Genomic DNA, 72,089 nt, shown 5'->3' on the forward strand with positions numbered 1-72,089 from the left:
CATATGCAATGCCATGTGCCGCTTAACTGAAGAGGAAGGAAACGCCTGTGCTCTGGCCCCGTAAGGGAACAGGGGAGTCTGTGAAGATAGCGTATATGGTCTGGAGCAGGGAGTATTTGGGAACATTTTGGCCATTGAAAAATGATGCCTATAAAAGACAGGAAAATAATTTTTTATTTTTTGCATGTTGTTGTTTTCCTCATTTTCCTCTTCTCTTCCCAGCCCTGCCCTCCTAGAGGCCCCAGTCCTTGCGAAGAACAGCCACAGCTGCTCTTTGGGCCCATCTGTTGTTCTTTTTCTTCCCTGCACCTGTATAGAAATGATTACAATTCACCTGTAAGAATTTTACTGCCCAGATTAGGATGGGAGTTGGGGGGGGGGGTAGAAGGCCCCCCGGTGAGTTTGTGGCGCCTCAGCAGGACAGCTAGGCCTGCGGAGCCAGCACTGCCCTTTGAGATTTAGGATCAAAGGAGCCGCATCCGTATTCCCACAGATTTAAGCAAAGGTCCTTTACTCCTCCACATCCTATTCCCAGGGCCTGGGCTTTCTTCAGCACTTAACGATTCAGCATGCTGCTTGGAACACAAGGGCATCCTTCTCCAGAGGTTGGGAAACTCACGAGCTGGAATTTACTCTACTGATAACTCAGTGGCAGCCAAGAGCACATTCTTGGCTTTGTTCATAATCCCCTTTAATTAGCCTTTAAATATGGCCAAATTCCAAATCAAATCGTTTGATTTGGCCATATTTAAACACCTTTCCTGGAACTCTAAATGGGTTTCATTCTCTCCCTAGCCAGGCTCCTCCAAGGCTGGTCTGTAGGCAGCTGTGCTTTGTGGAAAGGAAGCAAGCAAGGGGCCTGGACAGGTTAATACTGAATAATCAAAGCAACATAAAGACGTGCTCTTTCCCTGCACTCCTTTTGGGAGCTGAGTGCTTTGGTGTAAAAGCACCTCCCCCACCATAAAACACCCCCCCTGAATAAGCTTGAGTACAGAGACAGAAGGGCAATTTGTTGTTGTCAAGAAGCAGAAGAAAGGCTGGGTGGAAACTACCTGTTCACTGGTTGGAGGGTGTTCTTCAGGAGTGGGGTCAAAACTTTGAAACTAGAGGGAGAGAAAAAGAGGGGGGGGAAGGGAAAAAGAGTGGGGGAGAGGAGAAGAGTGTGGGGGACAGGGAGGGAAGGACGAAAAGAGAGAGAGTGTTGTGTGTGAGAGAGCTTATACAAAATTGTAAATGCAATAAATGCTTCAGAACCAGCCTCTTTAAAGTGGTTGCTTGTGGACTGGGGATGTAACTCAGGAAAATGAGAACATGCATAGCTGTGGAACCATGGGTTCCATCTCATAAATACAAAGTTAGAAAGAAGCAGAACGAACAAGCAGGGACATATATAAGATGGCTTGCTATTACTAGAATCTCCCTTCTGTTATATATTCCTCCAACCTCTGTTTTGTAGTCAGGCATATTTACTGAGACAGAGCTTCAGGGATACAAGTGGAGAGAAAATTTCCTCTCACCAAATTAGAAAGTAATGGAAAAATGAGTCTATTTGATCTTTAGGGGGAAAGTGGACTCCTCGATTACCTAAGTGAACTTTGTCTTCTTTCTTAAGTAAGGACTGTGAAGATGTAGAGAAAACCAAACTAAACCAAGCCAAACTGAACCAAACCAAACCAAACAACACACAAAAGACCTAAAAGTAGAAAAGGAATCATCAAGGATTGGGATGGGAGCTAGAGGAGGGTTAGAAGGAAAATGGATGGGTAGTATCAGGACACAATGTGTGCACGCTGTGTGAAAATACCGCTGATGGGCTGGAGACATGGTTAAGAACACTGGCTGTTCTTCCAAAGGTCCTGAGTTCAAGTCCCAGCAACCACATGGTGACTCACAACCATTTATAATGAGATCTGGCGCCCTCTTCTGCCCTGCAGGTGTACATTCAGGCAGAACACTGTATAAATAAATAAATAAATCTTTGAAAAAAAAAGAAAATACCGCTGATACCTGCAAATCGGTTCTATCGACGTCTGTTAACAATTATACTTTATATATATATAAAATATATATATATATATATTTTTTTGGTTTTTCGAGGCAGGGTTTCTCTGTGTAGCCCTAGTTGTTCCAGACTCACTTTGTAGACCAGGCTGGCCTTAAATTCACAGAGCTCTACCTGCCTCTCCCTCCCCGAGTGCTGGGATTACAGGCGTGTGCCACTGTGCCCGGCTAACAAACATAATGTTTAAATGGAGACATGTCTCTTTGTTTGAGGTTTCATTGTCAGCCCACCAGACCACACACACTGAGCAGGAAAAGAGGGGCCCTTATGGTGTGCCACGCGTCTCCTTGCACACAGCTGGTGTGCAAACCGCTTTTGCTATGGAGGGGACGCCATTGACGGGGACGAACGCCAGAGTCCAGTGTGGTTCTGGGGAGTTTCCAATTCACCTGTTCGGTCCAACTTGAAAGGACCAGGCCACATACACGAGTGACACCCTCCATCCACTGAGAGTGAAATGGAGGCTCTCTGGACAAACAGTGCTGGCTTGTCCCGCAGGTGCTCATGAGGCAGTAATTAAAGCCTTGACGAAGTCACACGTGCCAGACCATTACACAATCCAGCCCTGACGGGGCTTACCTCTACCTGCTAATGAACGTCCCTCCCTGGCACATGCCGCGAAGCAGAACTGCTAGGCTGTGCAGTAATTGATTTGATCAATGTTTCTAGTCCTCTCTGAAACTTTATTTCCAAAAGGAAAAAAAAAAAAAAAAAAAGAGTAACCGAAGCATGCCCATGCTTGAGAAGTGTATATTCGGCAATGACAGATGCTAACTCCAGCTGGCTCCGTGCCCCAACTGCACAAGCTTCTGTGTCTCCATAAACCCTTATTTACTAACTCTGGACTGCCCAGCTGTCCTTTCTAAGTTGCAACTTTGCCCTGTGTGTAGTTAGTGCTGAATTGTTGGTTTGTTTTCCAGTAAGAACACACAGCATACAATAAAATTTAGGAAACTTGTCAGCACTTTTTTTTTTTTTTTTTTTTTTTAATGTATAAAGTCATAGACTCAGAGAACCCGAGAGGCTGTAGAGGGATTGCTTTTATTCCAAATCAGAGATGGAGCTGGGAGAATGTGGCATCTCCAAAGACCGGCAGTGGGTCCCTTAAGGGTGTGCCCCTGGATGGAGGCCACTGCACCGCTGGTTTGGAGCCACCGCTTTGTCTGTCTCCACTTGAGAAGCTCCAAAGCCGAGGGATGACGTAATTGCAGAAATACACCATGATATCACTTTGAAATTATTTTTCCACATGGTATAAAGAAAACAAAACCAAGCAGTACCTGCCGACTCTCCATCACGTTTCACATGTGCCTCCCCCATCACTCAGCAAACCCGGCAACCGTTGCTCTTGCTGGAACCTTAAAACAAACCAGGCCAATTCTGAGGTCTAGACAGGCCCCAGACAGGGCTTCCCAGAGCTTTGAAATGCTGCTTTAGAACGGAGAAGTTTAGAGGCAATTTAACCCAGAAACCAAACTGACATTCAGAAAATTTATTTTGAAAACATTTTTCAGGCAGCTGCCCACCCTTTAAAACACAAGGCTGCGTCTCACGGGCGGCCAATGAGGAAGGCTTAGATCCTCCGGCTCCTAAGACCCAAACCCAGACACAAGCAGGCTCACCTGAGGCTGCTTGGTTAAAGCAAATTCCTAACACCAGGTTTGTCTCTCACACTGCTAGTGCCGGAGTGGACCGTCATGCTTGGAAGCAATGTTTACATGCCCCAGGATTCTGGACACAACCGAACTGTGGCTTATTTAAGGCAGCGTAATTATCCACCGGAGAGAAGCATCATGGTGCCGAACTTGCTCTGGTAGGTAGGAAGTGCTTCCAGTTTTCTTCTCAGTGGAGACAAATGAACGCTACGCACTACGGTCTGCTGTCCTATAAGGCCACCAGGAGCCACATTAGGATGCCAGAAACTCCATCACCCTCCCATTGCCTGGAGGATGGTGAAGTGGGTCTTAAAGCTTAGGTCTCAGGAAAGCACGGGTGCTCTCTCAGCAACGTGTGATTGTGAGAACTGTTGCTAATCACCTTCGGTATATCTCGTTGAGAACAGCGTCAGGCTTCACGGGCTCTGCAACCCCTCAGTTCCTTTTTTTTTTTTTTTTTTTTAAACCCTTATTAGTCATTTCCAATTCAGCTTTTTTAAAGTCTTTGTCCAATTGCCCTCCGGGAACAATAAAGTGTCAATTAAGTATGACAAAGGCATGAGATAGAAACCACGACTTATTGCCACAGTAAAAGGAAAAAGATGGCTCTTTGAAGCTATGAAACCAATCTGTAAAATGGAATGGGCCACTGGACCTTCAGAAAATGTGTCCAAATATTTGCAGAGTGTATTTTGGCTACCTCCCTGAAGAGGTATTAAACCATTTTCTTTTACCAGAAAATTTACTACCATTACATTTTATATTAATTTAATGACTTTGATCCAGCAATGATCATTTATTTGCCTAAATTACCAGTCCCTTAGTACTTCATCGGCAAAGGGAAATATTTCATAGAGCGTGGAGTGAAGCCTCTAATTACTATCAGAGTGTAATTTAAAGTTACTTCAACAGGTATTGTAATTTTGACCAATTGAGTTACTAATTTGAAGAATCAATTATCTCCAGGACCCTTTTAATCTCCTGCCTCATTTAATTGGCAGTGGCTGTCCAATTACACATCTGGCACAGTGGTATTTGCATCAGTAAATCTCCAGCCAATCAGACACGGAACCTGGATGTGAGAGCCTAATTTTGTAGGTTCTAAGACCTGGAAGTGTTTATGCTTCTAGTGGTTTTTAGTTTGTAACAAATTATTCATAATATCATTCTATTTCATTATTTCATCTTTTTTAAAAGTGTGTGTGAGAGAGAAAGAAAAAGAAAGACAGAGAGAAATAACATGCCACAGAGACCTATCAAGGTCAGAGGACAGGTTTGTGGAGTTATTGGTCTCCATCTAACTTTATGTGAGTTCTCGGTGTTCCCCACAGGCTCACGTTTCTGAGCACTTGTCCCCAGTCGGTGGTGCTATTTGGGGAGGTTATGGGGCCTTTAGGAGGTGCAGCCTTTCTAGGAAGCACATCACTGGGGAGGGGCTCTGAGAATGTATAGACATAGTCCACCTTCTGCCCCCATTTTCTCCACTCCTTGCTCCTTTTCTCTCCTCTCTGTGTGTGGATAAAGATGTGATCATCCAGCTTCCCATTCCCGGCACCGAGCCGTGCCATGCTGCCCTCACCATTATGGACGCTGTTCCTCGGGAACGATAAGGCAAGTGAGCTCTTCTTTAAGTTGATTCTGTAGTTCATCGCAGCAGTGGAAAAGTATCTAACATACCAAGTTTGCCCCAGCAAGTGCCTTCACTCCTTGAGCCAAACTACGAAAATCAATGGAATAAAGTACATCAGTAATGCAGAAATAATGAAAATTCCATGATGGTGCAATAGGCAAAGTATGCAATGGGCCAGTCATCACGGGGTAAAGAGGAGTGCTCACCTGGCTCCCACCAAAGGCAGGACACTGAGTAGTCTCAAGGGTTCCAGAAGACAGAGGAATGTTACAATGGACAGGTTACAGTTCTGCACCGAGGGAATGGCACACCACGCTTGGAAGCCATCAGGGAGTTCTACTTGGCAGAATAATGATGCATTTACATCCAAAAGGAACAGCACATCTGGAAGAAGAGCCAGGACTGCTGAAGAGCTAAAGGGTTGGGGATTTCCTTCTGGAAGCATTGAGAGAACCAACACACACACACACACACACACACACACACACATACACACACACACACACACACACTCTGAATGAGAGCAAGAGAAACAAAGTTAGACCTTGTCTCTGTCCCCTAGTAACCTTGTGTACTTGGGCAAGCTCCTTCAACACCTAGTTGGTGCCACTGAAACTGTATTTATTGCTGCTATAAGAAGAAGAATATCATGAAGATGGGTACACTCAAGGAGAAAAATTTGGCCTTGGAACCATTTTAAGGCCCTTCCTCTGCTAGACCACACAAAAATAAAGGAAACTCAAGGGAAAATGATGTTGGTAGCAGGTGGAAAGTTGAAGCAAGGTTAAAGGCCACTGTGGTGGCTAACTTTACGTTAACTGGAAACAGGCTAGAGTCATCGGAGAGAAGGGAACTTCAACTGAAAATATGCTTCCCTAAGATCAGGCTGTTTGCGAGCCTGTAGGGCATTTTCTTATTTAGTGGTTGACAGAAGAGGGCCCAGTCTATTGTGAGTGGGACCACCCTGGGCCTCTGAAGGCTGAACAAGCCGGAATGAGCAAGCCAGTAGGCAGCAGCCCTCCATGGCCTCGGCATCAGCTCTTGTCTCCAGACTCCTGCCCTGCCTCCCCTCAGTGATGGAGGAGGATGTAGCAGTACAGGCCAAATGAAGCCTTTCCACCCCAAGTTGCCTTTAGTCTTGGTGCTTGTCATAGCAGTGGAAACCCTGCCTCAGACAGCAATCGTGGGGGAAGAATCCGAGGAGCTAAGCCAAGGAACAACCAAGCTTAAGGTGCTATGATGTTTATACAATTTGGGGTCTTTTCAAAGAAAAAAAAAAGGTGGAGTCTGTTAGTTACTTTTCCCTTTACTGTGTGTGACAAACACCTGACAGCATCACCTCACAGGAAGGAAGGTTGATTTGGGCTCCTGGTTTTAGGGACTGTGCTCCCTCCTGTGAAGGGGTGGTGCTTGGCTGTTCAGGAACAGCTTCTGCTCACATTATGGAAAAAAAAAAAAAAAAAAAAAACAGGAAGAAGGGGTTGTGGTCAAAGCCAGCCTGGCTCTTAGTGATTCAGCTAGCCAAACCCTACTTCCTAAAGGCCCCACAGTCTTCAAAACAGAGCCACAGATTAGGGACCGAGAACTCAAAACATGAGCCTGTGGGAAACATTTAGAATTCAAACTATAGTAAAGTCCAGAGTAAACGTTTATTCCAGAAAAGGGAAGGAAATAGTGAAGCACAAAATCAGGAAAGCAAGCAAAGCTGGTGTAACCAAAAGACTCATATTTTTAATGAGCTTCCAGACAAACCTCTACAATCCTAATTTTTACTTTTGGTTTTTGATTTGTGTATTCTTAATTTCTTCATGTGCCAAATATTTTAGGATGCCATTTTTCAAGAATGGTTCCATCTTTCTTCTGGAGGGTGATCAAAAGTTGTTTTCTCATAGTATCTGGTAACTTTAAAAAGCTTCTTCCTTATTACACTTGTTTATGAAGTGGGTGGGTGAGTATGTGTGTGTGTGCATGTGTGCGTGAGTGCATGCTTGTGTATGGTGTGTGTGTTTGCGTGTGTTTGAATTCAGGTCATCAGGCTTGGCAGCAGTCACCTTTACCTGCGGAGCTATGTCCCTGGCCCTAGAGTATACTCCTGAGAGGACAAAGCCAGTATGCTGTTGATCAGGTATCGGTGATGAGTGACCCCCGTGCTTGCGGCTTCACACGCTTGAGGACAAAGAGAATATCCCCGGAGCACAGCCCCGCAGAGACCTAAGTACTGCTACTCCTCAGTGCCGCGTGCTGCTGGCCTCGCTTCTCTACAGCCTGGTACCGAGCAAGTCAGCACAGTAGTCGAAAGAAAGATGCTGACGCTATCTCCAGTCTTGGGACAACCAGCAGTGATTAAACGGAAGCAGAAGTTCCCCCAAGATGCACGTCCCACGTGACGCACGTCCCACGTGACCCCAGAATCAATTCAACACTCATTCACCGCGTCTCCAAACTGGTATTGACAAGAGGTGAGGGCAAAGAGGACTAGAAAGAGGCATCAGCTTCAGCATTTTTTTTTCCAGAACTGTTAAAACCCACATCCTAAAACTTCTGCTCTGTCTGCCTAGCAATAAATCTGCCTCCCTTGGCAACAACTAGGTACAGCGAACAGACAGCGGAAGAAGGAGGGCTTGAGCCCAGCACAGGGGACAATTACAATGCCATTAAGACCAAAATAAACAAGCAAATAAGTAAAGGCACAGGACTGCGTTTGTTTAGTTATGAGATGTTTCCGGCAGAATATCATAGTGAACCTTACCTTATGAATGGTGGCTTTGAGATGTCTGTGGAATGTTATTCGTGGTGATGTGAAGCAGCTAAAATGACCTAAAGAGACCAACGCAAGATTCGCAGAAGAACCAAAATTATTTCTCTGAGTTCTCCATACCTGCAATATTTATTCCTGTTATTGACTCCTCAGTTCCTGACTTGGCCATTCTGTTTGGCTGGCAAACATTCTCATACTGATTGCTTTTTGACCAACAAAACCCTGTAGTCCAAGACTGTGTGGGAGCATGGGGAAGCATTTGACATTAAGCTTCAGTAAGGCAGCCAAGTCCTGCTTTCCATTCTGTATCTTAAATAATTCACACTGCCTTCAGTGTGTTAGCGGGCCCTGATGACACAGAAGCAGCAGGAATCGCCATTCATGGATCCCCTTCTGTCAGTTCTCCTAGCACAGAATAAAAATAAAGAGAGATGATAGATTGTCCACTTCCCATCTTGGTGTTCATTTAGAGCATTTTGTCTGCAGTGAAAATGGAGCAATCAGAGGGTGATCAACAACAGGAGCCTTCGTGACTACTGTACGAAACTGTAAATTCACACTCGTTGGGGCTGGCGTTGCTTGACAAGACTATTTTTCATATATATTACCTTTGCTATCTGTTTGTGCCCTCGTCTATCGATAGTTAATGCATCTTCTGTTATTGTTCCATGCAGCAACTGTGGTTATCTGCTAATAATACAATGATATAAAAAATTAAATATTAACAGGCAATTTATAAAGGGGCTGAATTTTCACTCTGCAATAGATAAAATTGAAAAATGGAACATGTAAAAGGCTGTAAGACTTGGAAGGTGCTGTCTCCCGAATGTGTAAATCAGCAGCTCCCTGGATCCTTTTAGCATTGCCTAGGGCGTAGCAGAAGTTAAAACCTGAATTCCTCCGGCAGGCACTGAGCTTCACTAGCCAGCTGGGAAAAGAAACATGGAAGATAACACGTGATTATTCTTTTTGAGGGGGGAAAAACACCCAAGCTACTGGACTAAAAAGGCAAACAGTAAAGCTGGACAAAGGAATTATCCAAACCAGCCTGCCATTTTCTTGTCACTGTTTTGTCTCTGAAGGAGGCATGTTCCTGGAATCCCCTGAGTTGTATTTATCTATTGCCACAGAATTTTTGACCTAACCCAGACTTTAAAGTTCTAACCTTGGCCGCAAAACCTGCTGGCATGGTGTTAACCTTCATTCATCCAGACATGCTGGTTGGGTTTCCTGTGTGACAAGGGGCTGACCTAAGGTGGTGATGTAGGAAGGAAGCGAGATGGGGCATGCTCCAATTTCCATGGTGAGGTTACGGTTTGCTCTGGAATTTCAGGACTATAACAATAATCATTCTACCATTCGTTTGGGTCAAGAATTTGGGGAGAACTCAGATATATGGCTCTCTAGGCAGGTTATGTTCTGGTCTGGTGACTGATGGAGCTGAAATGGAAGAGAGAGCAAAGCAATTGGAGATGTAGTATCAGGGTCTGATCTGAGGCTTCTCCCCACATCCTCCCTTAGGCTGTCTGACAACACGGAGCCCTCATGGTCAGAGATTTAAACACAAGTGTTCCAAAAAGCAACAAAACTGAATTATGGTGTATAGGTTTAGAAGTCACACGGTATCATTGTCACTAAACTACATAAATCAAACCATCATGAAACCCATCTTTCAATAAGAGAGGCAAAGGATTTTTGGACATATTTCAAACCCACCACAGTAAGGAATTTTCATCAGTTGGTTTAGTGTTGGATCAGATTGTCGGAGTGAGGGCAGGGGACAGAAGATGATCTCCAAGTGGGAAAATAACTAACCAAGGTATGGGATTTAAGAAGAGATTTTTATGACAAAGAGGTAGGTTTAGGACACAGCTAAGCAAAAATGACTAGATATGTCTAGACCCCAGGAGAAGCCTGAAGACTACCACACAGTGAGCTAGAGTCCCTGCTGTATAGGAAAAGTTGGGCTTGAGTGGGATTTGGTAGGGAGAATTTATAGACCAAGAGTAGGATTGGTTAATGGAAAGAATTAAGTGTTGAGACCACTTAAGAGTCCCCGGCCACTACGTAGACTATATCTACCCCAAGCAATTAGAATGTGATGGACTCCAGAGAACACATCCTTGGGAGGCATGGTGGTTTGGATAATCATGGCCCCTAGAGGGTTATATGTTTGCATTGTTGGTCACCAGTTAGTGGGTGTGGCCTTGCTGGAGTAGGTGTAGCCTTGCTGGAGGACCTTTGTCACAGGACTTTGAGGTTTCCAAGCCTCCCACCAGGCCTAATCTCTCTCTCTCTCCCTCCTTCTCCCTACCTCCCCCTCCTTCTTTCTCTCTCTCTCTTTCTTTCTGTTTCTCCCTCCCTCTCTCTCTCCCTACTTCTCTCTCTCTGCCAGCTATCTACAGGTCACGATGTAAAGCTCTCAGCTACTGCTCAGCACCATGCCTGATTGTTTCCTACCACGATGATAACGGACTGACCTGCTAAAACTGTAAGTAAGAGGTGCCTTGGTCATGGTGTCCCCTCACAGCAATAAAGCAGTAACTAAGACAGGTGAGTGGACATGGAGACAGGCTGGAAGCCAGGGGCGACGGGATGGTCATGGAGAAAAACTGCCCCAACTTACTTCACTGTCAGGCTCTGGGTCCTGCTCACACACCCTTCCCTCCTTGTTACCTCTGTGTGTGTGTGTGTGTATGTGTGTGTGTGTGTGTGTGTGTGTGTGTGTGATGCTCTGTAGTTACTTGCCACTTATCAGTGCCTGTTTTCATACTTCTAATTTTGTGAGTTTTCTCCAACTCTTTCTCAAAATCTTTATACTTTCTTTTCTCCCCTAAGTCCTGGTCTTCTGCCACCTCTAGTCCTATCTCTGTGTCTTCCCTAAGTTCACCATAACCTTTAGTTGGCCTGTGGAACTCCACACAGCTGACCAACAGATACAAGGGACTCAAACATCCTTGAATTTAAACCCTAAATTAGGTGGGAGTGGTGGCACACATCTTGAAATCCCAGCACTTGAGAGGCAGAAGCAGGCAAGCCAGGACCACATAGTAACACTCTATCTCAAAAAATAATTAACTAATCAATTAGTTAAATCCTAAACCATTTATATTGGCTAGCACAGCCTTTTGTAACCCTAATATCCAACTCTCCTCCCTCCGGAAAGGAAAAACTATTTTTGGGTTCCTTTGGACTCATATTGTTCTTTTTCTAACAATTGAGGTGAAATCATTTATACTCACCTCAAACTTGACTTTCCCCAGTCATAAAAAAACACTTGCTATTTTCTGCTTACTGTGGAACCCTATAAAAAGCCATGTTGGGCTAGCAACATGGCTCAAGAGGTGCTTTCATCAAGCATGGTAACCTGAGTTCAATCACTACAGCCACCTGCTGAAAGGAGGAAATTTGCTCCTGAAAATTGTTTCTGGCCTCTACACATGTGTTGTGTGGCACACACACACATACACACACACACACACACACACACACAGAGAGAGAGAGAGAGAAACAGAGAGAGACAGAGAGAGAGAAAGAGAGAGAGAGAGACAGAGAGAGAAAGAGAGAGAGAGACAGAGAAATAATGTGTTTTTAAAAGCCACGTCACCTGCTCCTTTGATTTTAGTGGAGCTGTAAAGACTGACTTGAAAACATAGAATCCTTAAAGTAAATGTGGAGTCATTTGTTCATCTGTTTAATTTTGTATTTTTGTAGTGCTGAGGATCAACCCTAGGGCTTCAAACAGGCGAGGCAAGTGCTCCACCACTGACCCAGAGCCCTTCAAAAAGAAATTCATCATAATGTGTGTGTGGTGTGTGTCTGTTGGGGGCAGGGCATGCACTCCATGACACACATAGGAAGGTCAGGGGACGACCTGGAATGTCAGTCCTTGAACTTGACTTTGTTTGGGACAGGCTCTCTCTGTGGTTCACGGCTGCAGATGCCAGGCTCAGTAGCTCAGTAGCTCAGTAGCTGTTATGGTTTTCCTGTCTCTGCGTCCCCTCTCCTGGCAGGTAGAGGAGCACCAGCGTTGCAGATGACTGGTACTGTGTGTTTTTTATGCAGCCAGACTCGGGTGGTCAGACTCGGGCAGCAAGTTACTTAACAAATACACCTTTTCCTCCAGGCCAGCCCTCTGCTTCTTGGAGCCCGTAAGAGCTGGCTGGGGTGGTGCACACTGGTAATCCCAGTACCCTGGAGGCTGAGGCAGAAGGATCAAGTTCAAGGCCAATCTGGGCTACTTGTATTAACAAAATCAAATCAAATCAAATCATCATCATCATCTTATGGGGAAACTGGGCAAACTGTTATTGTTGTCTCTGTTTCCCCTGATGAAGGAATGGAAACTAGGACAGTCCACTTGCAAGCCAAAAATTACGCACTGCCCCATTCGCTCCGTGACACTCTGCTTCTCAGGGTCCTGTGACAGATGAGCTCCCTCGCAGAAAAACATCTGGAATGATTTTAGGTGACAGACTTGCATATAATGGAAATAGACACTCTGAAGGATCAATATTAAATCAAGAGGGTATCAGCTGGGCGGTGTTCCCGCTGACGACGTCGGTAGGATTGTTTATTGTTAGCGCATTTTTCATCTTGGGGACATCACCGACACCTTTATTTTAATAATTTTTTCCAGATGACTCTGCTTGGGGCATGTCTCTGGAACAGTGCCTTATTAATTACTTTCAGAGTCCTGGCTTTGCATGTGTCCAGACAGGGGTGAGGGGACCAGAACCCTCCTTCCAGATTCTCGTGTCCAACTTTTAATCCAGTTATTAAAATGTTGTTAAAATAACTCCTTCCTGGAGCAGCTCCATGGAGGCCGGGAGTGAAAAGGAAGGACTTCCCGGTTGCCCGAGGCCCAGCCTAGCTGGCTCTTATTTAAACACTCACACTCACTCACAACCTCCTTTGATTTACACGGCTACAGCCCAGCTGTTTTGAAAAGCTGATGTTGTGGAATCTTTAAGTCATCTGTGACCTAGGTCACCAAAGACAGGAGCAATTTAGTAAAAGTATTAATTGAAATTCTCCTGACAAGCCCCGCTCCTTCAGTCACACATCGAACCCACACAGGCCGCCAGGCTATTCTGAGCTGCCTGAGATTTTTCAATATCTCATAAACAGGCCCCTCAATCACTACAATCTAATAAGGCTATAATCATCATTGACACTATAATGATTAAAATGAATAAAACCCATTAAGAAAAGTCATGTTGAGTTATTAAAAGTTTCGCTCTGCGTGATACGTAATCTTTTATCCATTTTTTATGATGAAATCTGTAACCATCTATCCACAAAAGACCATTAATTTACTGTGCTGTGGATGTTACCATGCTCTTTAGTTTAACAGCTTATCATTGATTTCTTGAGGGAGATATTATATTTGGAGAAATACACATGGAACTGAAGCCGGAATGTTCTGTAAATTTCCCGCTGACAGGATGATCAAAGTACTGCTGGGCCACACAGGGCTGGTGAGCAAGTTCTCCAGAGAAGAGAGAGCCCTCTGGCTACTAGGGCGCATCACAGGGCTTCTGAGGAAAGGTCATGGGCATGGCTGGGGTGGGGGTTGGCGGGAGAAACAATAAAATGTCCATTAACTGGAGCCTAGTTAACTGGCTTATTGGCATCTATTAGAAACAAATTGCAAACAAAAGTGATCCTATTATAAACTTCTCATCCCCCTCTGCCAAGGGCAGCCTCCCGATTGGTTCAGGCAAGGCCCCAGTAAATACAAAGCGGTCAAATGGTTCCTTTATTGCAAAGAGATTGGGTTTCGGCCAGCAGCAGCCTCCAGCCCCAACTAGCAAGGACCTACAAAGTTGGGCGCCATCCACGGGCCCGACGAAGCGAAAGAGCCCAGGAAGGCCGGCTAATGTACTCCTGCCACATTCTTGCAGTGGGGACCTGCCCCCCTAAGCAAACAGCAATAAAAAAATCTGAATGGAAAGATGTGTACACAGAGTGCCGAGTTAAGTGGTGGGGAGCCCGTACTTCGTGTGTGCTCTTTCTCATAATAAACTCGGCTTCGATATCTTTACTGCTCATCTCCTATTTAATCTTATTAACAGTAAAACCTAAAAAGATTCTGTAAAGCCAAGGAGAGGATGTTGTCTTGAAAGCCGCTCTTCGTTTTCCTGAAATGATTAATAAATCCACTTGCCAGACTTTTGGGCCAGCCCCTAAGTGAACCGGCTTGCTGGGTTCCCCAGCAGGTTAAGAACATGGTTTCACTCAACCAGGTGAAAAATGGGTGGCTGTGTTTTTATCAGAATTCTGTATTTTCTGAATTTTCTCTCCTTGTTGAAGTCCTGCTGGCTTATTTTATTTTATTTTTCTCCTCCATTCTGTCTAAATAACATTAGGTCATAAACGTCATTCTGTAACATACCGTCTCTTAGTGAAAGCCCATCTTTACCAAAATAATCAAATATTCTTTATGACCACCCTTTTAAAAAGAAAACAGCAAATTCCATTTATAAGGTTGAAGCATAGTTCAAAGCAGAGCCAACCCATGGATTTTTATCAATTCTTTGGACAGTTAATTCAAGCCTTTGCTATTTCATTATGTAAGACAAAGTGGTATCCAAATGAAATTAAAAGGCAGATTCACCAAGAATAAAAAGGAAATGGCTCTTCAGATAATATGTCATTAACCTGTAGAAATAACTGCTTCAGAGCACAATGGAGGCTAAGAGCGAGAAGGGCACGCATGATGTAATACTCTGAAGATAAGAATGGCATTCACTCCATCAGCATCACGTTTGCATACCCACACCCTTCGCAATCAGACACCTCCCACCCCCTCTCCCTGTTTATGAGAAGATGGGGAGAGAGAAACAGGATCCATTTCTGCTGTTCTCAGACCTTTACCTGATCGTGGTGTCAACTGTGGTGGAAGTGAAAATGGGCCCAGGCGACCTATTTATCCATGTCTGTGTCTTTCTTCTCCCTTTGGAGGGAGCAGTCAAAATATAGAGCAAGCTTCCATGCTGAATCCCAGCAGTTCCAACACTCAGGAGGCTGAGGCAGGACAGGGCCCTCAAACTGGAAGTTGGCTTGTTACATGCCGGACTTTGTGTCAAGAAAGAAACAAAGGCAATCAAATGGTTATCTGAGCCTGCCTAAAGACTTTTAAAGGGCTTACAGAATTACTTAAGTATTCTGATTTTTTTAAAAGACAATTGAGAAGAAAGTGTGTGTGTGTGTGTGTGTGTGTGTGTCTGTGTGTGTGTGTGTGTCTGTGTGTGTGTGATAAATAATAGAAGCCAGAGCTATGGGTCAGGAAATAGGGAAGAAATCACTTCAGTACATCAAAGAAGTCTTCATTTAGTATATCTTTAGAGAAAGTGAAATTGACTGTTAAAATACCTATAAAAATTTTAAAGGCATTCATGAATTTTAATTTATCATGATGGTATTAAAAATACAGCCCTTTCAAACCGTGGAGGCACTGAGAATTTTTGTAACATGAAAGTTTCCTGGTGTTAATTTGAACCTTTAATTAATTATAACCTTTTAGAAAGAGGCCATTTAACCGCTTTAAAAAAAATTACATAGAAATGATGAAAAACAAGACTCACTGCCCACGTGCAGTAAAGCCAAACACCATCCCCAGTGATGAGTCAGCACTTCTGTGATTACAGGTGGAGAGAGCAATAAAATCTTGCTGAGTTTAGTCATTGAAATTATATGGTTTCATAAATAGTATAATGTTGTTCTCAGCAGGTAAATGTGATATTTTAATGACATCCGTATTACAACACACACAAATTCTCAAGGTCAACAGAACGCTTTTCAGCGTGGGCATCTGGAGCCCTGCACTGAGACTGGAGATGAATAATTCAGGCTCGGAAGAGATGAGAGAGCAGGTCACAGCAGCTGACTAATTAGGATGAAATCGTTTTCAGGTAGGCCATGTGGAGGTCTAAGACACGTGCATGCTTAAGCAAAATAGAACTCATGTAGGTGACCAAGACTTCAAATGCAGTCAGACCCAGTAAAAACCTTGTCATAACACAGGAAGTTGACCTGCAGAGAGATGAAGAGCTTTGACTTCCAGCTGTGTTAACATACAAAGTCAACAGGCCAGCTGGGCACAGTGGCACATGCCTGTCACCCTAGTAGTTGGGTGGAAGTGGAAGGCTTACAAGTTCAAGGCCAGGCTGACCTTGTAGCAAATTCTAGATCAGACTGAGATACACAGTTAAGACTCTGTCTCAAAAACAAATCAAAATAATAGTAATAAATAGTAAAGATCACAACAGCAACAGCATACAAGTCAACACACTCCTTAGCCTCACCCCAACATAGGCCCGTTTGTTGGGAGGAAAGGCAATAACGCATTATATGACACCTTCTGCTGAACACGTTAACATACCATTTGGAGAGATTAAGCTTCTTAGCGTTGTTAATAAATCAGCTTTATATTACATTAAAAAACACAGTCCTTGGCAATATTCCTCACAGCTGTTTTCTCTTAGCACCTCTGACGTTCCAGGGCCCAGACTAGTGTGAGGACATTTCTTCTGTAAATGGCACATTGTTGTCCCTTTAAAAAAAAAAAAAAAGTCTTCTTGGGCTGAGAGAGCTCAGTGGTTAAGAGCACTGGCTGCTCTTCTGGGTTGAGTTCCCAGCACCTCCAGCAAAGAACACTATCTAAAACACCGGCTCCAGAGGGTCTGCTGCCCTCTTCTGGCCTCCACGGGCACTGCACATGGCTGTTGTACAGACATATATGCGGGAAAAACATCACACACATAAACTACTTTTTAAAAATGTTTTCTTATAACATGGGAGTGCAATTCATAACAATAAGTCCTGCAAACTTAAAATGTATTAGGTTAGGTTTTAAATGTTCTTCACACAAAGTAGGTATGTATATGTTTATCCAAACATATAAAGCATATCACAAATGCAGACTATTTGTTAATTAGAAATTAATTAAAATTTCTCATGCATGGGTCACTTGATAGTTTACTATTCCTTGAACCAATTTGGGTGAATCTTTCTTTTCTTTTCTTTTTTTTCGAGACAGCGTTTCTCTGTGTTGCCTTGGCTGTCTTGGGCTTCTTGGACTTGCTTTGGAGACCAGGCTGGCCTCAAACTCACAGAGATACATCTGTCTCTCCCTCCGAGTGCTGGGATAAAGACATGCTCTACCGTGCCCAGTCATTGAATGCTTCTTTATTGCCAATGATATTGATTTCACCTATCATGTTTAGGCTTTTTGTTTTGGTTTTTTAAGATAAGGTCTTATTATTAGACCAGGCCTGCCTAGAACTCAGAAAGATCTGCCTGACTTTGCCTCCAGAATGCTGGGATTAAAAGCATGTGTCACCACATCCAATCCTTTTGAGACAGGGTCTTATTGTCTCACTTTTCATGTTGACTGCTGGTCTCAAACTCAAAAGTCCTCCTGTTTCAGGCTCCTTAATGCTATGAATAGACCCCAAACATAGCTTAATTTAATCTAGGCTAGGGAGGGGTCCCAAGTGGCAAAATGCTTGCTTTGCAAGTATAAGAACCTGAATTCTATTTCCCAGAGTCTTCTGTGCTTCGTGGGGTGTCCATGTAACTCCAGCGATGGGATATAAAAGCAGACAGACACTGAGCTCACTGGCAGGCCAGCCTATCCTGCTTGCAAGCTCCAAGTCAGTGTGTCCCCATACACAAATGACATCACACATGCGCACACACACAGACACACACAGACACAGACACACTTGAATCCTCATGGCACACTTTGATTTATACCTTAAAGAAATCTGTTTCACAGGTGATTTCAAACTAAGCCTCAGAGAACTAATTTAGTGCATAAAGTTAACCCATGCATTGTCTAAGTAAAGGAGAATCACCAAATCTCTTCCTTTCTCTACAACAAACTTCGTGTTTGGAGTTTGGAAGACTACCTCATGATCCTCAGTAGCCATCTTTGTTATAGGAGGAATTTTTTTCTCATGCCCTAAAGCTCCCAGAATAATGACTCATGAAACTCAATCATTATTTTAAAAATATGTAGGCCTTATATCTGTGTTCTTCTCTGACTAGCTCATAACTTAAAATAACCCATTATACTAATCTACATTTTGCCATGTGGCTAGTTACCTGGGCTCAGGTACAATGCATCTGTCCTCCTCACATCTTGAGGGCATATCTCCAGTGCCTGGTTCTATTCCAGAATCCTTTTTGCCTGCCAGACGGTCTGCCTTCTATTTCCTGCCTAAGCTACAGGCTGTCAGCTTTTTACTGACAGGGGTTACATACATACAATACACAAGATGGTCTCTCAACACATCTTTACGTGTCAGCATGATAGGTCGTTGTTGCTGGTCCTTCAATGGCTGTGGTTCTTTACTGAAATGGCTGTTACAAAAGAAAGCTCTCTGAATCCTTTGTATTGGCCATCCTGAAACAAATAAGATGGAGGGTGGTAGCAGACCTGAGGGTTGCCCAGTCAATAGTTTTCCCTACTATCTTTCCTTGCTAAGAGCTCTGAGTTTGTCTCTGGGCTTCCATTTCTCTATGTAATGTTCATTGTAAAATTAGATTCAATCAAGCCAATAATGGCAATGACATCTCAGGCCCATGGTGTGGTTAGGAAGAAGCTTATGACACCATTATGCCCAGTGAATTAAAGGGAAAGTCTACAGAGACCTTCTCAGGGTGGCTTGGTTTAAAGACACACAGGAAAGAAAATCACTCCCTTTTTCTTCCATCTTCTCAGGGTGAGCTAGCCTCAGGAAGAGATCAACACATTGATGACAATGTGTTGTCATCACGTTGTCAGATGACAGGGAGATAGCAGGGATCCAGGTGCTAATGCAGCAAATCCTGCAGTCACCGAGCTCAGAATGCCTTGCTTTCATGTGTATGAAAATAAGATTCCCTTAGTATTCAGGACAGTTGGGGTGGGGAGTTTCTGGGTAAGTATATTGATGGAAAAGCCTTTAAAATCAGGTTACAACTAGTTCAATATATTCTTAAGTTGCCTAACACTGATAGGACTGTATTTGTGAGGCATTATAAATTCCTTAAAAATATACTTTACTTTCCCTTCTACCTAGTTCTCTAACTATCTTAAGAACTCAATATAAAATCACCTCAGAGCCAGGTGTAGTGGCACCTTTAATCCCAGCACTTGGGAGGCAGGGACAGGCAAATCTCTGTGAGTCTGGGGCCAGCTTGGAGTACATAGTGAGTTTGAAGACAGCCAGAGCTACATAGTAAGTTTCTGTGCTGAAAAACAAAACAAAAAGAAAAAAAAAATCACCTCAGCATGTAATTGACAAGTGTAGATCAGAGAACCCTATTTGTGAAAATTTTTGGAAAATACACATTGTCTTGAAAAAAAAAACTGTTATAATTCTAAGTTAAATGGGGGAAAATTCCTATTCTGATAGACCAAACTGTATTGTCTGTTAATATCACAAGATGTATGCAATAGCTCATAGAATCCTCAGGATGACACCTAAGGCTCTAGACAATCAGGACTTACAGTCACTGATAACAATGTTCTACAGTATCTTTCTTGTGAGATGTAGCAATATAAACCGTATTTCAGGAAGAGAGAACAAAGAGGTAAAATAAAAATGGAATGGTTACACAGCCAAGATTTAAATATCTTCACATACTACCCATGAAGAGATAAGAAATCCTTACACTATACATTTTTACTATCAACAAATCTTGGGAAATTTAATTTCTTTGAGGCCAACGTCATTTTCCTAGCTTCTGTGTACCTTAGATCAATATTTCTAAGGGCTTATTAGATGCTAATGTATTTGTTGTTCTGTCAGAAGTAAAAAGGAAAGTTTTGGCTTAGGTTCTCCTATAGCAGGCCTTGAGTCCAAGGTTAAAGAATAGATAGTTTATTTAGGGAGTGAACCCAGGAAAACACCATCAAAAACTGGGGAACCCAAGGGGTGCTTTATCAAGCCTGTTACCACAGAGGAAACTGGCAATCAGGGAAGTATCAAGAAATGTGCTTTAGTTCCCTAACCAAGAGGCCACACGAATGTGCCACATCCTTGAGTACTGCCTTGAGAGGAATTAAGTCATTCTCACAGTTTGCCTATCATCAGCTCATTCCCGTAGCCCACCGCCATCCCATATGTGTAACCTTTAGCCATAGAAACACAGGTGTTCAGAGAAAGCAGGCCTCAAACTGCAGTGTGCTCAGGTTACAGTTATGTGAATGAAAGGTGGCCTGTGACACACTAAGAAAAGTGTAGCTCCTTGTCCCCTCTTGGGCATTCAAGATGCGCTTTATTGTATCAAAAGCTCGAATAAGACCTCCTTCCAAAACTAACAGAGATTGCACTAACCTGAACCAGCATCTCAAAAGCTTATCCAGGAGAGCTATTGCCCAGCAGATTTCGCGTAGGGAAAGGCTGTTCCAGATAGATCAATATTAGTCATAAAAACTAGGTCGATGATAATCCCCATACCTTTCTAAATGGAACCAATGGTTCCCCTGATGATGGCCCAGCCCATATTTCCATTCCAGTCCATATCATAAATCATTCCCATGCTCAATTGTGTATCCACCTTGATCTGGTGGAAAGGACTTTGAAGACTAGGAAGATTCATGTTGTCACACAAAACAAGATCTGGGACAGGTCCTTGGGGATTTTGTTTGGGAAACATGAATTCATTTAGGTAGTTAGCACAAGGAATGGAAATGTATTGATGTGTAAAGAGAAATCAAGAGGCAGATATACATCTATAATCCCAGCAGATGACAGAGAGACTGAGGTAGAATTCCAAGACTGAGACCAGCCAGAACTACACAGAGAAATCTTGGCTCAGAAGGCAAAAGTCAAGTGAATGTGTGTGTTTGTGAGAGAGAGAGAAAAGGGGGGGGAAGGGGAGTAGATAGAGTAGAGACTGAGAGGAATCTTGCCAAGATCAAACTATGACTAAGCAAAAACCAAACAAAACCTACCGACTTGCTTAAAGGGTAAGTAGAGGAAAATAATTATTAGCGTATCGATCTGTTCCAACCAGACATTAAAAAGAACAGATGCTCTGACCTCAGAGTCAGACTACAGTTGGAACTCTAGAACAAGTCCTTGGGCCATTAAAGCCATGTTAGAACGAGAAATGTCTTTTGGGTCCTTAAACTTGTGAAGTCTGGCCCGCTTTAACTCCAGTCTGGGAATTCCACAAAGCTTGATATCAATCCTTGTATCACATATGGCCTTCCTGAATTTGTTAAAGAACAGTGCTGTGGCTTGCAAGTATTTCTCAAGTATTCCTGCTGAATACTTGAGAAAATGGTAAGACTAGCGCCAGGTAACTTCCACCCTGTTTCTGCAAAAGCACTCGGTGTCTCGAAGAAATTACTCAACCAGCTCTCTGCCCCATTCCCTCTTCACCCAACAGCCTGAACTTCAACTCCGAAGTACAAAATGCTCTGGTTTCGAAAACTGAGATGAGAGTGAGCCAGCAAATAAGTGTGCGAGGGCCTTGGTGGTGAGAGGGGAAGGTCATGAGGATGTCTCAGCATATACATGGCTTCTTGACTGCGTATTTCCCTGTATGGTAAGGAATCTTCTAAAAGGAATGTGCTATTTTGGCATAATGGACAGAAGCGTGGCTTTAGCTTCACATACATTCAAATCCCTGTCCTCCCCCACCCCCACCCCAGCACTACTGCTTTTCATGTATGACAGGAAGGACAGATACTCCAAATGTTACGGGCCCCAGTTCCCTCATTTTTGAAAGGAAAAGAATAACGTATGGTCTACAGCATTGCTTAAGTGTCCGAATGCAATGCTTGAAACACCATAAATTATAAATATTTATTCTCCTTAGGAAAAGAAAGGAAGGCCCAGGGAAGTCTGAGCTGCCTCACTAACTTAGCTCTATTAACTCTCATCTCAAGTCAGCTCTGGGTCAAGGGGCACTAGAACTTTTGTGCAGCTGGCTTTCTTGTACAACAGGCAGTGATCAGAACTTCCAAGAACCACGGGCTCCACTGAAACGGCATCAGGCCCAACACCTTCCTTTCCAAGTGAAGAACCTGGGGTGAATGTCCATGACTTACTGGGGCTCTTTAACCAGCTCATGGCAGAGGCAGAAAGAAAGCCTGCATTCCCATACTTCCTATTGTCCTCATGGCCCACCAGAACCTTCTGGGGGTTTAGACCCCCAGATCAAGTTCTCTGTTTAAAATAAAATCTGTTTCTTCAGAATGCCTTAGTTTCTCTTTTTCTTTCCATGACAAATCTAAGGATACCTTGACTTACAGATGCAGGCTGTGGCTGTTGGGCATGGCACTCCTTCCTGGCAGAGAGATCACTGTCTGTCTTCTTGGCCGGCCTCTTTCAGTTGTGGGTTAAAGGCCTCTTCTTGGTTTGCCTCTAGCTTTGCACCCTCCCCGGGGTGCTGTTTTCTCCAGTAACTGTACTCCCTAAAGGGTGCTGAAACTCCTGTGCCACCAGTGGGTGTTGGTTGGATGGGTTCTGAAATGTGTGGATGATAAAAGAGAAACTCCCTGAGATAGATGGGATGCTGAGGGAAATGAAGTGTCCCTTTGTGGGTGATGGCTTCTTCACTGACGAGGGGTGCGGTACATCGATGGCCTGTGAAAATCAATAGTCCAGCTATCCAGAGTACAGAAAATTAGGGCAGAGTGAAAAGCCACAGATCTACCAGGTTGGGGAACCAGAAAAAAATCTCTTCCCAGATCATCACCTTCCATCCATGAAGGTGTGCTGGGCCGGGGAGTACTTTAATGCTCTTAAATATCATTTCATATTTTAAGCACATTTAATTAAACACAAACGTTAATGAAACTTCACTGTGGCTTTCAGACCAGGCCTCAAAAAAATTCACCCAAACTAACAAGTAAGCAATATGTTTTCTTATAGACTCCACTCTGAAATACCAGTCACAGAACAACTTTAAGATACATGAGGAGGAAGTGCACATCATTTAGATTTTGAAACACATCAATATACAAGTCTTTGATATAAGTTCATTTATGTATCTTATTCACATTTCTTAACAGGACGGCATTTGATCCCTCCACCACATCCCAGACTAAGACAACTGATAAACTGTTCAGTGATATGGACACATTCTTTCACTAGAGGAAAAAAAAATGACATTTGAAAGTACAAGAATCCAGATTCATTGATATTTCTTCTATGACAGTAAGTGCTTTCAGGAGTAGGAAGAAAAAGCTAACTATTCTGAACCAATATTTTGGCTTTGAGAGTAAAATCATATATGGCAGACAGACAGCAATCTTCAGCAAGCCAGTCTGCCTCTAGGAGGAATGAAGAGTGATATTTTCAAAATTATTCGCAAAGATGGACAGCAACAACAGAACTATAAATAAAAAGACCTCTCACCAGGGGTTTTTCACAAGACTAGGCAGTGTCTATGAGTAATAGAAAAGTGCCTTCAAGTTTCCCTTTATAATTTTGAAGTGCAGTGTTAAGTAGGGTAGGAGAGTAAAAATAAAAACAGAAATTCTTTAAACCAGGTAGTTAATGAGTGAGGTCACAGGCTATTGGGAGCTTACAGAGTGGGAGATTTTCTATATACTAATGAACTATAAAGCAATTAACGAGTGGAGAAAAACTTTGGATGGAGGGGGAAAGTGTGATAAGATACTCGTTTCTCTAGGGCAGAGCTGGGGAATTGATTAAACTGAAACTGGAAGGATCCGCTTAACATAGGGGGTGCTATTGATGATCCATCGACGGTTGTCTGAAAGAGTCCCTGTCCTCTGCAATAACCTTAAAGGTTGATCTGTCCCTGGAGGCTCCAATCTAGTGGAAGTTAAAGTAGAATAAACCGTGGTAAGCCTGAGACAGATGGAAACAGCAATGACTGCAGCCTGTCCTAGCCTTGGCTGATTCTGTACAGACTATCCTGGGCCATTCTATGACTATATCTTTGTGTTGTATTAAGTTGCAGAAGAGTCATTCTGCTTCTCTGGGCATGCACTGCGTGGGCAGATTCGACAGAAAATCAGCGTAGAAAGGTGGAAAGACTGCAAGAAAGCAAGAGATGAGTTAACGGTTGCCAAGGACCAGAGGTTCTCAACACCCACGTCACAGGGTATGCAGCTACCTCTGAGTCCACGCCAGGGGACTCCAAAGCCTCCAACTTCCCTGGATACCGACACACACACTCACACACACAAACACACACACACACACACACACACACACACACACACACACTTAGAACCATTCTTCTACATGCTGTCTGGCTAGTTGGGTCAGAGCAGGTGCGTGATACTAGAACAAGGGCTCTTGGGGGAGAAACAGCTAGGAGAAGAGGGGATGAGCCTGGAGCAGGGAAAGCTTCTGCCCGCTCACGGGGAGTTGACGGCCGGGATGGGTCACGGAAACAGTTCCAAGGGAGGCGGAGACGACCGGGCCTGCGCTTAAGTCATGCTCAGTCATTGGTGGAGCCACTTTCCAGCCCGCAGCTCAGGAATCGGAGCGGATCTAGAGCTAGTGACAGCAGAGCGGTCAGACGTGCGCGTGAACTCTTCGTGGCCCCGCAGTGAGGTCTTCCGAGAGCGAGAGTTGATCCGCGCGTGAGGTGGGTTGTGGGTGTGTCTTGCTTACCGATAGCGTGATACATAAATGTCTTATGTCATCAATAAGAAGTGTTTACTAAGAAAGAGAATGCAGTTTACACTGAGGGATTTCGGCATCCACCCTCACAGAGCACCCACAACGAATCAATAAAAATGGAAAACCAATTTTTTGGGCATTTCCACAGAACAAAAAGTTAATACATAATCTTCTGTTTGTAATCTTACAATTTTTTTCTTAAATCTCTTCATACTACTACGTAAGTACATGAGAATGAGATGAAGTCTGATTTAGCACAAAGCTTTATGTTTCCTTGTATCACTTTGCCATGCAAGTCTACAAACAGCACCATGGCATCCAGGTGCCCTGACAAGCAAGTCTGAATGGAGATGGTCGCAAGAACGGTATGGTACCCACAGACTGATGCTGCAATCACCAGCCCCAGGAGAGCTCTCAGCCCATCCTCCAAGTTCACCGGGTGTCATGGAGCTAATGTCTCCCGCGCGCGCCCGCGTGTGTGTGTGTGTGTGTGTGTGTGTGTGTGTGTGTGTTGGGCCCAGTGCAAAATGCAACACCCATCGTGCTGGATTCTGCACAATAGGCCCCCACGCTCAGTGTACTAATGTGCTTAGTCTCCATTTCCTCCTGTAGCTAGCTGTTAGGATCATCTAGTACCAAAAACCTAAGCCTAGAAATGAATTATACCCCCTGGATTCCAACACACATGCACGCTCCCCACATTTTTTTTCAACTACCCTTTCTGAACCCTCTCCTTCATAAACTCTTACCCTCACACCACGTGCTCTGCCCAATCCATCAGCCTGGTTCCCAGACTAGAGGCCTCCAAGCTTGCCCTGTCTCCTACCCACCCTAGTATTAAAATACATTCTTCTCAGGAACAGTTTTAGAAGTTCGGGACGGAGTCCAGTTTATGTAGCGGGGAGGTTCTGAGGCTAGACGGAGGTGGCAAACATTTGAGGGGCCTCTCGTCAGAAGCAGCTGAGGACACAGTGGATAGTGCCGCAGAGGTCTACCTACCACTCCTTGGAACCCCCGGCAATAAAACCTCAATACTAAAGCAGTCTAATAAACATCTTCCTGGATCCTCACAGCAGGAGACACTTGTACAGCTCCTACCCCTTGTTTGGAAAGAGCAGCCCTGTTCCCTTTTAGAGTTTCATCTTCTTGCCACAGAGATCAGCCCTGATGAGACTGTCATCCGAGGCATCTTTGCATTCCCAAGCTACAACAAGAACATCTAGTCCGAGCTGTACCAACCAAGCTCATATTTGGAATCTTTAGCAAAGGAATAGACGAGCAGAAAGAAAAATGCAGATTAATTAATTTATTTATGTATTAACAAAAAGACAAGATGTTTTAACAAAATTGTCAAAAGATTTCTTAGTCCTTGGAAGCCACTGATCTTTCCTGACCATGCTTTTTAAGCAATAGAACCATCCCATCACAGGGCTAGTAAGCAAACTATGAAGCAACGGGTTCCATCAAAATCAGAATCATATTTCACTTACACATTCAACAGATCCTTAAAATTACTGAGAAGCAGGCTGAGGAGATGGCTAAGTGGTTAAGACTCTGCACTGTTCTTCCAAAGTTCAGTTTCCAGCGCCCACGTTAAGCAGTTCACAACTGCCCTTAACTCCAGTCCCAGGGGGTCTGATGCCCCCTTCTGGCCTCTGAAATCATGTACTCACTTGTGCGCACACACACACACACCCAACACAAACACAAATAATTAAAATAATAAAATCTAAAAAAAAAAAAAGTACTGAGAATTATAATCTGTTGCGGCCATGACAATGTAACAGGGATCTATCTATTCTACTCTATGCCAGGATAACAATATCAACTAAGGAGCAATGGTTTTCAAGACAGCAGACCCAAGTCAATGAAAGCAGTGATCCAAGAAAGGGGAAACATGCAAGATAAGCCTCCCCCCCCCATTACTCCATCTACTCCCTGGAGAGCCTTCCCCTACATAAAAAACTCTCCTGGAGTTGGGAGGAGCCGGGCTTCCTGAGTGGCTGGCTGTCAGAACACCAAAGAGGAGATAGCTGCCCAGAGACTTAACAGACACAGGGAGAAGCCTCTGCCGGGGTTTTCGTTTGTCTGTGTTTGGGTTTGTTGTGGTTGTTTTTCTGTGCAGTGCAGGGTAGCCTCAAATTCTGCATTGTTTTGTCTCGGCATTGAGATCGCATGTGTGTACCACCACACCTGGCACCCTTAGTCTTTGAGCTCTGAGCCCTGCACAGGGCTGAAGAAACTACTTGAAGCTGGGGGGAAATGCCCCCAGAAGGATCAGAGGAAATAGTCTGCAGAGGGCTCTCAGGACCAGGACATTCCATTCCTACCAGCCAGGAAGGCACTCTCCGGCACTTGGCAGAGTCAGCTATGTTTTGTTTTAAAAGCTTAAAAAACAAAATACACACAAGGGGGCTGGTGTGGAGCGTGTGCTTTGCACGTATGAGGTCCTAGGTTCTCTCACAAGAGAGGGAAAGTTGTATATCAGAATACAAAAATACCCAGCACCTGGAAAGGTAAGAGTCATAATCTCTGAATTCTAGAAAGAAAACCCCAGGCACACAAAAATGCAGGAGCATAAGACCGAGAATGAAGAAAAGAACATCGGCCAATTTGAACTGACTCATAAAGTCGTAACAATGTGAGTAGGCATGTGTGGTGGGACAGAAGATCTTACTAGAGGTGAATCTTTTTATCACCATCCACATCACAGGACCTATGAACCTACCACTCTTACTTTCCAGGATGGATGTAGTAGCAAACTTCCCTCTGAATTTGTATCTCTGTGTCTGAGGCCTGGAGTTATCAGGCCTCACAGAGAAATTTCTTTGCTTAGTGTGTGAGCTGTACGTGCACATGTGTATGTGTGTGTGTGGGGGGGGGATCATAGAAACACACACATGGCCAAAACACAGAGAATAAGAGTCTGTGGAGTATTCAGCCATAAAAGGGACATCTGTGCCGCCCTCCTTTACCTCAAGTCTTAGGAAACGTAGAAGAAAAGGGCACAGAAAATTTATAAGAGCCAGAGGTCAGGGAGGACTTAAACAAAACCATGTCTGGACACGACAGTGATAGTTGATGGTTTCTGGGGGAGGGAGAATCTTTTTTCTTTAAGGATGTGGCCCCTGGTGACACGTACATTGCGCTCCAGAGGACGGACACACAACCATGAGTCTGTAAGCAGCACAAACTGTTTAAGCATGTTCTTAAAATGAAAGAGAGGACATGAGGTTGGGGAAGGGGAGGAGATAGGAAAGGGGTGGATCTAGGAGAAGAGTGGGAAATGGGTATGATCGTCAAAATACATTGTATTTATTCCCCAAATTCTCAAAGCTTGATAAATTATTGTTTTAAAAGACCAGGCTGTCCAGAAATATATTCCTGCCAAATGCATCTCAAGTGTGAACAGCGCTTTGATGTTAGCACATCTGGATGTTCAATGCAGCGTGCACTGCCCACTGGCAGAGGGTTTGGGGCCTGCTATTGCTGTCTATTTGGGTCACAGATGCACACAAGCCTGGATTCGGGCTCCTTAGCCTCCCACTCCTCCTCTCCTCTATTTTTATTCCTCTCCTATTTTCAAAATCCATCACTTTCAAAAGAAAACAAAGACAGAAACCACAAAAACAGCTTGAATCAAGGGGTCCACTTTGGTATCGCCCACTCACTGCTCCTCAGCTGGCTGCTGGCAACTCTGCTGCTGTGTATCTCAGTCACATAGGATTAGCCGGGGATGAATGTATCATGAAATGTTTAGAAACGGCCACGAGGGACAGAGGGTTTTGAAATGTCTCCTTTCCTCCTGGCAAAGGACGGCTTTACCATTTAGCGTGCTCTGCTTTGGCGAAATGCTCAGGTGTTTTCATCCAGAGAGAGAAGTATTGTGAGTGAACACACATATCGGGGATGGCGAGGTTGACATCAGGCGATGGCATCTTTCTCTCCTGTTTTTAATATATTCAAAGATCAGCTATATTTAATGCTTCCAATTCCAGCTTGCCCCCAAGCTGAATAAAATAAAAAAAAATTTAAAACATTTATAAAAATCTAGACAGCTTGAATTTAAAGAAACCGTTGTGTCCAAACATCCAGTCAGAACATAAATCCTTTTTGTTGCATTCTTTGTTGACTATTTTATGTATTCATTCATTGATCTTGTGTGTGTGTGTGTCTGTACTTGTGTGTGAGGGCAGGCACTTGTGTTCCACAGTGTACACGGGGAGGTCGAAAGACGACTCTCTGAAGCTGGTTGTGTTCCTTGGCCACGTGAGTCCCAGGATTGAACTCAGGTCATCCTGGCTAAGCAGCAGGTGTCTTTATCTGCTAAGCTATCTCACCGGCCCAAAAATTTATTTTGAATTATGTCTGCGCGGGCGCGCGGGCGCGCGGGCGCGCGGGCGCGTGTTTGTGTGTGTGTGTGTGTGTGTGTGTGTCTGTGAGCAAGTGTGTGCATCTGCAAGTGTCAGCAGAGACCAGAGGTTCTGGGTTCCCAGGAGCCAGAGATATAGGCAGGTGTGAACCAATCTGGCATAGGTGCTAGGATCTGAAATCAGGTCCCCTGCAAGAGCAGTAAGTGGCCTTACCCACTGAGCCATCTGTCCAGCCCTCTCACCATGTCCTGAACTGACAGAGGAGCAAAGCTGCACACAGACACTGGCAGGAGCAGGACCTTTGCAGCATCCTTGTGTTAACTCACAAACCCTGGAGATGTGCTCCGGAGGGCACCCCCTAGGCAGCCCTAACAAATGCATGGCAACTTGAAGCAAAAGTAAAGCATACACTAAAACTGCATGCCAAGGAGGCAGAACAAGTGACCAGAAATCCAAAGACCAGGCACTTAGTGTTGCCTGTGGAGCCTCTGATGAAAGCATCCCATACTTTGGGCTTCTGACACAAGACCATACATGTCTTAGCCTGCTCATCTTGCTGTGAAAAAATACTATAGACTGGGAAACTTACAGAGAGTAGAAAATTATGTCTCCCATGTCTCTAGGCTGGGAAGTCCAGTATCAAGGTGCTGGCAGATTTCGTCTAGTGGGGATCCAGTCTCTAAGATGGCAAGTTCAAATGCTACTTCCTCTGTAAGGGAGGAATACTGTATCCTCATATGGCTTGAGAGATGAAGGGCAAAAAGACCTAGCTACTTAGTGTTGGACAATGATATGCAGGCCTCTGGGGAGGAAAGTCATCACTAGTCTTACCCAGAGTGAACTTGGTATTAAATGAACCTGCCGGCAAGCTGTGCCCACTGGAGAGACAGTGGCATGACTGTTATGGAAGTAAACAAACACTTTCTGATTGGATTTGAAGCCTGATCCAAAAGAGAGAATTAATGCTGGTACTTTAAGCCTGGTTAAAAGTCCACAACCGGGAGGTCATACATTTCTAGTGGGTTTTGTTGTTGTCTTGCTGTGTTTGCTAAAGTGATTGTATTTGAGGGCCACAGTAAAGAAACTGCTGCTATGTCTGCTCCATTTCAAAGAAAGGTTTTTATTGTGGGTAAGAGAGAGAAAAGATGCAGAGGAATCTGGTAGAGTCCAGAGCAGAGAGAGAAAAAACAGACTGGCTATGGCCAGAAGTAAAGAAAGAGTTAGGGAGAGTATTGGAGCTAGTGAGAGAACATAGCGAGAGGAGCAAAATAGCTTGAGATAGCAGCAAATTAGCTCCAGAGAGCAAGGGGTAGCCAAACCGAGTGGATTATGAGAAGCAGCTGGGGGGAAGGGAGCTCTGGACCTAACCGTGACAATACTATCAATATACCTGTTAGAAACTGATGTTTATACCCATAGACTAGTGCTACACTCAGAAGTTTCTTTTCTCTTAATGCAGAGATTAAATAACTGTCCAAATTGCTGAGAATAAATGGCTGCTCACTGTCTGGTCTTAAAGAAGACATCTGTAGCAGCACACACAAACCAAGCTCAGGAAATGCTTCAGGACAAAGGGGGAAGTGCTATAAAATGCTCTCTTCGACATGAGCACTGCGCAACTGTGGCTGCCTGCACAAAAGCAAGCCAATCAGCATTTCAGCACAGACTGGGGAGGGGGAGGGAAGTTATTTTACTTTGGAGCACCTTGAGGCTGGTAAATTGACCTTGCTCTTTCGAATGTCCCACGCCCATATGCATGAGGGCATCACCAGTTGGACCCAGTGAGCTATTTAAAAACAAAAGTGTTTGGGGTAACAGCTCAGTGTTTGGCAATGTCACTTGCTACCAAGCCTGATATCCTGAGCTCAGTCCTTGGAAACTTGTGGTGGAAGAAGAGAAGCAACTCCAGAAGTCTGTCCTCTGATTCACACATGTGCCACAGCAGGCATGACATCTATACCCAAGATAAATAAATATATATTTTTTTAAAGTTTAAGGGAAGAGGAATTCAGGAGGTAGAAGCAAGAGGGTCTCCCTAGCTTGAGGCAAGCCTGAACTGCATAGCAAGTTCTAGGCCAACATAGTGAGACCCAGTCTCAAAAATAGATAGATAGATAGATAGATAGGTAGATAGATAGATAGATAGATAGATAGATAGATAGATAGATAGATTTAAAAAAAAAACAGTAAAAGGAAAACGCCATGAAAGTAGGATGGAGTGTGCTGGAAAGAAGTCTTGGAGTAGTGTGAAGAGGAACTTTATATGAATATAACCAAGATACCTTGTATAGATGTAAGAAATTGTCTAAGAATAAATAAAAATATTCTTTCAAAAATAAAAAATAAAAAAGCTAGCTAAGTCCTTCAGCCCTTCTGTAGGATCACTAATCCTGCTTGTTAGGCTCCACCCTCATCGTTCACTCACCTCCTCGAAAGTCTCACCTCTCACTATTGTTGTGCTTAGAAGTGAATTTCAACCTGAAATCTGAAGGAGACACAAGCATTAAAACCATTCCAGTGGCCACGCAAAGGGAAAAACAATTCACAGCATTCCAAGTGTAGGGATTCCCTCAAGGGAATTGATACAGTGATAGCATAAAACAGCACAGATGTTCAGCTGCATACGGCTTAAGTAAACTCTGCTGTGGTTCTACTGTACAACATCAGACAGCACGTGGCCAGAGGTCAGATGGACCCAGACATAACACATCCGGCCACAGAGGAGCAGATACTGTAATTACTACATGGATCAAATCTTAATGACATAAGTGTTTAAGATGGGACAGTAAGTTTAGAAACGTAGTAGCAATATGGCTACTTTAAAAATCTTTAAAGATTCTACCCATACCAGAAAGAACACTTGATCAATAACATTCCCAAATACAGTAACACTTCCAAAAGATGAATTTTAGTAACCATTATTATGGACTTATTTTTGCTAATTACAAAATCAATAGCAGCCATGATGATACAAAAGTAGGTTGGGGGAAACCCAAAGAAGAAATGTAAGACTCTTCATAACAGTAATCATTCAGGGTAAAAAGCTTGGTATTTTGGAACATATCTTTCTTTTTTAAATATTTATTCTTATTTTATGTACGTTGGTGTTTCGTCTGTATGTGTGAGGGGGTGAGATCCCCTGGAACAGGAGCTATAGACAGTTGTGAGCTGCCATGTGGGTGCTGGGTATTGGACACGGTCCTTAAGGAAGAACAGGCAGTGCTCTTAACCGCTGAGCCATCTCTCCAGCCCGAAACATATCTTTTAGAACTTTAAAAATATCTAAAACAGTCCTATTACAAATATAAATCTATTACGTGTTGGAAATTTTGGAAATAGAAAGCACAAATGAAAACATTTATGGAATGATCTTTTTCCTTTTGCTTTTGAAAATAATGTTATGTGTGTGTATAAAGCATAGAGTGTGTATGTTCATGTGAGGGAGAAATAGAGGGAGGGAGGGAGAGAAAGAGAGATAAGCGGGAGCCAGGGGTTGACACCGTCTTGTTAGAGTGCTACGCATCTTATCTTTTCAAACAGGGTGAGTGGCTGAACCCAGGGTTCACTGACTAGTTAGACAGACAGCCAAGGTTAAAGCAACTCTACAGCTTGTACCCTCTCTCACAAAGCTAGGCACCATCGGGTAACGTTATGGGTCCTGGAGTCACCTACGCCCTCAGTTCACTGCCGTTCATCTCCCACGTTCTTTAATGGTTGGTATGACTTTGAGCAGGCTTCTCAACTCTGCTGAGCCTCAATTTCCTCCCCTGCAAAAGAAAAATGCTCACTCCAAATATCCTTATAAGGCAAACATGAAGCAATATGTCTAAAGCATTGGCGACTCAGAAATTATTTGGAAGTGTCTCGGGAGTTTTTGAAAGTTTTATGAAGATAGCTAGAATTTAAGACACTATTAAAACTACAAAATCTCTCGCTCACAGGGTAGCTGGATAAGGAACATCCCTTTCCAGGAGCTATGAGGAAATACCCACAATAACATAAAAAAATGTGAGTTTTAGCTCATAGTTTGGGAGGTTTTACTTCATGGAGGGTTGGTCCCATTGCTTTTGGGTCAGCAAGAAGGAATGACTGTGACAAAAGAAACCCATTCCTGGGAAGAAAAAAAAAGAGAGACCAGATTCCCAAATCTCCTTTCAAGGCTTATCTCCAATCAACTAAAACATTCCTTTAATTCCAACTCAGTGTATTTTGATTTATATTCACTCCTACTCTCATCTTACTTTTATATTAACTGTAATTTATATTACACATTATATACACCCACTACTATTTAATCCTCCTAACTCCTCCAAGATCCACCCTCCAACCCCCACCCCCTCCCAACCTCATGTCTGTGTGTATGAGTGTTGTATGTATGTATGTTGTATGTATATATGTATGTATGTTGTGTGTATGTGTTATGTATGTATGCACAATCCACCACATCCAATTTGTTCTGCCCCTGTACTCATGGATTTGGGGCTATTCCCTGGAGCATGGTCCACATGCTCCATGTGGCTCCATGTACCAGGGACCACATCAATAAAGATAACCAATTTTGCCTCCCCCAGAAGCCATGATCTGTCACTCATCCCTCAACTAGGAGTGGGGCTTGTGAGCAGTTTGTCTTCCATACTGGAATGTTGCCTGGCTTGATCTCCTTCAGGTCTTATGCAGGCACACCGCAGCTGCTATGTGGTTCTAGGTGCAGAGGCCCTGTCATGTCCCCAGAAGCAATGGGGCCAACCATCCACGAAGTAAAACCTCCCCAACCATGAGCCCAAATCTTGTCCCTTCTGACATTATTATGGGCATTCTGTAGCTGTCACAGAAAAGCAGACACAGATGTGCTCTATCCAGCTGTCCCCGGAAGATGCTGTTTTGCTCTGGTTCTCCTGACCTCTGCCTCTTTCGCCCTCCCTGTCTCCTCTTACAAGATGGTCCCTGGGCTTTCAGGGGAGGAGGTGACACAGATGTCACAAACATTTTCTGCACTTTGATCAGAAGTGAACTTCCATGTTCACCACAGTTCACTGCACAGAGTCACTTTTCTGATGAGATCTGAGAACTACATTAGTGCATGCGTTTAGAGGGTAGTCCGAGCCTGTGGCCATTTAGCAAAATAATGGTGAGTTCACTCCTGGGTCTATGATGTCCAGAACCATGGGGTTTGGCCAGGTTTACAGTATCAGGAAAGTGTTTCCTCCTGTGGGGTGAGCCTTCAACCCAATCAGAGGAGCTGGAGAGTTAGTTCAGTGGTTAAGAGCACATTTTTCTCTTGTAATGGACCTGGGTTCTTTTCCCAGCACCCATATGTCTCACAACTATTCATAACTTCTGACCCACTCAGGCACCAGCCACACATTCATACATGTAGGCAAAACATTCGTAAACATAAATAAACCTTTAAAAAATTCCGCTCAGAAAGTTGTTGGTTAGCCTCACCACAGTTGTACAAATACTGCATCGTGAGCATGCCTCATCACGTTGGTGGTTATTATAGGTCACAGAGTTAATAACTAGACAAGACTGTTGATAGGTTTTTCTCCCAGGAGCCTGCGTTTTCCAGTGCTATGAAAGCGAGCTGCGGGAAGGAGGCTTTGTGGTCAGAACCAGCCTGATTTCTCTACTGTCCTGTGGCCAAAGTATGTGGCCTGTTCCATTAAATTCTGGCGGGCAAACGAAAGTAATGGCAGTAGCTTATATTGTTTTATGGTGTCTCCAACTCCTAAAGTTTTCATAGTCACCACTCTGCAGACATGCATTTGACAGGTGGGTCATGGCCTAGGGTGTCGCTCAAAGGTAGAGTGTGGTTGCTAAGCATGTGAGAAACCTTAGGTTCAACCCATAGTATCGTGGAGCAGGAACAGGCCTGACGCGAACAGGCCCTTACATCTCTGTTTTAGAGGAAGGGCAGGTAAAGGAAAAGACTGGGTGTCGTTGTAAGAGATTAAGCCAGGGTGGTTGGGGCCTATCTTATAAGGACTGGCATCCTCGGGTGCTGGCCAGAGTGGAAATGGGTTGGGTCTCCTGTAGACATTGGAGGTTTTCAGTGGTTGGAGATGAAAATGAATTCTGAAGTTCTCCGTCCGGGTAGATTTCATGAAGTATATCTGGTAAATTACCAATAAAACTTAACTGAGTTCATCTCATGTCTGGGGACCCTTAAAGCTGCTATCATAAAACTCTACTGATGAAAGACTTTCTTATTGATTGCAATCATTATTGGCTCAGCCCGGCCCAGCAGAAAGCAAATATGCATTATGCCCCCTTGAGAAAACACATTTCAGAACCTCACCAATTTTATGGGACAGGTCTAAGAGATGAAAGCGTGCATTCAATCCCTTTGTGATTTTCAGGAGGCCGCTTCACCAGGAGCGATCCAGAAAACTCCAGAGCACAGCCTGCTCTGATTCAGGCAACCGGGCAGTAGCCCTGAAACCTGATTAGAAAGATGTTCCCAAGCCCCAGTGGCCTAATTTGCTGTGTTACACAGTATTAAAATTTCACTTCTATTAACTCAGCACACCAACTATTGATCTGAAGATAAAATTAATTCTTGCTTTTCCATAACAAAGAAGAATCGCCGTTTATAATGAAGTAAACGCTTGTACTCGATGGTATAATAGAAATCATTATGTTTCCTTATTACAAAGGTGCCTAATTAGCAAAGATTTTCATTTCCCCCGGATGTCATGGGTGAAAAGGTGGGTGATCGCTATTCTAAGCACATAGCTGGCCCTTAGGTGCATCAAAATTTGCATTGTGCAATTCCTTTTGAGACAGAGCCTTAGGATGAAGCAGAATATAGATTTGGTGTGGGGTTTTGGAGGGCAAACGGCGGAACAGTCTGTGAAGTATCCATTACACTCATCAGGAGACAACCCAGGGATTCTTCAGCCTCCCTGGGTCTCCTCAACAACTCTTCACTCTGCTACACAAAATCATTCTTCTGAATGCTCTACACAATAAATAAAGAGTTTCATCTTTTCTCCCACCACTTGGGAGGGGCTCATGGCACAATAAAACTTTAAAATATACTAAATATAATGCCAGCAGTTATGGCACAGCTAAATTTATCAGTAAAATGTTAGTTAAGTGACAAGATCCCTTGCTAATAAAGGTGTGGTGGGTTTTTTCATTTTCTTTTTTTTCTTTCTTATTTTATTATTATTATATTTATTTTTTATTTTTTGAGATGGGGTTTCTCTGTGTAGGCTTAGCTGTCCTGAAACCCACTCTGTAAAACAGACTGGCCTCAAACTCAGAGATCTGCCTGCCTGAGCCTCGCTGAGTGCTGAGATTACAGGCGTGCGCCACCACCTTCCGGATGTTTTTGTGTTGTTGTTTGTTTGCTTGTTTTTCCTTGTGTATGGCTGCTTATATGGTATATTCCTGAATGAAATTTTAATACAGTAAACATAAGATTCGGCTGTATAGGCTTGGTAAATGCTAAATGCAAGAACATGTATCAACTTCACAAATGTTTGGATTTTTTCTGCAGGATCACGCTATCCTGTTTATCATCAGCCCAACAAGGGGAAAGATTGGGAGGATGCTCTTTGAGGGACCTACGTGTGGAAGTAAAAGCCACGGAAAACAAACAAAACAAAACAACCAGATGCTTGCCAGGCAACACTTGAAAGATGTCAAGGAGAACCCAACTTATCTGCTATGATAGGCAAAAATAGCACCAGTTAGGCTTTAGAGACATGTATCCAAAAGTTTCCTACCTAAGTGCGAGACAGGGAGGTCCGCAGAGTGGCACACGCCTGCAGTCTGAGCACTTAGGAGACGGAAGCAAGTGGACCCGATTCAAGGCCAGCCTCAGCTAGATGAGATAGTATGGAAAAAACCAAAGCAAACGTGGCAGGAGAAATGAAAGGAGAAAGAGAGGAAGAGTGAAAGAAAACAAATCTCACTGTACATGTTGGAAGACATAAGCCTTGCTGTATCAACACCTGCATTAAAGTTAATAAGTGATGTATACATGAAAAAACTTGTTACATAAATCAAAGTTATAAAAAAAAGGGGGAGAGTCCAAGGCTTTCCACACACTGGTACACATGCTCTACCACTGAAAATTCCGTCCTCAATTCAGGCTTCTATTTTTTACTTTTTATGTTATGTGCTTTGCCTGCATGTATGTATCTTATCACAAGCCAAGAGAAACATTTCATAATGATTTAGGAACCAATTCATCAGAAAGACATACCAAGCCTTAATTTCTACGAGCCTATTAGCATAAAAAATGATGAAACTGAAGGAGGAATAAATAAATTCACAATTATGGACAGATAACAGTCCTTGAATCATGATCTATCACTAATATCTTAGCTTACAGTTATCTCTGAGATGGCTTGTCATTCAGCCCAGAAGGAAAGGTCATGGGTCACATCCTCTCTGATCCTAAACAAAAGTGAAGGACGGGACTTAAGTAGATATGGAAGACTGGTGGGGTGAGGGCAAGAGAGCAGCTCTAAGGATATGTAAGTAAGGAGAAAGTAAAACAGACAAAAACAAACAAACAAAAACAGGAAGCGGTGTGGGATGGAGATTTTTTGAATGATCCAAGACATAGTGTTACCCCTGTTTGAATGCCTTTTCCAACACTAAAGGATTCTGGAGACCTCACTCAGTTCTCGAATCCTAAATCTGACACAGAAAGATGAAGAAAAGAATATCTACTTCATCCATTGTTATGGAAGCTAAACCCAGACCACGTATGCGAAGTGCTGACAACACAGTATTTCCACCTCTTCACAGTTTCCTGAAATGACCAGTCCACTCAAGTGTTGTACAAATAACTGGAGAATGAGGTAGACTGAAACCCCAAATCTCTGAGGAAAAAGGCAGAAAACTAACTTTGAGAAAGTGAGCAATGCCCCAAGCCACCCACACTTGAAGCCTTGTTCCTGGTCACCGCTTTGTCAGGCAAAGTGAACATGGCTCCGTGTCAGCCCCAAATCCCATTCAAGTCTGAACTAGTGTTCTAGCTTTTTAGCCACATACACATGTTGCTGAAGCAATCAAAACTGTCTCAAGAACTACACCACAATTTTAATTTCTAGACAGTTGGCAGTGGTCAGTCTGTTGACTGCCCTCCAGATAAAGCCTTGTATAAAACCCCCTTGAAGGGCATTCATCTTCCTTCCACATTTCCAGAGAAGGCAGGTGCACCTCTCTTCCTTTGGATGTGCATTTCAGAGGTCATCATCATCATCAAGGAGTCGTTCCTGTTTTACCTTAAACAAGGCAGAGTCCTTCCAAAGCTAAAATTGTATTTTGATGAGCTTTAGGGATTGAGGGGAGGGAGAGCCTCTGTATGTTTTGTGAAACCAGGAATAACTTCTAAGAAAAATGACATTTGTTCCCGGCTATAAAGGATGGGCAGGATTTGGACCAATTCGAGGAAGAGATTTTTAAGTGGATCAAACACTAATGAGAAACACAAAAATCCTGCCGGGTCTGTGAATTCATGGTCTGATCAGAACAGGTGATGGGCAGGACAGTAGGGGAGGATAAATGACGGTCCATATTGGGGAGGATTTCACATATCAGAAGACACAGCAACAGGAAGTTGGTAGAAATGACAAATGCAGAGACAGGTTTCAGAGTGGCTAATCTAGCAGAGAAAAATACGGGTTGAGAAATAAGGGATCAGTTGTTGTAGTTCAGCTGTAGACACAGAGAAAGAGGACCCAGCGTGGATGTGCTGTTCAGAGAGAGGAATACAGTAGAAAGTAAACACGAGAAACTCTATCTCGGGACTCACTCCAAAGGCTCTGCCATGGCTCTGAGAAGTACCGTGCGCTGAAGAACTCTAGACGTGTGTCCAATTGATGGATTTGTTGCTCTGTTTTTATGTCTCTAAACACTTGTTTGGGCCTGTAACCTTAAAGAGATGCCTCACCGACAAATAAAAAGGGAAGCCCGGAGAGGCAGACTTTGAGCCTACTGTAACCATAAGTCAGTACTGTTGAGGATGTACCAAAGCTACACTCCCCCTACCTTGGTTTTGTTTGTTTGTTTGTTTGTTTGTTTGTTTTTAGGAAGGTTCTCTTTTGTATCCCTGGCTGTCCTGAAACTCACTACGTAGATTAGGCTGGCCTCAAATGGACAGATCGATGCCATGAGCCACCATGCCCTACCTGTGTTAGGCTTCTTATGTGAATTAGCGCCCCTCATTTTCTCAGTCTGAAAACAGACACTGCTATCCTCTTTCAGTGTATGAAGAAACTGAGATGTAGTTGAGCCAGAAATCTGGGCTTTGAACACGGGCCTGGACTATCTTTCCTAGCACATGATGTCACATGAGGGGAGCAAAACACCCTGAACCCAACCTGAAGCAGGTACTCTGGGAAGGACACTAGTGTGTGTGTGTGTGTGTGTGTGTGTGTGTGTGTGTGTGTGTGTGTACATGTTTGCATGTTCCTAAAGAAGCCAGATTCCCTGAAGCTAAAATTACAGGACACTGTGGGCTTTCTGAAATGGGTTCTGGGAACCGAGTTCAGGTCCTCTGGAAGAGCAGTATATGTTCTTAACTGTTAAGCCATTTCTCTAACCTTTTTTTTTTTTTTCTTTTTAAGAAGAACTGAAGATCAAACCAAGAGACTCATTTCTTGTGAGCCTCCTTTCTTCACTCTACCACTGAGCTACTGCCTGAGCCCTAACTATCCTCTCTGCCACTGGTCGCTCTAAACTGAACCTTTCCCATCATAGGGTCTATGAAGGCGTGAAACATCCTTTGCTTCTGAAGGAGGATGGGGGTATCGACACCACCTACCAAATGGGAAGCAAGGGTCATCACACAGGAGTGAACAAGCCTGAGCAAAGGTAGATCAACTTGACAATGTAAGCTAAAGGACAAAGAAATTTAATGAAAACCTAGGGAACAGGGCCAGCTTGGGCTGAAAGAGGGCCTGTCATCAGGCCTGACAATGCAGTTCCATTCCCAGGCCGTACACACACACACATTAAATACAAAAATAAATGTTAAAAAAAAAAAGACTTAAAAGAAGAAGAACAAGGAAAAAATCTGTGCAATGGCCAAGGGCCCAGCACAGGAGCACATCAGTCTCTTCAGGGTGTGTCTGCCTAAAAGAATCAGTTACTGACATTTTTGTCTTACAGGATCCATTGGAGGTTCAAATGTTACCAAGGAGCATCTCTTTGGTTAACCAGAGATGGGTTATGTGACCACCCCTCAACTAGGAAAGTCCTTCCACCAAAAAAGCCTAGCGAACAGAAAGGCCTCCAAGGTTCTGTTACCGGAAAAGAGAGGGATAAAGCCGTGCAAACAGCAGACATGCGTGCTGGGGGCAGTGTGGGACCAGAGCTTCCCTGGCAGCCGAGGAAGGCTCCCTGCCTCGACAGACTGCACAGTTGAAGAAGCATCTCTCCTCCCTGCTCCTGCGGTGCTAGATTTAGTTATAACCATATGTTGCAGCATCATTAAGCGGGTAGCCCTGGAAGTCCACTAGGAACATTTCATGTTAAACTTTGCTGATTTTTCAAATTTTCCCTGCCCTCTTGGAAATGATTTCTTTCCCCACTTTTATCCCTCCTCAGGTGAAGAGCCATCATGCATGATGCTTGCCCATTAGACACGGAATACGCGTTATTTATTGTTATATTGAGGGCTGTGGTGCATTAAAAATAGGAAAGAAATTATTTCCACGGACCTTTCCAAAGCCTTGGAAGTTGAGTGAGCTTTGTCAGATTTTTGCTTCCTTTGTGTCGCGGGTGCTGTGGTAAAGCTGCCTGAAAGCTGAGGAGTGTCTTGCTCAAAGAATTACGTGAAAATGATCAGATGTTTTCTAGGTTCTGTTACAGCAAGGTGGGGCGCTGTTGGAATTTATCCCTTTTGGGTTTTAAGCTAGGGAGGACAGGTGGGTCAGCCATGGCAGACTGGGATGACAGAATAACTCAGAGTAGAGATTAGACTCAACAACATTAAGCGCAATGCCTCAACGTGTGAAGCAAGTATTGATGTCCACATATAACTCCTCCTCCTCCCAGATTGGCTGACAAAAATGTCACAAAGGTGCTTAGAAGAAAGTCACGTTGAAATTGAGGTGAGGGATCAGCAAGATGGTACAGTGGGTAAAGGAGCCTAATGACCTGAACTTAATCTCTAAGACCCACACGGTTAAAGTGGAGAACTGACTCCCACAAATTGTCCTCTAACCTCCATATGTGCACCGTGTCACAGACACAGATGATTAATAAATTAATAAAAAAAAATTGAGAAATTTAGGAGGAGGACTTCAAAGGCAGAAGCGGGTGGCCTCTGTAAATTTCAGGCCAACATGGTCTACATAGCAAGTTTCAGGCCATCCAGGGCTGCAGAGTAAGCACCTGTTTGAAAGGCAGGGAGACTGAGGTGGAAACATGGACTAATACTAATAGTAGTCAGGAGGAAGGTAATGCTGGCTTTAGATTCCCAAACAGAGGAGTTGCCTTAAAGTTTGCATCGACATTGAGCAAATGGCCAAGCCAACAAGGAAAAACAAACAACAACAACAAAAACCTCAAGCCTCAAACAATGAGAATTTGCTTAACTTCATTTCTGTTGCACATTTTCAGTTCAATAGGCTTCAGAAATTACAGTTAGTTGGGTGATTTCACATTAATCTGGAGCTTTTTTAAAGATCTGGATGAGCTCCTCTAATCGTAAGTAGATTTAACTAGTCAGTGTGAAGATGGATACTTCAGACGCTGCTGCCGTGGGCAGATATGGTTTCTATGGGCTGATGGCGGCACTGAAAGCAGCAGAAGCCATGTCTGACACATCCCTCCTTTTTACCTCAATGATCTGATGATCTGTGATGTTGGCCAGGCTTCTCCCCAACTCCCACAGATACATCTCTTTCCCAAGTGATGCAGTGGGTCCCTCTGCAGAGCTGTAGAGCTTCCCCAGGCCAGGATGCTCGGTACAAAGAAATTTCTCTTTGTCTTTGTTCAAGAAAGTATAGCTAACTGTTTAGTGTCTATTAGTTAAGGATTTAGCTCAGTGTTAGAGCACTTACCTAGCAAATGCAAAGCCTTGGCCTTGGTCCTTATTGCCAAACATAAAGGCAAGTGGATACTTTACAATTGTTCTTACTTTCTCCTCGCTATGAGAAAGAAAGAGAGAAAGGGGGTGGGAAGAAAAGAAAAGAAAGACACTAACAAAAGCAACTTAAGAGTTTAGTTCAAAAAAAATTTTAAAAAAAGAGTTTAGTTCAGCTTTCAGTCTCAGAGGGATAGAGATGGAGATGATGATGGAGAGGAAGACATGGCAGCAGGCAGGGAGAGTACGGCAGGAGCAGAAGAATGGCTGGTCTCATTCCGTTCACTCCGAGAAGTAGAGAGGAAACAGAAGTGTTGACAGGGCAGAAAGTCTCAGACCCTCTACCATCTCCCACAACTCACTTCCTCTGGCAAAGCACCAGGTCCTATGGCTCCATGACCTGCCCAGACAGTGCCACTAGCTGGGAACCACGTGTTTCAAACGTGTGAGCCTTCGGTAGACATTTTACATCCAAACTGCAGTTATAATAGGACACTGTATAATTAGGAAACAAACTCAGCTCCCAGAGCTGCTGACCAAGAAAGCAAAACAGTTTACTGTCTTTGTAGTCAGGGAAGCTCAGGAGGAGCTACCCAGCTATAGGAAAGCTGTGGTGGAGCGCTTGTAGGAAACACATGAGAAGCTGAGCCAGGTCTTCAGCACCCATGTCAGCATCTGCCACACTGGGAAGCTGGGACAGAAGGCTCCCTGCAGCTCACAGGTTCAGTGAGAGATGTTCTCTTGTAAGGAGACTAGCAATTGAGGAAGACACCTAACTCTAGTCTCTGGCCTCTGCACTCGTATACACGCACATACATGCAGATACATAGACATAGATAAAAAGAGAAAAGCTCAAGTTAAAAATTATAATAATTGTAACAGACACTAGCTAAGAACAGTGAATTCATGGTCTGATCAGAAAGTGCTCTCAACAATTCCACAGCAGGCATGTGCTTCCCACAGAAAAAAAAGATCCAAAGAAGCTCTTTACAGACCTGGGAACTAGGCAAATGCACCTCCAGCAAATCTTAGATAGTCGAACAAATTGATTTGAAAATTAATTGTAAGAGCTACCAAAAATAAATGCTTACAATGTTTAGGATGATTTAAGAAGAAAATTTTTTCTTCTTGTTTAGACAAGGTCACTCTAAACAAGAACTCTGGTTTTCCTAGAACTCACTATGTAGACAAGGCTAGTCTTGAACTCACAGAGATCTGCCTGCCTCTGCCTCCTAAGTGATGGGATTAAAGGCATGTACCACCTTGCCCACCTATTATTGAAAAATTCAAAACCCCCACCATACAGCTTAAACAGCAAATTAAACATAGCTAAGTAAAGAAAGAGAGACTTAAAAGATAAACTAAGAATTTTCTTGGCGCGAAAGACAAATAACTAATATGAAAATATGAAAGAGAGGCTACAAAACATGGAATATTAATTTTTAAATTTCCAAAGTAAAGAACAAAGAAAGGCAGAAACCCAGTACCCCAACATATCATGGCTTAGGATTTTTCAGGCTATTATTTTTTTTAGAATACATTAAATTCTCAGCAAGCCAGACGGAACAAATTTACATGGAAGCAAGAATATGGAAATCATAAATTATGTTTGGTACACACGAGTCAAACACATTGAATAGTCAATGTTTTCCCTAGAAAGAGCACGAGGCTCCGTTCCACAATATGATGAACTACGAAGACACTGAGAAGTGAAAGAAGCCAAACGACCACAGACCACATGGTGCTATATGTGTCAAATGTTCAGAACAGGCAAGTCTACAGAGGTGGAAAGTAGATGAGGGGCTACCACACATTGAGAGAGCAGGGAAATGGGGAAAATCCAGTCATCATCAACAACAACAACAACAACAAAGACGCTATCAAACCAGCCATGAATTTCTAGTGGGCATTAGATGTTAAAAGGAAATGGAATAAAATCTTCAAAGAGCTAGGAAAATAGCTACCAATAAAAAATGTGGCAGAGACGAGTCTCCAAGCAGCCACCACTACTCACGAGTGCCTAGATGACTACATTTCCCAGCTTCCCTTGGAACTCTATTATTTCTGTCAACACAATGTAATCAACACAATGTAATAGAAATGATGTGTGTCTCTTCTAGATTTGTCAGGAAAGATGCACACACACATACACACACCCCCACACCACACACGCATGCACAAAGTCAGATCTATTCACTAGTCAGTACTTTCTTTTAAAAGGACTCAAGTATGGCCAAGTTATAAACTTGGAAAAGGCAAGGATCTCTAAGTCACAGTTTAGACATGATTAGGAAGTTTATTTAAATTGTGCTAAGCCCCAGTGACATAACAATAGACATGAGGGAGAGGAAATGGCAGGGAGTTGGCACCAAGAGTCATACTGGTCTGAATCTGAGACAGCATCTGGGAAAAGCGTTAAGATATGACCAGTTCTTTTCTAAAAGAATTACTAAGAAATATAGTTCAAGGAGAGGAAATGGAACCACAGAAAAGCTTGAGAAGCTAGTAGTAATAGAAGCATAGAGAAAAAGCACTGCTATTGTAATGTTAGATTTAAATTTTAATTTAAAATAACGAAGTATAAATAAAACACCATATTAAATATAAAAAATTAAAGGTGGGCATGCAGAAGGAAGCAAGAAATGCCAAATTCCTAGTATTATTTAAAACATAGATAAAATAAGGATTCCTTCTGGGCAGTGGTGGTACATGCCTTTAATCTCAGCACTCAGGAGGCAGAGGCAGGCAGATCTCTGGGAGTTTGAAGCCAGCCTGGTCTACAGAGTGAATTCCAGGACAGCCAGGGCTACACAAAGAGAAACCTTGTCTTAAAAAAAAAAAAAAGATTACTTCTTTGCTAGCAAAATGAAAATAAAATGCACATTTAAATTTTTAGTGTTTACCTCCAAGAAAATACAAGGTTGAGATACAGACCAGTATGGCTCAGCATGTGCTCCCCAGTCCTACGGTGCCCTCACAACCATTGTCTAGTTTTGTTTGATTGTAATCTTCCATTATTTGTAACAAGGCTCCTTGAACATTGATGAGAACATAAAACCGTAAGAAAGGGAGTGGGGAGGGGAACAAGGTAAGCAGACTAGTGAAGAAACTTCGAGAATAGTGCCAACTTCCTGAGAAAGGATTTTATATGCCATGTGTAAAGATGACTGTAATCCAACGGTTTCAAACACATGCTCTTCGCCTAAACTAGGACAGAGATGCCTGGCTAAACATAGTGTGTTGGTTTGAATAAAAATGACCCCCACAGGTTCAAAGTGGCACTACTAGGAGGTGTGGCCTTGTTGGAGGAGATATGGCCTTGTTAGAGTAGGTGTGGCCTTGTTGGAGGAGGTGTGGCCTTGTTTGAGTAGGTGTGGCTTCATTGGAGGAGGTGTGGCCTTGTTAGAGTAGGTGTGTCACTGGGGGTGGGCTTTGAGGCCTCAGATACTCAAGCCTGGCCCAGTCACTCTCTCTTTCTCTTGCCTGATGACTCAGATGTAGAACTCTTGGCTCCTTCTCTAGCACCATGTCTGCCTGCACTCCAGCATGCTTCCCACCATGATGGTAGTGGCTGGACTAAACCTCTGAAACTGTAAGCCAGTCCCAGTTAAATGTTGCTGTAGCCATGCTGCCTCCTCACAGAGATAGAAACCCTAACAAAGAAACAGTTATCACCCATTAAAAACCAAAGAGTAACTTGGCAGTTTCTCCAAACGTTAAGCATGAAGTTACCATGTGACCCAGCCATTCTTCCTATGTATATATTTCAGAGACATGAGAGCATGCAATCATATTAAACAAACAAACAAAAAAGCTTGCACACAACTATTTACAGCAACATCCCCCAAATAATCATAGAGAGTAAACAGCCTTGACTAACTGATTAGTAGACAAAATATGGTATATCCATGTTCTATTACACAGCCATAAGAAGCAACAAAGTATTGAGCCATTTCACAATAGGATGAACCTTGAAAACAATATATTAAGTGAAAGAAGTCAGACAAAAGATCTTGTCTTACCTGATCCTATTTATGCCAACTATCAAAAGGGAGAAAGTGTATTAGTGGCTGTGCATACTGAAGGAGTAGAGAAATGGGGAAGAGTAGGCTGCTGGTGAAGAGTTAGTTCCCTTTTGGGTAATGAGCTCTGGGAACATGCTAAGAATTATTGCCATAAACACTTTTAGCGGATGAACTACATGAGCTATGAATCATATCTCAAAAAAGTACTTTTCCAAAATTTCCTACAACTTCTTCCCACATATATCCTCCCCCCCCCAAATATTACAAATCAAAGCTTTGGGGAAATCTTTCAAAACGATAAAAATATTAGGCCAGGAAAACGGCTCCGCAGATAAAGGCACTTGCTGCTAATCCTGACAACCTGAATTTGATCCTCTGGACTCACATGGCAGAAGGACAGAACTCCTCCAAGCTGTCCTATGACCTTCATAACATACACATACACAAACACACACAAATATATTGTAATAAAAAGTTTTTTAAGGGAGTGATGGTTGCAGCTAGCACTTTGGCAATTAGAGGTTTCTTTAGAGGGTCAGCATGTGACGTCTCTGATCTGAAAAACAAAAACAACAAAACAAAAAAAAAATCAAAACTGTGGTTCTCTCGAGCTCACCACACGCTGGCTACCATGTGAAACCCAAAAGGCTGGGTCCAGGCGATAGCTGCTCCAGTCTCCATATATCATAACAGTAAAAACTCAAGCTGTAAACCTACATTTCCATATATCCCAGACAAAAAATAAACACTGACTCTTATTTCTAATCCTGCTCTGCTGCGGGAGACTGGCGTGGGTTGCACTCTGTGACGGGATGGGTCTGCCCTTCTCTGGAGGACTTCGTGGTGTTGAAGGGCACAAGTTCTTCCCATCTGAAAGATGCATGATCCAGCTGTTCCCTTTCTCTGCTGAACCTCTCCGCCAACCTCTGCGGAACTAAGGAGAGAAAGACAAGGTTTAATTATTGTGACCTGCGCGTGTTCCTCCCAATGAGGAAAGGGTCTTTTGTACGTAACACACAAGATAATAACTTCTTTTAACCATTAGTGATCTGTCACTCTAAGTCTCTGTTTATGATTTCAGAGGTATTTTATCTTTTAGGTCTCTTTTTTTTTTTTTTAATGTCATATTTCGAGGGCTGATAAGCCGAGAGCTAAATGTTTTAAGACCTCTAAAGTAGCAATCACTAAGTGCTTAATTTCAAAACACACACCATTCATTTTCTCCCTTGGGATGAAACATCTATCACAGACTCTTGCCTGGGCATCAGGCCAGATATTTCTTCTTGGACCTTTTGCACATTTGGACTCCTGTGGCAGCTAACTCACACTGGGCCTCCCAGTCTCTGTCCACCAAGAAGCGCTTTCCTTCTGTAAGCAAATCCAGAGAGCCCATCTCACAAAGGATTCAGGCCCAGGCTATTCCAGGTACTTCTGCCGACCCCTTGCTGTGCACACCCCACTGGAAATGCCACCTGGAGACTCTTCTCTAAAAGTCGGTTTCAACTCTTTCTGAGTCCCCATGGATCCACCAAGCCCAGAGACTGGCTGATTTCCAAGGAGTACCAGCTTTTAGTCCTGTGCTAGTGGGAACCGGTTTAATTTGCATCAAGATGAAGAGGAGCTGGGCATGCAGGCACACGCCTTTAATCCTAGTACTTAGGAGGGTGCGGGTGGATCTCTGTTAGTTCAAGACCAGCCTGATCTACATAGCAAGCTCCAACCAAGTCTATGCAGTAAGATGCTGACAGAACAAGAAAGAAAGAAAGAGTGGGGAGGGAAGAAAGGAAGGAAAGGGAACTTTGTCACATAATCTAACAGTATGGATTTCAGTTAAGGACTAGCTGGCCTGCAGGAACAAAATAGGCAGACCCGCTGACTGCCACAGACCGCCTGGTCTGGCTGGAGACAGAGGTTACGTGTAGCGGTCCTTTTTTCTCGGGTTTAGAGCAGGACAGGAACAGGTCAGCATTGATTAGACTGTGCATCTATCTGCAAGTCTCAGCCACCGGGGAAAACGTAAAGGCAGAGGAGCAGAAGCTTTCTAGACAGAACTGCTGGGACAGGTTCATCAGCGCATGTCCGGAAGAAAACACCCCACTGGAGATTGAAACTGGGTAAGGAATACACACTTCTACTTGTTTGATTTGATAGATATATTTAAAAAATCTGACACTTCTCATTACATGCCGTTTTTCAGATCTACGATTTTGTGTTTTTAAGCCATGTTGTCTTAGTTAGGGTTTCTATTGCTGTGATGAAACGCCATGACCAAAGCAACTTGGGGGGGGGGAAGGGTATATTTGGCTTATACTTCCACATCACAGTTCATCAGCTAAGGAAGTCAGGACAGGAACTCAAACATGGCAGAAACCTGAAGGCAGGAGCTGATGCAGAGGCCATGGAGGAGTGCTGCTTATTGGCTTGCTCCTCAAGGCTTGCTCAGCCTGGTTCCTTATAGGACCCATGACCACCAGCTCAGAGGTGACTCCACTAAATAAAAAAAATAAAAATAAAAAAAAAAAAAGGCAGGAGAGAAGGCTCAGAAGTTCAGGGTATGCACAGCTCTTGGAGAGGATCTGAATTCATTCCCAGCACCACCTCTGTCACCATTGGGTGCCAATTATAGCTGGACTATCTCAACCCAGCAGCTGCCCAAGTAATGACGTGGAGAGTTTTATTAATATGAAAGCTTGGTCGTGGCTTGAATTAACCCCTTTTTACTAACCTATGTTCTAGCATGTGGCTCCTAACTTCTTACTCAGATTCTTTCTCAGAATTCCTATCTTTCCAGATGTCCCATCTTTCCTCTCCTCGCTCAGCTATTGGCCATTTGGCTCTTTATTAAACCAATCAGAAGGTGCTGGAGAGAGTGTTTACAAAATATGATGCAGTCATAAGAATTACAATACCAAAGTCTGGCCTGTACTCAGCTCTCTGCTGGTACAGAAATAAGCATTTGAATAAAATAAAGACAACCTTCACACAGTGCATAAAAGATCACCCCATCGGGTGGGCCTCAGGTCGAGCCAGGCATTGGTTGGACATTCCCTCCATCACTCTCTGTTTTTGTCCCTGCACATCTTGTAGGCAGGGTAAATTTTAGGCCAAAGTTTTTGTGGGTGGATTGATGTTCTCCTCCCTCCCGTGGGAGTCCTGTCTAGTTACAGGGTGGCCTCTTCAGTCTCCATGACCCCTGTTACTATGAGTCTCAGCTAGATTCACCCTCATATTCCCCCAGGAGCCTACCCTGTCATGTGTTTCCAGCTTGTCACAGAGACGTTCCCGCCCAAGGTTTCTCTTCTCTCTGCAAGCCTTCTGTCTTCCCATCTCCGCTCTCCCCAGGTCTGATATCAACCCTCATTTCTCTCTGTGTTCCTTCTCTTATCCTGTTCTCTCTCTTTAACCGTTTCCACTGTCTATCCTATTTCTACTTCTGAGTGGGAGTTAAGCATCTTCCCTTGGGTTCTCCTTGTTACTTATCTTCTTTGGGCCTGTGAGTTGTAATATACCATATGGCTAAAAATCTACTTTTAAGTGAGTATATACCATGTGCGTCTTTCTGGGTCTGGGCTACCTCACTCAGGATAGTCTTTTCTAGTTCTATATACTTGCTGCAAATTTCATGATTTTCAATAGCCAAGTAGGATTCCATTGTGTAAATGTACCACAATTTCTTTATCTATTCTTCAGCTGACAGACATTTCCCCTGACACTATTAACAAAATTCTGCTATGCCTACAGAGCTTAGCATAGCTGTCCTCTGAGTTGCTCCACCCAGCAGCTGATGGAAACAAATGTAGAGACTCACAACCAATCATTAGATGGAGCACAGGGAGTCTTGTGGAAAAATGGGGAAAAGGATAGAAGGACCCAGAGGGAACAGGAACTTCACAAGAAGACCAACAGAGCCAACTAACCAGGGTCTAGGGGAGCCTGTGGAGACTGAAGCACCAGCCAAGGACCATGAGTAGACTGGACCTAGGCCCTGACACAGACGTAGCCAATGAGTAGCTCAGGCTTCATGTAGGTTCCCTAATAAGGGGAACAGGGGCTGTCCCTGACATGGACTTTGTTGCCTGCTTTTTGATCATTTTCCCCTGGCAGGGCTACCTTGCCAGGCCACAGGGGAAGAGGATGCAAGCAGTCCCGATGCAAATTGATATGCTGGGATGGGACAGCTCTCCTTCTCTGAGGAGTAGGGGAGGGAAATAGGGGAAACAGGGAGAGAGGATGAGACCAAAAGGAGAGGAGGGAGGAGGCTATGACCAGGATGTAAAATGAATCAAATAAAAATTTAAATTTAAATTTAAAAAAAGATACAAAATAAAAAAAGCATCCCAGCATCTCTCAGGCAGTTCACAATCACCTGTAATTCCAACTCCAGGGGACCCAACATTTCTGGTTTCCAATGGCACCTGCACACACACACACACACACACACACACACACACACACACACACTAAAAATAAGTCTTTAAAAAACAGAAAAGAAGTAATCCCAACACTTAAGAGGCAGAGACAAGTGGATCTCTGTGAGTTCAAGGCCAGCCTGGTCTACAAAGTGAGTTCTAGGACAGCCATGGCTATATAGAGAAACCATGCCTGCTGGAGGAAGGGGAGAGAAAGGAAGAAGAAAGAAAAGAGGAACCAGGAAAGAAAGGGTGAGAAAAGGCACGATTTCTTGCATTAAATGAGATAGTGAGAACAGGCTCACAAGAGAGAGTTAGGTCCACAGAGACTGAAGGTTAGAGGGGTAAAACACAGGTGTTTGGGACAGAATGACAACAGGAGAGCAGCTATAACTATTCCTGTCAAGGACAGGTGAGCTCCCCAAAGGACATAGAGCAATGTCTGGAGAATGTTACAATTGTCACAGCTGCGGGAGATATGAGGCCAGAGAGGCTGCTAACACCTTACAATGGACCAAACAGCCCCCCAAAGTAGAGTCATTGTCACTAAGTGCCACTGAAGAATCCCCCAGCTGGAGCAAAGCCCTGAACGAGGATGTTGGGAGTGCTGAAGTTACAAGAAAACTGTCAGAGGCACAATCCTGTTTCTGTCTTCCTAGGAGTCTTCAGCAAGCAGCAAGCAAACTGCCGGTTTGCTCTCTCTCTCCCTCTCTCCCTCTCTCTGTTACACACACACACACACACACACACACACAGCCTTCCTCAGCAGACATTAATTCTCACTGTCAATGCTTATCATAAAGGCAGCTTTCGAACAGCCCCACATCACATGATTGTCCCTTTCCAACAGGTCTGTATTTCCTATTATTGTGCATAGCCCTGCATTCTCCCTTCCTCCCTCCACCCTGCCACCACCAGAGCCCCACACAGATGGCTGCACGAAGATGGTGGGAACCATGACCACTTAGGACTCTATTCAGACCTCAGGTCATGATGTTGGTGGTGTTCCTGGGTTTAACCGTGATCAAAGAGAAATGGGTGAGATCACAGCACAGTGAAGCATAAGGAGGGTGGGGTTTTTTTTTTCTCTTTTCAAGAAGCAGTAGGCTGGAATGTCACTCAGTGTGAGAGCACATGCAGAAGATGCTGCTGGGAGAAACACCTCTTGGGGATGAGACATTAGCTGTGAGCAGAGGATTCAAAGCAGCAAGGCGACCATCTCTGTTCGGCTGGCCCATGGGCAGATTCTTGACACAGTCTGGAGTGTCCATCTCTTGCGGTCTTCTCATTGCTGTCTTCGATTTTGTGCTGCACAGTAATTGCCCTGTAAGTGGTTGCTGAATTAAACTGTGGGAAAACAGCTGTCTGACACGTGGCTTTGCTCCAGACTTCAAGCCCAAAGTGGAAATATATACCAGGAGGCAGGAGAATGCGTGGCGTATTTGAGTAAGTGTGATCGGCTCCATTTAACTGGGACAACACTCAAGTTTGGGAGGACAGTGAGCAATGAAGTAAGAATTTGAGGTGACTGTGTAATAGTTAATAGCGAGGATTCTTATAAAACTCAACATATAAATCCACATGTAACACACTCAAACTATAGCCTTTCATAACATGATGAGATTTGCGTGTGGAGTGCCTGACAGACATGTGGTCAGGCCATAGTGTCACGCCAATCTGGGTTTGAACCTGTCTATTCTAGTGTTCCCAGACTAAGACCTTACGCAAATCATGTGAGCGCCCCAAACCCAATGCCTAGAGCTGCTTAATGAAGGTACTGTCTACAATGTTCCCCAAACAACGCCAACCCCAGAGCACGGCTGAGAGGACTGAAGAACACATGAGGTCTGCCAATGGTCAGAACACAACAAGGGTGGCAGCAGTGGCAAATGCCTTTGATCCAAGCACTCCTCTGGAGGCTGAGGAGAAGGATCTCTGAGTTTGAGGCCAGCCTGGTCTACAGAGTTCCAGGACAACCAAGGCTACTCAGAGAAACCCTGTCTTGAAAAACAATGGATAGATAGACAGACAGATCGATAGACAGATAGAATAGTAGGCTCGGGAGATGGCCCAGTGGTTACGAGTGCATGCTGTTCTTGTAGTGGGCCCAAGTTTAGCTTCTGGCACGCATGCTGTGTGTCTATAGCTCTAGCTCCAGGGAACCTAATAATCCTGGCCTCCTCAGGCACTGCGTTCATATGCATATGCTCCTACACACAATTTAAAAGGACAATAATTGATCTTAGCAATTATGATGATCATAAAATATTAGGGCCCAAAATGGCTCCTTGGGTAAATATGTTTGCCATGCAAGCCTGCTTACCTGAGCTTAATGCCCACAACCCACATAAAGGTAGAAGAGAATCAACTTCAAATATGGTCCTCCGACCTCCAAATGCAACCTTACAATCCCATATCATGCACACACACACAGACAGACACACACACACAATGAATGAGCTATCTCCATTTGATAACCACTTGCAAATGAAATTTTAGTTTTTCTCCAAGAGCGTCTCACTGTGGAACTAAATGAATCTTAAAGGTAGGCTGCATGCCTAGCAGAATGCTTAAGGTCGTCTTTGGAAGTTCCTTATCTCATAATGTTGTGTCGGAGCATTTTTTAAAATCTTATAATTATAATATAATAAAAATAATAATAAAACATAAACTAATACATCAGAATAGGAAAAACCAAACAGGCAGACAAAAAACAGCCTACGGAAAAGCACAAGAATCATATAGGCCCACTTGTTTGCACACTCAGGAACCCCATGAAAACACTAAACTAGAAGCCATTACAACCTGTAGGGTGAAGGGGAAAAATTAAAAAGTATGTATATTATAATTATATTTTATTATTATAGTAGTAGTATTTGTTTAGAAGCCCTTTGGTTTCTATCTCTAGACAGAGATAGAAAGAGGGTGGATCCAAATGGGAGGGGGGTGGGGAAGAGCTGGAAGAAATAGAAGAAGGGAAACGGTAATCAGGATAGGTCATGTGAGGAAACAAAAATCTATTTTGAATAGAAGGGGGGGGGGAAAGGTGACACTGAGGAGGAAAATGGAATTTATCCCAAACTATGCACGGAAATATTCCGTTTGAACAGAACTTATGGAACCGGAGATTGTGGAGGGGAGGGGAAAGGTTTCAGCACACTTCAGGGCTCCGTGCAGCTGGCCACATGAGGGGGTTGTGCCCCGGGTTGCTTATGGGGAAGCAGTCACAAAATATCCCCTTGCTTAAAGTCATCAGTTCCACTAAACCAGGACCCCTGAAAACAGCCTGTGACCTTCTCTGGGAATACTAAATAAGCCCCCAAGGTCTTAAGAAATATGGGACTTACAAATAAGGCCAAGCATTTCACCCCGGTTCTGATGAAAGGTTTATGAGCCCCAGAATAGTCTGAGCGGGACATGTCTGGATTGAATATTCGGCGCACACTTAACACCAACGGGTTTCAGAGGCTTTCGTGTTTCACAACCACACACTGCCAGAACTGTGAGAGTTACGTGATACCCGGTGGAGGGGACATTTTCTCACTTCTCGGTGCCATAAATAGTGCAGGCTCCTGTCTGTGGCACATGTGAGTTAATTAGGCCCATTAAGCTTCAGGGATTTGCTAACATCACTGTCCCTTGACCTTGTTCCCATAGAAAACAAGGCTAAGAAGATGATGACATGCGGCAGACCGAGGTCTGACAGGGTGATCGTCAGGAGGAAGATTCTGGAAAATGAAAGCGAAGCTCTAGGGAGACGGGGGAAGTGGCTAGCGGGGTCAGGTCAGATTTCAAAGATGAGGCCTCTTCAGAATATGATGCTCCCTGAGTCTTGTCACCGGCTAGAATGTGCACAAGTCCAGAAATCAAACCCACTCAGCCTCAGAGAAGACCCACGTCTACGCAGATATGCGAGAGAGTCACACATATCTGCTGGGAAGTCACACGGGTCTGTGCTTTTAAGAAGTGGGAAGTAAAAGCAGGTAACCTGAAGGCCTTGAGGACACGCAGTGCGTCACCGCTCACAAAGCGCTTTCTCGCGATGCCCCGCCCGCCCTTAGGGAGAGATGAGGAGAGCGTCTCTCTTTCAGTGTTCACTTGGTACCTATTAAGATAAAAGAATACAGAAAAAGCTGGGACAGTACAGCCTCGGGGGTTTAAGGGGACCGGAAGGTGAAAGGGAAGGAATAGGGGGGGAGTAGCCTCATGTCTGCTATGTGAGACCATTAAGAAGGCTCAGCGTCCAGTCTCAGAGGAGAAGGGAGATGGCAAGAAATTTGTGTGCAACAAGGGCAGGTGACAGAGAGAAAAAGGTTGCGGTTGGCCCTGGGGCTGCGCAGATACAGCACTGCTGGGCAAATGGGGAACAAGGTGGGGGAAGACACTTAAGAAGGGCATGGCAGGCACACCATTTTACACCGTTTTTAAAAGATGCTCTTTTCAGTCCACTAAGACACATTTTTAAGGGTCTTCTGCCCTGTCCTCCCACATCTCAAGAAATCGGGTATCTAAATTTCCTGAAAATCAAAACAGGTGTTGGAGGCATAGCTCCCTGGTTGCTCTTATCAGGGCCCTGGGTTCAGTTCCCAGCACCCACATGGTAGCTCACAGTCACCCTTAGCTTCAGGTCCGGGGAATCCAATGCTCTTTTCTGACCTCTTCAGACATGGTGTACACCCAGACACACAGGCAGATCACTCATATACATAAAATAGATCTTAAAAAAGAGTTTTTAATAGAACACAAAACATTTCTCAGAAGCCAGAAGCTGCACAGATGGTCCCTTTAAGAGTGACATACTATGTTCAGAAAACAAAAGTTGCCTGGGAGGAAGAGGCAAGGTCAACATTCATTTAGAAAACTGGTTGGGCAAACCTCAGCTCTGCCTCGGCTCCCTGTGTGGCCCTCCCCGGTGCAGATAAACAACCCTGTCACCAGAGATCTGGGCCCAAAATCAAGTAAAGCTCTCCACACAGGGAGCCTGGCACCTTCCCCTAACCTCTTTCAGTAAAGCAACTGGAAATGGGGGATCCCAAGTAAGAGGAGGTAAGGTCTTCGCTGCCAGGGCCCATAGAGCCTCAGCTGGCGCCTATCTTTAAGTCAATGACATAGCGCTGGGTACACCGTCCAGGAGCGAGCTCAGCTCTGTATCAAATAAGGCCAGCGCCAAATTCTTTCTGCACAAGCCCTTTCCCTTCTTCAGCGCTCTTCTTCACCCAGTATCTTCTAACAACTCTGACAACGGAGCTGGTGAGCTGGCAGGGCAAGGGAGCCATTCTGACTTGAAATCCCCCTGAAGCCTCGCAGCAGAATTCAGAAGCTTCATACCCGCAGTCGTGCCGTGCAAGTCCACCCCACCTCCTTCCGTCCAGACAGCATTGCGCTTCCACATTTTGAACAGTAGCTGGCAAACTACGGCCTGAGTTATGGACCAAAGCCACCTGGTCTTGCAGATACTGCTTCATGCAAACGCACACAAGCCCGTCCAATCAGGTACTGATCATGGCTGCATTTACAGCCCAGAGCTGGGCAGTTATACAATAGCCACCAAGTGGCCCAGAAAGCCTGAACTACATGCTGTCGGCTTGTTCCAGAAGGAAAAAAAATGCCAACTTTTGTTCTGAAGCATCATTGTTACGGTTTTAGATATCGGGAAAATCTCCTTTGAAGTTATTAACAGGAGTGACCACTCCCTGGCCACGGGCGGCTCAGGCCCCTCTTGAAGAAAGAGAGGGGCCACATTTATTAGCTCTGTGACCGTGAAAACACTTAATTTTTCTGAGCTTCAGTTTCTCCACCAGCCAGAGGCGCACAACAGTGGTGCCTGCTTGTCTTGCTCTGTTCAGGTGACTTAGGCAACAGGCAGGAACACTGGTTAGAGAGGTAGCCGAGCAGAAGGAATTTGTCATTAATAGAATTTGTTTATTTAGTTTAGTGTATTATTTTGAAACAAGCTTACTCTGTGTAACACAGCCTGGTCTCCAACAGAAAAACCCTGCCCCAGCCTTCTGAGTTTATGTGCTCCTGGGAACTTATTTCTAACAGTTCCGGGAGCTGGAAGTCTGAGGTCAAGGTACCAGCCAAGACCGGCTCTAGCGAAATCCCTCTTCCAAAGTGTGGATGACTGCCTTCTGACTACACGCTCCCTGTGTAGAGGCAGGGAGTGAGAATCAGATTAAGGACTCACCTATATAGTGTCATTTAGACCCAAGAACCTCCTAAGACCCTGTCTCCAACCCTGTTCATTGCGGAGATCGTAGCAACACTGTAGAAGGAGCACAGCATTTGAAGGTGGAGAACTTCCTCCGCCAGTGTTTCGGCCACTCTGGCTTCTGTCTCCTAATCTCTGAGACAGAATGTTCTGGAAAATCCAAGTAGTAGTTCCCCTCCATTTTTTTTGGGGGGGGGGTGTAGGGTCTTACCTAGCCCCAGGCTGACCTGGAACTCACTTTGGAGTTGGAGATGAAGACCTTGAACTCTTGACCTTCCTGTCTCCAGAGTGTGCCACGGTGCAGAGGTTATATAGTGCTGGGAGTGGGACTCAGAGCTTCCTGTACAACAGACACACACTCTACCAAACAAGCCGTACCCCCAGCCCAACGAGCTGTACCCCGAGCCCCACAGTCCCTTTAATACACCTGGTTAACTGTTTCATTTCCTGTTAGCTTTTAGTCTTCTAGTTGTTTTTTTTTATATGGCCTCTGTGTTCTCCAACTCGCAGCCCTCCTACCTCGGCCTCTCCAAAGCTAAACTATACAGGTTTGTGCTACCATACCTGGATTCTTGTTTTATTTTCTTTTAGCGGCTTTTATCCTTTTGCTTATCTCATCATTACAAGGTGACTACCATATCTCCAGCCATCTCATGGGTATGACACATAAGGAGGAAGTAGAAGACCAGCTAAGTTTGTCTATTTTCTTACCAGAAACACAAACTTTTCCAAAAAGTAATATATATATATATACACATGTGTATGTATATATGTATCTATGTATATCCAAAGGACAATTGGTCATATCTCATTCAAAGTAATGGTGACAATGGCTACCTTTAATGAAAATAGTCCAGGAGGCAGTTGTGACCATGTATGCCACAAGGTTAAAAGCTTTTTCTTATTAATTAAAAATCGATATTCACATGCTCGTGTTACTGCAGTTATCTACAAAGAAAAAAGGCAGGATTATTGTGGAGTCATTGAGAGTGTCACTTTACCCTGTGTATTCACTGGCAACCTCCCAGGAGATCGTCCTGACTCACCAAAGGCTCCAAGAACTGACTGAGGAAAATGAGAAAGAGAGGCACATTCGCCTGTATCTACAAAGCAAAGCAGATTCTAAGACAAGAGCAATAGACAGAGGCCAGTTCCTCTGCAGGTCGTGTGGCGGCTGTGCTCTGTTCAACTCCCTCCCCACACAGCCCGCTTTCTTTAGAGGGTCACAGTGGAAACATGACCCACCCCCAGGCTTCTGTCCCCTAGCAAAGCCACAGTGAGAACCCCTGAGCCCCAAGCCTGATCTGGCACTTGCTTCTGCCCCAAATGCTCACAGCCTTTTTAATGAGGCAAGCAGGTGACTAGCTCTTGGTCAGACTCGCCCCACAAAGGAAGATCAAGGTCACAGAAGGCAGAGGAAGCGTTATTTAAAGCCTAGGATCTAAACAGAGTGGGAGAATTTCTCACGCCTTGGGGACAAGAAGCACCTAAATAATGGTGTGGACATTCCAGAAAGTGGTCAGGTCCAGGGCAAATAGAGGAATGGCTGACCCGATGACTTCCATGAGCATTATCGTGAGAAAGATCATGAGCATGCAAACGACCAAGCCCTGTTTACTGCAGGACATTTGCTGCAAATATTTTGAAATTCAGATTTCGTCAGGCTGCTGTGTAGCTAGGAAAGCCTAGTTGGAGGAATATGCTAATAAGTCATTAAAGCACACTCATATCACGCCATATGGTACACTTGAAACATAAAACATTGGGCTCTATTCTGTGGCCAGGGTTGGTTGATAAAAGGGAGCCCTGGGGAGAAGGTTGTTGCCCCGACCACCGCACTTTATATGCTAACTCTTGTTCCAGGGTCTGGTTGCCTCAACCAGGCTTGGCAGCTATGTATAAATGGCACTCCATGGGAGCCGAGGACCACGGATAATGGGAGTGTAAAACTCAAGATGGCAAAAATATGGTTGCATGAAGTCAGTTTCCGGGGTGGAGTTTTGTTCTTTGGGTTACTGGTAAGTTTTTACTAATTATATCCTAGGGTCTGTATTTGTGATCGACTCTTTGAAATAATTAAAGAGAAGATCACCCAGAAGGGGTGTGTATGACAGGTAAACAGATTATGGATTGACAGCACGTGTTCGTGGATGTCTTTAATATTCAAGTCAGGCCCAGAGCGTCTCTGCATTCAGAAACTAAACTTGGCGGTTTGTGCTTTAATTGCACTGTGGCCTGTGGATCACATTTGAGGAAATATGCAGATACATGCAGAAGCCCCTCTAATCACTCCCAGGCTGCGGCAGAACTCCAAAGCTGCCCCACAGCCTGAATGCACACAGGGAGCCAGCCTCACGGTCCCTGAACCATTGTCTTGGTAACAACTCTCTTCGAAGCCCTGAGCTATTACAGGAAATATATATTTAAGAACCTCGGGGCAGTGGCTCTACCTTTTGTTTTTTGCTCAAAGAGAACTTGCTTCGAGTGCCAAGCATGAAGGCTCATGGTTAACAAGGCGAATGCCTTTATAACACTGTCTCTCCCTCACATTCTGCAGCATAAAGCACAGCTTGGGTCCTGGAAACCTGACTGGGGCAGCGAGAGAATGAAGAAAACAACAGGCGCAGACACGCAGAAAAGCTGGGGTTGGGGGGGTTGTGCCGACTCTGGCCAAGTGACACCAACCCCCCACCAGGCTGGAACCTCAGCACATTTATTGCGTAGAGCACCGGGGTGGGGGTGGGGGGTGAGGGGAGACGTAGCTAGTTCTTGGTAGCAGGACTCTGCAGGCAGCAGTCTGAGGCTGACTGAAGACATCGGAGAGCTTGCAGTTGCTGGTTTTTGCAGACGCTGCCAGTTTTCTGACTCTAACCGGAAGAAGGCTTAGCCGTTCCTGTGGGTCTGAGGCCCTTGGCATGGCTCTGCCTGTGTCAAACAATATGTGTCCACTCAGGGCTGCCGTGGCTCTACACAGTCTATACTTTTAAAATTTGAAAACGAGAGAAATAGGGAAAGGAGGAGAAGGAGAAGGGGAGAGAAAAAAGAGGAGAAAGTAAGGGAAGGAGGAAGTTGGCGAAAGAAGGGAGGAAGGAAGGGAGGGAGGGAGGGAGGGAGGGAGGGAGACTACTGCCCACTCCCAGCACTTTGTCCAAATTAGAAATTAGTTCAGTGAGCCTCCCATAAAAGCACACGCCTTTAATCCCGACACTCAAGAAAGAAGAGGCTCCTAGATCTTTGTAAGTCTGAGGTCAGCCTGGTCAACATAGTGGTTTCCAGGATAGCCAGAAGCACAGAGTGAGACTCTGTCTCAGAGAGAGAGAGAGAGAGAGAGAGAGAGAGAGAGGAAGAATGGGAGGAAGGAAGAAAGAAAAGAAAACCTTGATTGAAAAGTCCACGGAGACCAGTCAGGCCAAACCCAGGCAATGGCTCAAGAGGATGTGAGCTTCTCAAAAGATTAAGCCTCGGCTCCCTGGGTGTCCCAGAACTAAGTCCCAAACAAACTGTTAGCAGAAACAAAAGATATAATCTTACCACTGATTAACAATAAGAGGTGAGTTTCATTTTCTTACCACCATCACTAGAGGCTCTAAGCAATGCCTGCTCTAGTTTAATGCCCATTATAAATAATTAACCATTCTACCTCCCAAGACACATTGTTAAAGGGAAAGGTGAGTGTTAAAGCCTACTTGAATCTAGCGCTATTTTATTTAAATTATTTTCAGTCTCATCTATACTGAGGTGTTTTGTTTTGTTTTTATCTGTGTTTCTGGCCCAGCTATTTCCATATTGCAAGTAGAAAGCATTGTTTAAACAAATTCAGACACCAATCCGGTTAGCACTAGATAACCCTGGCTCCAGGCTGTCCTCTCCTCCCACCACTGCCAGAAGTAAGTGAAGCTAACAGAAGGACAGACTTGCTTTTAGACTTTTATCTCTGTCAGATAGGACCTCTTTTAGACATTTCTGATGTGGAAGGTGTGCTCACGTGCCTGTGTTTGTGTGTGTGTGTGCGCACGCCTCTCTGTGTGTGTTTGTTCATTTTAACAAATATAATACTGTTATCTGGAAAAAAAACACAATTAATTCAAAAAGCAAAAAAAAAAAAAACTCCCTCTCATAACTTTTGAGAAAACAAAAAGTACAGGGAAAACATTTAAGTGAATTTTTACTCATCAGAATGATTTCACAGTTCTGGGTAATTTCCAGGTTCTCTGTTAATCCTGAGGTTGCCTCGAAGGTCTCAGGACCCAGGGTTCTGGTAAACAGGCGGGGCCTGATAAAACTGCAGGAACCAACAATTATAAGGAAGCTTAGAACCTTGCTTTCCAGAGTGATGACGTCACTGCATCACCCCCTCACACACACCCTGTCACCCTGGCCTGTTGTCCTAAGGCCTGTTGTTCTATGGCCCCTAGCACACCAATGCTCCCAGGAGATAGTTTCATTTCCCGGGTGCCTTTCTGGACAATTCCTTCCATATTTCATCACTAGGTTAGTAGCTGAAGGCGATAAAGAGACTCTCAGAAGACGTGTGGAGGCACACACTGGTGTTAGCACTCATACCTTCCCATTTCCCGGCTGGAGAGTGAGCTAAATGAAATGAGCTACGGAATGAACCGAGACACGGAAAAACAGGCCAGTGGGTGACAGGCAGGAAGAGGAGGAATAGGAACAAGATGCAATAATATGTATATGGAAGAAAGTAACTTAAGAGAAAGGCAGGCAGGCGGGCACGCAGACAGAGCCCAGCGCTCACTGCCTCCCCTTAAAAGCACACATGACCACTGCTGTGCACGGTGGCACACTCCTTTAATCCCAGCACTCGGGAGGCAGAGGCAGGCAAATTTCTTAGAGTTCGAGGCCCGCCTGATCTACATAGTGATTTCTAAGATAGCCAGGGCTACACAGAGAAGCCCTGTCTCTAAATAAATAGATAGATAAGCAGAAAGAAAACCAGAGATGATTCGCTTATCGTTACTATTGAGGGGCTATTATTAATCGAGGTAGGATGACTGTGCCGGGTTGTTTTCAGAGTCTTTTAAAGGCATGTATGAAAATATTGGTTACAGGACAACGGGTGTGTGTGTGAAATGGAGGGCTGTATGATCTGAAAACTGCAGATCACTAACAGACACCTGGGAGACTTACGATTGCACGGTTCTGTTTACATTGTATGCCTGAGGCTTTCCAGGTGTCTCCAGATGAGCTGGTTTAAGTCCTGGAGTTGCCTGCACTCTGGGTTTGCTGTTTGCATCCCAGGTTTGGCAAGCTCAGGTGCGCCCACGTGTGCTGTCAGGGACCAGAAGTATCTAGAGACTCAATGCTGTGGAAGTTTTATTTGGGGCAAAGAAATACACAGTTTATTTTCATGCTTCTGTAAATTGATGCATAACGCCGTCAATAAAAGGGTTTTAAAAGTTAGTTTTTCCCACTGAAAGATGGAAATGTTTCCCGGAGAGGTAATGTTCAGGATGAATTATTTCTGGAAGTAAAGGACCAGGCACAGAGCCTCACGGATGTCAGACTTTTTGTTTTTCCCCCTCTGTAATCCCTCAACAACCTTGCCAATAAATCCCATGATTTGTTGCCTCAACTTTTAAACATTATTTTCTTTTATTTTTGTGTGGATGCGGTGCGTGAACTCCTGTGTGCAGGGGTGCAAGCATGACTATGCACAGACAGAGGCCGAAGGAGGACTCGGAGTGTCCTCTTCCAGCACGTGCTAAGTTGTTTTAGAGACAAGGTCTCTCGTTGAACCAGAAACTCACTGTCTCAGCCAGCCTCACTAGCCCCCGAGATCCCAAGATCCACCTGTCTCTGGCTCCCAGTCCTAGGGCTACAGGCAGGTACAGGCATGCTCAGCGTTGATGCGGGGCTTTGGATCCACACTCGGGTCCTCTTCCTTACACTGCAGAAGCTCTTCCCTGAAGAGCCGTCATCTCCCCTGCCCTGGGTCAAGTTTAAAGCTATTATATTCCAAATCTCCCATGATCTGTTTCTAATCCAACAAGTGTGCGCGTGCACACACACACACACACACACACACACACACACCAGGTACTCATGAGGCAAAACACCTCATACACAAAATGAAAAAAATAATCATTAAAAAAAGAAAACTGAAAGCATGGGGCCTGGGAGATGCTCCACAGGCGAAGGCTCTGGATGATTCTCGATGAATGACCTGGGTTTCATCCCTAGAACCCAGGGAAAGGTAGAAGAGAACCGACTCCACAAGGTCATCCTATCATTGCCACATGAGCACCATGGCAGTCAAACATACACAATCACACTAATAATTGATTATTTTAAGAGAAGCTTTAAAAAGCATATGTCTCACACCTTTAATTTCAGTGCTCAGGAGGCAGAGGCAGGTGGATCTCTGAGTTCGAGGCCAGCCTGATGAGAGTGAGTTCCAGGACAGTTAGGGCTACACCAAGAAACTCTGTCTTGAATAAACAAACATGCAACAATGAAAGAACACATAGTTGAGTACATATGAGCTACGAATTCCATCTTGGTCCCACAGTCACTTCACAGTGTAGATATGCTGTGGAAATACTATTTAAGAAAGATGAGCTCCAGACATGATGGCACACACCTTTAATCTCAGCACTAGGGAGGCAGAGGCTGGAGAGCTCTGTGAGTTTGAAGCCAGGCTGGTCATTACAGTGAATTCTAGGTTAGCCAGGGCTACATAGTTACAACTATTTCTTAAAAACCAAAACAAACAAAACAAAAGAAAGAAAGGAAGAAAGAAAGAAAGAAAGAAAGAAAGAAAGAAAGAAAGAAAGAAAGAAAGAAGAAAAGCTCCAATCCTACCTAAAAGTTGCCTCTTGAAAGAGAGTCAAGGCTGTCCATATAATAAGGTCACAAAGGGATTCTGACATGCTCTGTGGTTGACAAACAAACAACAAACAAACAAACCAGCCACCAGCTCTCTTCTCTCCCGAGAACCCTGTGAGGTCTCCAGGCAGAACTGGCAGGCCAGCTGGCCCTAAAGTATCTGTAGCTGTATGCTGTGATTTTGGACATCAGCCCTTCAGTATTGGGAAGTTTGCCTCACTATATGGACTTTGGCTACAATCCTTTTTACCACTGTCCCCAACAGAGTACGCTCAGTCTCTTGACTCTATTGTATCTTGAGCGTCAAGTACGATGCACGTCAGCCTTCAGCAGCAGCCTGCAGAGGCTGGAGGGCAGAAGTGATGAGCGCACAGTCAGCCCCTCCCTTGAGAAAGATCACAGTAGCGTTTTATCTACTGCTGCTTGTATGTTTTGGAAACTCCCAGCAAGCTGACCTCCTTCCATTTAGGAACAGAGAAATACCATTTCTCTAACACACAAAATTCCAAAGCTACATCAGGCTCCTTCAGAGAACTTGTCATGTTTCTTGCTCTTACACTTAACAGTTCACCAGCAGGCAAAAACTGTTGGAGACCCAATAGATTGCAAGGCCCCACCAGCAAGGCTGGGAAGAGTCATTTTGATATTGGGGCGTGTTCCAAGGGAGCAAACGAGGCGTCCTCACTGACTACACCTTTCTCTGTGCGGGGCCTCTTGCACCCTTGGGATTATCTGGCAGGCATAGTCAGTTTTGAACAGTAAAAGAAACAGGGTACAATTCCCCAAGCCCCTGGCTACTATGCCAAATTCTCCATCATTGCAGTGTTCCCTTACCTGTAGCCATGTTTTCACCACAGTTCCAAAAGAAAACCACCGTTCTGTTCCCTTTTCTGCCAGCCAGACATAGTTGATCATTCTCCTAATTGCCATTACACATGTTTCAGTCTCTCCAGCTATTTAATGACATCGCCAGGTAATCCATAACAGCAATTACACATCAGAACTGCCAGGGACTATTGGACAAATGCATAATGGGGCATTTTAAAAGCGCTTAAAATGTAATGCTAATTAGGAAGGGTATCAGATATGATACTTACCACAATAGGGAGCATGTTGGAATTTTTGCTGTAAAAAGAAAAACAACGGTATTTGTTAGGGCTTCCAGCCTGTGGGCGTGAGGATAAAGTCTAGGGATGTGGAAATGACTTGGTGCAGATATAATGTACAATTCTCATTGGCCGTTTGCCCGTTTGTTGAGCTAGCCTCCACTAACTACTGTATGTTTCCAAGTTTGTTATTCCCAGGCATGCCCACTTTCTACACAGCACCCAAAGCTTTTTATTTTTATTTTTATTTTTATTTTTTTAAAGCTGCACTTGGACCTTCTGGTTCTCATAATACTCACAAGACGTTTCCTAGTGTCTTGAGTCTGAGTTCGTCATTCAGCCTCCTCACCCTGTCCATCCTCTGTGCCGGGGCTCATTCTGCCCACCCTGTCCATCCCTCTGCCTGCATTCCCCACCAGTGTCTTCCTCAGCACCAGCTCTCGGCCCTGCCCTGCCCTCAGCTCCCTTTCGGGGATTCTGCACCCAGCCCAGTTTGAGGATGGCTTCTCCTCTCCTGTTCCGCTCAGCTGCTTCTTCTAAGCAGGTGCCACCACCTCAGGGAAAACTTCTCAGGCCACAATCTATCAAGACCTCATGGGCTCAGACTTCACCCTCTTCCTAGCGGCTGTAATAAACACCAGACCAAAAACAACTTGGGGAGAAAATGGCAGGCTTTTAGTCTCCTGGAGGAAACCTGAGGGAGAAACGGAAGCAGAGGCCATTGAGGGGTGCTGCTTACTGGCTTACTCCTTTTCGTTTGCTCAGTCTACTATCTTATATAAACTGGGACCACGTACACAAGCGTAGCACTCAACTCTCAGTGCCCTGAGCCCTCCTACATTCACCAATAACCAAGAAAAGTCCTCAAAGCTTGCCTCTAGGCCAATCTGATTTCTCAACAGAGGTTTCCTCTTTCTGGGTGACCCTAGCTTGTGACAACCTGACAAAAAACTAACCAGATGAATTATCAACGTTCTTACTTTTACTTCTATAATTGGCTGTGTGAGTCGTAGTGAGAAGGATGTTACTTTTTGATTCTTTTAAAAATTTTCTAGGGCTGGAGAGATGGCTTGGTGGTTAAGGGCACTGTCTGCTCTTCCACAGGTCATGAGTTCAATTCCCAGCAACCACATGGTGGCTCACAACCATCTATAATGTGAACTGATTCCCCCTTCTGGCAGGTGTAAATGCAGATAGAACACTCATATACATAAAATAAAAAAATCTTTTAAAAAAAATCTCTGCATTAAAACTCATTTAAAAATTTTTTTTCTAGACAGGGCCTTACTAGGTAGCCCTGGCTGGCCTAGAACTCACTATGTGGACCAAGCTGTCCTTGAGCTCATAGAGATCTGCCTGGTTTTGCCTCCTGAATCCAGGGATTAAAGGCATATGCCACAATGCCCAGCATGTTTGACCTTTTATGAGCTACCAATTCTTAGAGCAATGTTTACCTCTGCAAGAAGTGCACAAAAGCCAGGCTTGGTGATGTAAGTCTTCAATCCCAGGAGGCAAAGGCTGGTGGATCCCTGTGGGTTCGAGGACAGCCTGGTCTACATAGTGAGTTCTAGGACATCCAGGGCTGTGTAGAGAGACCCTGTCTCAAAAGGAATAAAAAGAAGAAATAATACTGTAACATCTCAAGTCTTCATCTGTACCATGATGGGGTACCCTGCATATCAAATTCAGACAAATGATGTAATGGCCCAGAATGCTAAAAAAATAAAAAAGGCATTAATAATAATCCACAGTATGGATGTGTGATTAGAAAAGAACACCCACCAAGCATACTTATTCTTCAGTGTGGGATCACCCAGCCCCTTGGGTCACACAGTGTCCTCAGCACATACTGATATAATTTACATATTCAGTTATTAATAGCACCTCCAGAAAAGACACATAAACTAGTGTGAAGGAAGGAAAAGTCAGCAGAAGAAATTAGGCTGGCAATGTTTATCTTTTTGTGACTATCTATCATGAGTCATGATTCCAGCCATTTAGTGGTTGAAGAACAGAAAATTCTGAGTCATGTTAGAATGAAAGTTGGTGGCGGTGCCTGGAGAGTTAGCCTCAGGGCACAAACTCAGGCGATTCACAGTCCCACTGTATCCCACAAACTCCGAGGTGTCATCCTACATGCTGCTAGAAATAAGGACAAAAAGAAATGTCGTGCCTTCAGCATTTCTTCATATTAGAATTTACCTGGGGCTGAAGAGACGGCTCAGTGGTGAAGAGCATTGGCTACTCTTTCAGAGGACGCAAGTTCAGTTCCTGGCACCCACATGGCAGCTCACAGCTGTCTGTAACTCCAGTTCCAGGGGATCTGACTCCCTCACACAGACATACGTGCAGGTAAAACACAAATGCACATGAAATAAAAATACATAATTTTCTTTTAAATAAAAAGTATGTATTTGGACACTGTCAGTGTGTCACATGACTAGTCCAGTAGAGAGGAAGAAAGGGGAAGCTGCAAGCGAAGGCTCCAGTCTTTCAGGACAACATCCAACAGTAGCAGTAAAAGGATCAAATGTAGAGACATGAAAAAATTCAGAGATCCCAGATCTCTCCTGAACCCATTCAGTCCAGACCTAAAATTACTGAAATCTCTCTGCCTAACCTGGTACCTGGGGGCGGAAGATAGGAGGGATGAGAAGCGAAGACATCAAAGTTTTTATTTGGGGAACAAAGGGGATACATGAACATTCCCTGAAAATTCTCAGTTTTGAAGCTGAAGTGACCCAAATCCACAAGAATAAGCGTCCTGGGAAAGGTGTCAAGTGGGAGGAAGAGGGACAAGAAATAAAGACAGAGGCAATAGCTGAGACCAGGTGCTCATGCTCAAGCTGGATGACTTACGCCAAGCAAGTTTATTAAGAAGCACAGCATGAAGCACAGCATTAAGCACTCGGGAGGCAGAGGCAGGCAGATCTCTGAGTTCAAGGCCAGTCAGGGCTAGCCAAATGGAGAAACCCTGTCTTGAAAAACAGAAAAGAAGGAGAAGGAGGAAAGAAGAAAGAAGAGTGTCATATATACAATCATCAGGAGGAAAGTGAAGGTCAGCAGAGAGCGAAGTCAGACAAAGTGGCAAAGGGAACACAGGTTACCTCAGATACAGCTGCCTAAAGACCACAGCCCAGGAGGAAGAGTCAAGTCCTCAGAAACCACAACCTTGACTCTTCCAAGGCACTGGCTCCAGCCCTAGATGAGCCTTGCCAAATCCACTCCTGGACAAGGACACAGAACTAAAGTTCCCTTTGTCCTTTCATCGGAGCCTCAGAGAAAGTCTTGGGTCTTCTGGGATCCTCACGGTGAAAGTAGAGTGGAATAAAACATCATCTCTAGAGGCTGAATAGGTGTCTTACTTCAGAACAGTAGAAATACTTGTATGTGATTGCAGGTGTGCCAAGAAAAAAGACAGCACCCGGGAAGAAAGACAATCTCATGTGGTTCTACCTTGCTCAAAAATAAGTACAATAAAAAGTACTTTAAAGACACCACTTTCAAGGGCTGGAGAGATGGCTCAGAGGTTAAGAGCACTGGCTGCTCTTTCGGAGGTCCTGAGTTCAATTCCCAGCAACCACCTGGTGGCTCATGACCATCTATAATGAGATCTGGTGCCCTCTTCTGGTGTGCAGGTGTTCATGCAGGCAGAACACTATATACATAAAAAATGAATAAACAAATGAATAAGTAAATAAGACACCACTTTCACCTACCAGCTAGATAAAGGATAGGGACTCAGTCATAGAGTGCTTGCCTGGAATGCTTGAGACCATAGGTTCAAATTCCCAGCATCATACACACACACACACACTATGTCAACTTGAAACAAGAAAGAGTCATCTAAGAGGAGGGAGCCTTAACTGTGAAAATGCTTCCATAAGATCTACTGTAGGCAGGCCTGTAGAGCATTTTCTTGCTAGGTGATTGATGAGGAGGGCCCAGCCCATTGTGGGTGGGTCATCCCAGGGCTGGTGGTTCTAAGGTTCTATAAGAAAGCAGGCTAAGCAAGCAAGGAAGCAGCACTCCTCCAGCTATGCTCCGACCCCCAGGTTCCTTCTGGGTTTGAGTTCCTGCCTTGACTTCTGTCAATGGGATATGTAAGACAAATAAATCCTTCCTCCCCAATTTGTTTTTGGTTATGGTGTTTCATCACAGTTATAATAACCCTAACTAAGACAAACACATGCACACATACACACATACACACACACACACATACACACACACCCCACCCAACATTCAAAAAGAAACAGAAAATATCAGGTCCTAGTGATACATGCTTTTAATTATCTCAGCACTCAAGAGGCAGAAGCTAGCAAAACTTAATGAGTTTGAGGTCACCCTAGTCTGCATATGGAGTTCCCAGCCATCAAAGTCTGTGTGGTGAGACCTTGTCAAGAAAGAAAGAAAGAAAGAAAGAAAGAAAGAAAGAAAGGAAGGAAGGAAGGAAGGAAGGAAGGAAGGAAGGAAGGAAGGACAGACAGATACTGTCTTAGAGTTTTATTGCTGTGAAGAGACACCATGGCCAAGGCACCGCTAATAAAAGAAAGCATTTATTTGGGGCTGGCTTATGGTTTCAGAGGTTTAGTCCATTATCGTTATGGCAGGAACCATAGCAGTGTAGATATGGTGCTGGAGGAGCTGACAGTTCCATATCTTGATCCTCACATAGCAGAAGACTGTGAGCCTCAAAGCCCACCCCCACCGTGACACACTTCCTCTAACGAGGCCACACCTTCTAATAGTGCCACTCCCTAGGTCAAGCATGCAAACACAGGAGTCTGCAGTGGCCATACCTATTCAAACCATCACACCATCAAATTTCCCCAGTAAGGAGTTGGTTGAGGGAGTTTCAGTATGTATAGTTTTACAGTGCCGTGTAAAACAACCACCAGGAAGAACGGAAGTGACCTATAAATACAGAAGTAGAGCAATGAGGCTTAAGATATTAAGTATTTACAAAATAATGTTACAATCATACGAATGAGACTTTTTAAAGGACACATACATAGCAGACACAGAAATCTGGTGGTAGGAAGGTTTAGCCTGTTTGTCTCTGGCAGCAGAACCAAGGCTTCCATCCTATATTTGTTTTTTATGCTCATTTCTCATGCTTTAACATATATCACTTTTGTAATTTAAAAACCACTTGACTTTTAAAAGCATAATAGACATGTGTTTCTATGTTCAAATCCACCAATATACATATGAAATTGATATTAAAATTATCAAGTGGGGGCTGAAGGTATAGCCTAATGGTAGAATCTCCACTTGATACCTATCCCCAAACACAGGCATGTGTTCATGTGTGCACGTGCTTACACGCACATGAACACACATCAAATGGCAGGACACCTCAAAATGCAGATTACAAAAATATGTTATCCTGTGGTTTCTTTGTTAAGTAATTTGCTGCTAATTGTCAAACATCTTTACCTTGGCATTTGGGACACCTTGAACCTTATGGCAGTAATTATTCAATACTGTTTCTCTAGGAAAATGTATGGCCCCACTGGGAGGCTTGATGGCAGTATGTATCACACTGGATAAAGTCCCTGTCTTCTGAAATCTTCAATATTCCACAAAGCATTTGAGAAACATTTAAAGCCTAATATCTAAAAATGAGAAAATCAATTTAATGTGTGATGTGTAAAGTACAGCAGTTTGAAAATCTGTTGCTAAGCACTTTCATCAATTGTATTGATGTAAATCAAATCTTTGAATAATAAGGATAATTATAAAATCTTCTTGGGACTGTTACAAGCACACTTTTATTTAAAAGGTGAGCATTTGCTAATTAAGTGATGTCACATACATTTAAATTCTTAGTACTCCCTATTGCAAACTATTTACCACAGGGCTCCTCCACAGATCTGTTAGATCTTACTTTGCGCATACCTCTCCCCATGGGACACTTATATTCCATGATGAGAAGCAAATGTCTTCAATATTAGTGGGATGGTGTTCTAAAGACAGAAATGGAAAGCTTCTAACGTGGTATCCTAAGCACAGCACTCAGAACAGAGACACATTTTTAGAAAATCGGGTTCAAGGAGTGAGTCTTAGCACAGACAGTGCATAAGCACCCTTCTCTTTCATGGCTTAGGCACCTGCCTTTTGTTCTTCTGAGACATTAATGACCAAAACACCTACAGTAGCTGGTTTTATAGGACACCACCAAGTGCCTACAGAAATCAACTGACCACTCAGAAACCTTTCTGATGGAAACTGCTCCCCAGGGGCAGCTGTGATAAGCAATGATTTAGCAAGAAGCCTGGTGAGTTGTGAACAAATGTCAGATTCCTTATTTTCTGCTACCGAGAATTAAATAAATAATAACTAACTCCACAGGGATATTTCTGAACATCGCTTTCCTTGCTTGCCGAAGAGGAATGATAACGGCACCTATTTCTTATGGAAATCATTTAGTGCCCGTTTGTGGATGCGACAGAAGCAAGATTAGGAGGAATAAACGGAGCAGTGCAGCTAAACAGTGGGGGACACCATTTAGGTGCTTGCGGCCCTCCTGACCACAGAGGCAGCAGGGTGGAGGCCGCTATGCTCTCCAAATCCAGCAGCAGACTGCTAGCATCCCAACACACGCTCCGCCTCTAACAACCCCCACACTTCAGTACCCTAATGTGTAAAAGAAGATAACAAATAATCTGTGGCTGGGGCTGTTGCCTGTGCAGAGTTGACAGAGGTAAGGCAGGTATGAGCCATTCTGTACAGTGCCTGGCACTTTGACGTACTCATGACATATCTGTAGGGCTGTTTTGTCTTGTGAATTAAACCCCCAGTCTTTTCTGTGCTAAGTGGGTCCTCTGCCAACAAGATCTGCGCCAGGACCACCATTTGTTATTGTTAGTAACTTAATCACATCAACTTTGAATCATGACCTGTGACCCCTACACAGATGAAACCTTCTCTTTTAGGATCCGAAAGTGCTGCTGGTTTTCAGGCCCCTGGTTTTGTCACCCTAAACTGTGACACATCCGGCTCCTCCCCTTATATACACTTAACAGAACTGTGGAGAAGAAAATGGGTGCTTGCTGGGCTAGAGAAGGGCTCAGAAGAGCAAAAACCGCTCTTTCCGACGATCCGAGATCCATGGCCAGCACCCAGGTCAGGCGGCTTACAACCACAAGTCTAGTTTCAGAAGCTCTGACAGCCTCTTTTGCTCTCTTTAGGCACCTGCTTTCGTATGCATACCCTCCCCACACACATCACACATACATAATTTTAAATATATATATATGTCTTTTTAAAAAATTAAAATAATCCAGATGTGGTTGCATTCTCCTTTAATCCCAGCACCCGGGAAGCAGACAGATCTCTGCG

Source organism: Meriones unguiculatus, chromosome 3 (assembly GCF_030254825.1).
Source record: "Meriones unguiculatus strain TT.TT164.6M chromosome 3, Bangor_MerUng_6.1, whole genome shotgun sequence".
NCBI lineage: Eukaryota > Metazoa > Chordata > Mammalia > Rodentia > Muridae > Meriones > Meriones unguiculatus.